We start from the raw sequence: 66,308 nt of genomic DNA on the forward strand, positions 1-66,308 counted from the left end.
ATGATCATTTTTCTGGTGATTTGGACCCAACAGAAATAGTTAGAAAGAAAGAAAGAAAGAAAGAAAGAAAGAAAGAATTCTTCACAATTCCCAGATTCATCAATATCACTAAAATTATATTTTTTCCAGTGATTTGGACCGAACAGTAATAAAAAGAAAGAAAGAAAGAAAGAAAGAACTCTTCACAATTCACAGATTCATCAATAACCCTAAAATTATAATTTTTCCAGTGATTTGGACCGAACAGTAATAAAAAGAAAGAAAGAAAGAAAGAAAGAAAGAAAGAAGAAAGAAAGAAAGAAAGAAAGAAGAACTCTTCACACCACCCAGATTCATCAGCATCACTAAATGATCATTTTTCTGGTGATTTGGACCAACAGAAATAGAAAGAAAGAAAGAAGAAAGAAAGAAAGAAAGAAAGAAAGATTCTTCACAATTCCCAGATTCATCAGCATCACTAAAATTATAATTTTTCCAGTGATTTGGACTGAACAGTAATAAAAAGAAAGAAAGAAAGAAAGAAAGAAAGAAAGAAAGAAAGAAAGAAAGAAAGAACTCTTCACACCACCCAGATTCATCCGCATCACTAAAATGATCATTTTTCTGGTGATTTGGACCAAACAGAAATAGATAGAAAGAAAGAAAGAAAGAAAGAAAGAAAGAAAGAAAGAAAGATTCTTCACAATTCACAGATTCATCAGCATCACTAAAATTATAATTTTTCCAGTGATTTGGACCAAACAGTAATAAGAAGAAAGAAAGAAAGAAAGAAAGAAAGAACTCATCACACCACCCAGATTCATTGGCATCACTAAAATGATCCTTTTTCTGGTGATTTGGACCAAACAAAAATAGAAAGAAAGAAAGAAAGAAAGAAAGAAAGAAAGAAAGAAAGAAAGAAAGAAAGAAAGAATTCTTCACAATTCCCAGATTCATTAATATCACTAAAATTATATTTTTCCAGTGATTTGGACTGAACAGTAATAGAGAAAGAAAGAAAGAAAGAAAGAAAGAAAGAAAGAAAGAAAGAAAGAAAGAAAGAAAGAACTCTTCACACCACCCAGATTCATCAGCATCACTAAAATGATCATTTTCCAGTGATTTGGACCAAACAGAAATAAAAAGAAAGAAAGAAAGAAAGAAAGAACTCTTCACAATTCCCAGATTCATCAATATCACTAAAATTATAATTTTTCCAGTGATTTGGACCGAACAGTAATAGAAAGAAAGAAAGAAAGAAAGAAAGAAAGAAAGAAAGAAAGAAAGAAAGAAAGAAAGAAAGAAAGAAAGAACTCTTCACACCACCCAGATTCATCAGCATCGCTAAAATGATCATTTTTCCAGTGATTTGGACCAAACAGAAATAGAAAGAGAGAAAGAAAGAAAGAAAGAAAGAAAGAAAGAACTCTTCACACCACCCAGATTCATCAGCATCACTAAAATGATCATTTTTCTGGTGATTTGGACCCAACAGAAATAGTTAGAAAGAAAGAAAGAAAGAAAGAAAGAAAGAAAGAAAGAAAGAAAGAATTCTTCACAATTCCCAGATTCATCAATATCACTAAAATTATATTTTTTTCCAGTGATTTGGACCGAACAGTAATAAAAAGAAAGAAAGAAAGAAAGAAAGAACTCTTCACAATTCACAGATTCATCAATAACCCTAAAATTATAATTTTTCCAGTGATTTGGACCGAACAGTAATAAAAAGAAAGAAAGAAAGAAAGAAAGAAAGAAAGAAAGAAAGAAAGAAAGAAAGAAAGAAAGAAAGAAAGAAAGAACTCTTCACACCACCCAGATTCATCAGCATCACTAAAATGATCATTTTTCTGGTGATTTGGACCAAACAGAAATAGAAAGAAAGAAAGAAAGAAAGAAAGAAAGAAAGAAAGAAAGAAAGAAAGAAAGAAAGAAAGAAAGAATTCTTCACAATTCCCAGATTCATCAGCATCACTAAAATTATAATTTTTCCAGTGATTTGGACTGAACAGTAATAAAAAGAAAGAAAGAAAGAAAGAAAGAAAGAAAGAAAGAAAGAAAGAAAGAACTCTTCACACCACCCAGATTCATCCGCATCACTAAAATGATCATTTTTCTGGTGATTTGGACCAAACAGAAATAGATAGAAAGAAAGAAAGAAAGAAAGAAAGAAAGAAAGAAAGAAAGAAAGAAAGATTCTTCACAATTCACAGATTCATCAGCATCACTAAAATTATAATTTTTCCAGTGATTTGGACCAAACAGTAATAAGAAGAAAGAAAGAAAGAAAGAAAGAAAGAAAGAAAGAAAGAACTCTTCACACCACCCAGATTCATCAGCATCACTAAAATGATCATTTTCCAGTGATTTGGACCAAACAGAAATAAAAAGAAAGAAGAAAGAAAGAAAGAACTCTTCACAATTCCCAGATTCATCAATATCACTAAAATTATAATTTTCCAGTGATTTGGACCGAACAGTAATAGAAAGAAAGAAAGAAAGAAAGAAAGAAAGAAAGAAAGAAAGAAAGAAAGAAAGAAAGAAAGAAAGAAAGAAAAGAAGAAAGAAAGAACTCTTCACACCACCCAGATTCATCAGCATCGCTAAAATGATCATTTTTCCAGTGATTTGGACCAAACAGAAATAGAAAGAGAGAAAGAAAGAAAGAAAGAAAGAAAGAACTCTTCACACCACCCAGATTCATCCGCATCACTAAAATGATCATTTTTCTGGTGATTTGGACCAAACAGAAATAGATAGAAAGAAAGAAAGAAAGAAAGAAAGAAAGAAAGAAAGAAAGAAAGAAAGAAAGAAAGAAAGAAAGAAAGAAAGAAAGAAAGAAAGAAAGAAAGATTCTTCACAATTCACAGATTCATCAGCATCACTAAAATTATAATTTTTCCAGTGATTTGGACCAAACAGTAATAAGAAGAAAGAAAGAAAGAAAGAAAGAAAGAACTCATCACACCACCCAGATTCATTGGCATCACTAAAATGATCATTTTTCTGGTGATTTGGACCAAACAAAAATAGAAAGAAAGAAAGAAAGAAAGAAAGAAAGAAAGAAAGAAAGAAAGAAAGAAAGAAAGAACTCTCCACACCTCCCAGATTCATCGATATCCTACCAGGCAGTCTGCTAACCTGCATCTACCTTTATGTAAAACATCTTCTCATCAGTTTTCAGTTATATTTCATGGTGTTAAATTATGGACCACTCTTGCAGATGTCTTAGATTCCTCTACATCAGTATCTATACATACAAATAGACTAAAGCATAAATTGTTGACAGAATATTTGCTTTGACTCTTTCAGTCCAAAGTGAACTGGTAAATGATGTCAGATACAGAAGCTGAACCTATTATGTTTTGTTGATGGTAAAATTATTTTTATTTTATTCTAAGCTCATGGGCGTGGTGTTTTATAAGCCTTTTTGAGTTCTATTGTTTGTTTGTTTGTTTGTTTGTTTCTTTTATATTTTAAATCAACATTGTATCAAACTGTTATGTGCTAAAAATAAAAAAAGAAAGAAAGAAAAAAGAAAGAAAGAAAAAACAAAACAAAGAGTTAACGTGTCAATCATAGAAAGTTTGAGTCACTACGTACTGAAATACATGTAAACATATCAGATCTGATTATTATCCTGTTGCTAACAGTTATCAGATTTTTATGGTCATGTAAATGGGCTCAATGTGCAGAGCTTGAGCTGCATTCAGGAGAACTCATGAGCTATTTTGCCCATTTGAGAGGTGCAAACCTTGGTGCGCCCTGTTAGTAGATAAGCTTCAACGTGTTTTTGCGTGCGCAGTTAAGTTTGCGCATGTTTTTACACGCGCAGACCTTTAGTAAATCAGGCCCTATGTCTCTCGGCTGGCCTGGGAACACCTCAGGGTCCCCCCAAAGAGCTGGAGAAGGTGTCTGGGGAGAGGGAAGTTTGGGCGTCCCTGCTTAAACTGTTGCCTCAGTGACCTGGCCCTGGATAAGCGGTAGAAAGTGGATGAATAAACACATATTAACCAGTGTTGCTGTTAATCACTGACAAATGGCAGGATACAGTGATTTAAAAAAAAAACATAAGTAAACCCATTTTTATGTATATTGGGGAAAAAAATGTGTTTTTTTGCATCAAAAAATCTGGTTTGTTTGCATTACAAACTTGGCATTTAAAGGGTTAAAATATCACAGCGGTTGAGTATTTGGTATTTTTGTTCATGGCTCAAGTTGATGAAATACAAAAAAGTAAAAAAAAAAACAAAAAAACAAGACTGTATGAAACATTTTTTGACATTACAACAGAATGCTTACACATTCTTAGTGGACAGGAGGGTTAAACTAAGCTTCTGTCAAACACTGGTACAACTGTCTTTAATCACATTAATACCATTAAGCTGTTAAATGTAAACAGGCTGTTTCTTGCCACAGTTGTAACCAGAAAAGCACTTAGAGAGCGCAGACCTCCGCCAAGGCAGATCAGCCCCCCCCACTATCAACATTTCCTCAAAATTTCATCAAAATCCTTCCATAACTTTTGGAGTTATCTTGCTAACAGACAGACAAACAAACAAACCCAGTTGAAAACATAACCTCTGCTGTCCTCGGCAGAGGTTATGGACTCTATGCACAGCCCCACTACTTCCTGAACTTCAGGTGGGTCCTTTATTTCCTGTCTTTCATTATCGGACATATGTGATTAATCCAGGTGTGCCTAATTAATCAGTAGTCACAACAAAAAGTAGCACACACCTGGATTAATCACATGTGTCCAATAATGAAAGACAGGAAATAAAAGACCCACCTGAAGTTCAGGAAGTAGTGGGGCTGTGCATGGAGTCCATTGGGCTGCATATAAGGGTCCCATGTGGGTTTGTCCACAGTTTCCATGGTGGCCCCACATGTGTTTGCCCACATCAGAATCAAAATCAGAATCAGAATCTCTTTATTGTCATTGCACCAAGTACCAAAACTGAGGTAAAGCTCTCCGGTTCAGTGCAAGAATTATAACAAATATCAGTAAAACAACAACAACTAGAAGCACTCGGAGAGCGCAGACCTCCGCCAAGGCTGATCAGTGCCCCCCCCCCCACACTGTGGGCCCCCCCACCCCCGATCACCACCAAAATTTAATCATTTCTTCCTTATCCCACTTCCAACAAACCCTGAAAATTTCATCCAAATCTGTCCAGAACTTTTTGAGTTATGTTGCACACTAACGATTAGTGCCCCCCCCCCATGGGCCCCCCCACCCCCGATCACCACCAAAATTTAATCATTTCTTCCTTATCCCATTTCCAACAAACCCTGAAAATTTCATCCAAATCTGTCCATAACTTTTTGAGTTATGTTGCACACTAACTGACAGACAAACAAACAAACCCTGGCAAAAACATAACCTCCTTGGCGGAGGTAAATATCAGTAAAAGGCACAGTTATTTACACTAAAAAATAAAAAAAAGTATTGCAAACTAAGATATTTGTAAAACATAGAATTTTAGTGCAAATAACATGAGAAGCAGGGCGACACGGTGGTACAGTGGTTAGCACTCATGCCTCACAGCAAGAAGGTCCTGGGTTCGATTCCAACACCAGTCGACGGGGGGTGGGACCTTTCTGTGTGGAGTTTGCATGTTCTCCCTGTGTCTGCGTGGGTTCTCTCCGGGTATTCCGGCTTCCTCCCACCATCCAACGACATGCACTGATAGGTTAATTGGTTACTCTAACTTGCCCATAGGTGTGAATGTGAGAGTGATTGTTTGTCTCTATATGTTCAGCCCTGCGATGAACTGGCGACTTGTCCAGGGTGTACCCCGCCTTCGCCCCTATGTAGCTGGGATAGGCTCCAAGCAACCCCCGTGACCCTAGTGAGGATAAAGCGGGTTCAGAAAATGAATGAATAACATGAGAAGCAATGCAAATGACATGAAAGATAAATATTGTAGGATAAAATAGTGTGAAGAATAAATAATATGAGATATTCAGATCTCTGATTCTGATATGGGCAAACATGTGGGGCCACCATGGAAACTGTGGACAAACCCAATTGGGACCCTTATATGCAGCCCAAATATAACCCTTCTGAGGCCCATATGGACATGCTCTCTGGATGAAGTTGATGATGATGATGATGATGATGGTGAAGATGATGAAATTCTTTATTCAGTCATCACATAATACAACCAGTGTCAACAACAACACTTCAAACATTACAAACATTACCAACAGGTTAATGACTGAAAAGGCCCAGGCAGAAGCAAAAATGCTTATATTAATGCCTGCCCTACATAACAAATTCAGCTACCCAGCATCCAACATAGGAAAAAGAAAAAAAAAACAAAAAAGCAATGTATCCAAGCAAACAAACAAGCGAAACATAAAAAGGGGAAAATAAACCAGAGAAATAGAAAACTTAACCACCACATTAATGGTAATTTAATGTAGAATCAAAAATAAATTATTTACCTATTACTTGTTAGAGCTTAACAATTGTATCCTTCAAAAATTGCCTTACGTACCATTTTTTTTAAATATCAAAAATGGGCTACACATTCTTAAATCCATGCTGGCCTCATTCCATAGTTTAACTCCAACAACAGATATACATCTTCTTTTTGTCTCTTTTTTTAGCTTTTTGTACAACAAATTTACAAACATCTCGTGAATCATATTTAGACTCATGTGTTGAGAAGAACCTTTGTACACAGACAAGGAGTAACTTTAATTTGGCTTTATACATTATTTGCATTATTTTATAGTAAACCAAGTCATTAAATTTCATAATATGGGATTTCATAACAGTTCATTAGTATGTTCATAGTAACCGGCCTTATTAATAATACGTATGGCTCGTTTGTGTAGGAGGACTATAGTATTTACAGTTGTTTTATATGTCGAGCCCCACACTCCCACACAATATGACATATAAGGGAGTATAAGTGAACAGTAGCCTTAAGATTACCTCCGCCAAGGAGGTTATGTTTTTGCCAGGGTTTGTTTGTTTGTCTGTTTGTTTGTTTGTTTGTTTGTTTGTCTGTCCGTTAGTGTGCAACATAACTAAAAAGTTATGGACAGATTTTGATGAAATTTTCAGGGTTTGTTGGAAATGGGATAAGGAAGAAATGATTAAATTTTGGTGGTGATCGGGGGTGGGGGGGCCCACGGGGGGGGCGCAGACCAGAAAATTTCATCAAAATCTGTCCAGAACTTTTTGAGTTATGTCGCACACTAACGGACAGACAAACAAACAAACAGACAGACAAACAAACCCTGGCAAAAACATAACCTCCTTGGCGTGGGGGGGGGCCACGGGGGGGGCCACTGATCAGCCTTGGCGGAGGTCTGCGCTCTCCGAGTGCTTCTAGTTGAGTATATTTCTGGACTTATACAAGATTGCCACTGATTTTACAATCTTTCCTTTTATATACAGGGGTTGGACAAAATAATGGAAACACCTTCACCTCAAGATGATAATGCCCCAATCCATACAGCTGGAATTGTTAAAGAATGGCATGAGGAACATTCTAATGAAGTTGAGCATCTCATATGGCCGGCACAGTCCCCAGACATCAACATTATTGAGCATTTATGGTCAGTTTTAGAGATTCAAGTAAGACGTCGATTTCCACCGCCATCGTCTCTAAAAGAGTTGGAGGGTATTCTAACTGAAGAATGGCTTAAAATTCCTTGGGAAACAATTCACAAGTCGTATGAATCAATAACTCAGAGAACTGAGGCTGTAATTGCTGCAAAAGGCGGACCTACACCATATTAAATTATATTTTGTTGATTTTTTAAGGTGTTTCCATTATTTTGTCCAACCCCTGTATCTAATATGTGGTTTCCATGCTAATTTGTGATCAATGACAACCCCTAAAAATTTTGTATCAAGCACTCTTTCAATTTCAGCATCACATATTTTTAATGTAATGTCCCCATCAATTTCTTTTCGATTCCCAAAAAACATAAATTTAGTTTTTTTAATGTTAAGTGACAACCTATTGACATCAAACCAAGTTTTAAGAATTTCTAAATCCCTTTCAACCGTGGACAAAAGTTCCTTTAGATTTTTCCCAGAACAGTACATATTTGTACCATCCGCAAAAATAATAAATTTTAACAATTCAGTGACATTCCAAATATCATTAATATAGAGCAGAAAAAGTTTTGGACCAATCACAGATCCTTGGGGTATGCCACAGGTGACCATCCTGTATTGTGACATAGTATTGTTAATTTGTACATATTGCTGTCTATTTTCCAAGTAACTTTTCAGCCAAGAATAAGCCACACCTCTTATCCCATACTTCCCCAGTTTTCTCAATAATATGCTGTGATCTATTGTATCAAATGCCTTCTGTAAATCAATATATATACCAACTGAACATTCCTCATTTTCATTTGCCTTTGCTATTTCTTCTACCATCTCCATTCCTGCATAGTCAGTAGTTCTATTCTCCCTGAAGCCATATTGATGTTCACTCAATATTTTATATTTTTCAGTAAAAAGATCCAGTTGTTTAGGAAATAATTTCTCTAATATTTTTGAGAATCGGGGAAGAAGGGACACTGGTCTGTAGCTATCAATGCAATGCTTATCTCCATGTTTGAATATTGGTATAACCTTTGCTGTTTTCATGTTATTTGGAAAAACACCTTTTTAGAAGGACAGATTACATATATAGGTCAGAGGGCTTACAATTTGGCCAGTGACTTCTTTAACAATTGCCATGTCAGTTGAATGCATATCTGTTGATGCTTTGTTTGCTTTGAAGTTCAGAAAGTATTGGGGGTGTGCGCAGAGTCCATTAATCATTTACAAGGGCCATTAAAGGTTCACTAAGACACACATCTGCTGTTACTGCACACACTAAGTCATGAGTATTTCTAGTCTACGTCCACACTGTTTGACCAGATAAAACCACATTATAAGGGCTCTAAGCACAGCCCCACTACTTCCTGAACTTAAAGCAGATCCTTTTTTTCCTGTCTTTCATTATTGGACACACTGGTTAATCCAGGTGTGTCTGCTACTTCTTGTTGGGACTACTGTGGTCAGACACACCTGGATTAGTCAGTGTGTCCAATAATGAAAGACAGGAAATAAAGGAACTGCTTTAAATTCAGGAAGTGGTGGGGCTGTGCTTAAAGCCCACTGCACTGAGTGAAACATTAACTGTAGTAGGCTTTGTTCACCACTAGATATCACACTTTGTCCATATTTATTAATGTTGTGAGTGAGTACAAAGTACAGTAAAGGATTGGGTAAAAATGAGAGGAAACACACATGGTGTATGATGTAATTTAAAATAAATGATGGGTGTGAATGTGTGTTTGTTCATTCTATTTTCAGGACAAACCCACTGAACTGTGTGGTCAGGGCAGCGCCTCACCTGTCAGTATGAAAAGAACAAATAAATAAATAATGATAAAATAAAAAATAGATGTGATATTTGTCAGCTGATCTGTTCTCTTAAATGTATTTTCCGTGTGATTCCAATAATTTTGATTATTTTTCTGTTCAAAATTGCAGAACTTCTGCATTTCGTGTTCAAATACGGGGAAGAGACTCGTGGTGCGGCTGCAGTGAGCTGAGCTCTGCCTCACCTGGATCCCATGGAATTAGAGTGTGTTTCTGCCTCTCCGTGTATCACCAATAAAAGGTTCCAAACACTTTGATTATATGCCCTGACTTTCCATAGTCTGGATAATATCAGTGGTGTAGTCCAGGATATACAGGGTGGGGAAGCAAAATTTACAATATTTTGAGGCAGGGATTGAAAGACAGTGTATGACCAGTTAGTTTATTGAAAGTCATGAGAATTTATTTGCCACAAGAAAATTGACATAATAGAAAATGTTTTTATTCTATGTGTCCTCCTTCTTTCTCAATAACTGCCTTCACACACTTCCTGAAACTTGCGCAAGTGTTCCTCAAATGTTCGGGTGACAACTTCTCCCATTCTTCTTTAATAGTATCTTTAAGAAAGTCGACATTGCTGTGTGATGTTCTATTGGTAGCATGTTCTAAAACACCCCAAATAGCATAATCCAGAGGGTTTAGATCTGGGCTAGAAGGTGGCCATAAACATGATTCCCAAAAAACTGCTGAAGTTGGATTTGCAGAAATCTTGTATTTTTCTAGCTGTGTGGGCTGGAGCACCATCCTGTGTCCATACATAAGTTCCATCTGGGTAGTTTGCTTTAAGCCATGGCAATACCTGGTATCTGGATGGATTTGGTTGGATCCTTTAGGATTTTGGATTTGAGAGCTTTAATAAAAGCTTTGGTACGTTTTTTGTTGCTTCCTCCACTTCCAGACTTTCTCATAATAGTTTTGCTCATAGTCATTCTCTTCTTTCCATTATAAACAGTCTTTATGGACACTCCAATTATTTTTGAAATCTCCTTTGGTGTGACGAGTGCATTCAGCAAATCACACACTCTTTGACGTTTGCTTTCCTGATTACTCATATGGGCAAAAGTTTCTGAAAAGGTATGGATAATAGTGTTAGGTATGATTATGACATCAATATATGAATGAATGAATGAATGAATGAATGTTTATTTCAGTTAAATACAAAATACAAAACACATACATATTTAAAAAAAAACAACAAAACAAAACACCTACATATTAAAAAAACAAACATAAAATTAACACATTTTGTAACTGAAAAAGGAAGAAGCTGAAGCCGGAGGCTTATTTCTGCTTCTCCTATTCACATCCTTAGTCCAAGTCCACACCTTAAGTTGCAGCAGATAAATACTTAAACTTAAATTATACTACATTCAGTGTAATAAGTTATTTTGTAATCATATTACTTTCATAGCCCTTCATAATTTGACAAATTAAATTCTTTTTGAAACTCAACAGTGAGCTACACAATTTCACTTCATCCTTCAGTTCGTTCCATAGCTTGACGCCAATAACTGAAACACTGTGATATTTAACGTTTGTTCTTACTTTACATTTTTCAAACACAAACATCCCTCTTAAATTATAATGTCCTTCTCTTAACTTAGAAATGTTCTGAATACAAAAAGGAAGGTTTTTACTTTTAACATGAAACATAAATTCCATTGTTTTTAAATATACAATGTCAAAAAATTTTAGTAAACTAGATTCTACAAAAAGTGGATTACTTGATTGGAGATAACCAGCTTTGTTTATGACTCTAATAGCTTTTTTTTGAAGTTTAATTATCAGGTCTAAATTAGTTTTATACACATTGCCCCATATTTCCACACAGTATGACATATATGGCATTACAAGTGAACAATACAACATATGCAAACATTTTTTGCTTAACAAGTCTCGAGTTTTATAAAGAATCGCAACAGCCTTGGACATTTTGCGTTTGATATATTCTATTTGTGGTTTCCAACAGAGTTTATGGTCAATAATCACTCCCGAAAATTTTGTTTCATACACCCTTTCAATTTTAATTTCATTAATTTTCAGTTTTATATCATCATTTCCCCTAGCACCACCAAAAACCATAAATTTTGTTTTATCTTCATTAAGTGATAACTTATTTACGTATATGTTTGGTTTCAAAACAATTGACGTAGTGCCTGCTGAGAAAAAACAACTAAATGTTCATTGTAAATTTGGCTTCCCCACCCTGTACAGCGGTATACCTACTTAGTTTTGAGTCAGCATTGTGTATTGAGGTTTTGCACATACGTCACATGATCATGTGGTTTGCTGTTCACAACGCCATATTGGTCGGCAAGCTTTCCTTGGATCGTACAATGTGTTAAACGATGGACCTGCTAAACTCCTGTGCCATTTATTCCTTAACTTTCACCAATTATAAATTAGGCATACAGACCGCTGGGTTCCATTGGTGGCAGCGGTGGTTCTGTTCTGCCAACCGCTGTTTATAGTTATTACCGCGGTTAGCGTAGCTTCTCAGTATAGTTAGCCTGCGTGCCTGTTGCGCTTAGTGGCGTGAAAAAAAAGAATTGTCATCATGTGATACGGTGATGCAGACCCCTTTAAACCTACCAGGAGGACTTCCCCTGGACTATCACCCTATACAGACTGAGGGATTATGGATCTACCTGCTCCCTTTGCCGGCGATGGCAGCCAGAGTTTCCTCAGCTGGAAGTGGCAGTCGGAGCTGCGGCGGGCGACACCGGTGAGTTCAGTGGGGAGCTGGTGACAATACTCCCCACCCGTCTGTGCAAGTCTGCTTTTCTACAATGGGACAGCCTTCCCCATGCAGTCAAGTCAAATTATGCGGCCGTGAAAGAGAAGATGGGATCGGCTTTTGGACAGAGACAGTTAATGGACCGTTTTAGAGCCAACATATCGGCTCGTTCACCAGTTCCGGGGCAGAGCCTGGAGGTGTACGCGGCTGATGTGAGCCGGCTGGAGCTGGTACTCCTGTTTTTGCCTCCGAGTTACTGTTGTTACTGTTGTTAGTAAACATTGAAAGTCATCTATGGTGCCTTTATCACAAGCAGACATACTCGCAAATAGCAAAACACACAAACATGAGTCCAAAGAAAAACACGATATAAAGCAACAGTTTTGACTTTCTGGATCCAGATAGCATGCCTACCAATATGGCGGTGTAAACAACAATCACATGACCAGTGATGTCAGCTGCAAGTCCTCAATACCCACTTCTAAATCTCCCTGATGTGCACCATTCAATAGTATCTGAGCCAAACTGCTTTTTTTTCTCCTAGGAAGGTGAAGCCATGACCCGCCCTACTCTGCCTCTAATTGGCTAGTAGTTGCTGCCTTCCCTGATTAGATTGGTTAACTTTAGGCATGAGGACTGATGAGCCAATCAGAGGCAGAGTAAAGCGGGTCATGCCAAGGAAAATATTGCTAACTAGCGCTGGCCACCTCTGGAACCTGATTGGACACCTCAGGTGCCACCCCTGTTGATTGACAGGTCACTGCACGTCTCATGGAAAGTTGCATGATTATTGGAAATGCGAATGAGAAAGACAGAATAAACATATTTCAAGTGAGTGACACGTATTGAGAGAACCTACTCTCATGGAATACATAATTCTAGGTAAGTTTTAAGGTGGTTTCAGAATGAGTCACTGTTTTAAACTACTGGCCATATGAGTGCACATCAGATGTTGTCACCAATAGTTAAACTGTGTGAGTAGGCTAACGTTATGAAAGGCTAACATTATCTTATGTTTGCCTCATGTTGAATACATTTCCATTCATGCAGCTGCTTGTGTGACCAGTAATCCCTACAAACTGCTCCTGATCAAGTCATGATAATTTTATAATAGTGAGCAAATACTACAGACAGATTTTTGAGTAAACTAAATAGAGTAGTCTGACATGTTACTGTTTCTAAAACAGGACATTTTTTTCTGGACAACTTAAAAAAAAAAAAAAAAAAAAAAAAATTGAGAGTATACCCACTTCTCCAAGAACCACTACACCACTGAATAATATATAGAATATATGTGTGTAATGTGTTCAGTCTATCAATCACAAAACCACATGAAAAGGCACAGGGTGAAGCTGTCAGTACTCCTGCTTCATGGCAGAGGGCGCTCCTGAGCACACAGGTTCTTCTCTAGTCAAGTGCAGCAATGTGTTTATTTTTCCTTCTTGCCCCGCCTTAACCCATAGAGACCCAGTGTTACTTTTGTGGCAGTTCCCAAATGAATTTTTCTCTATTTTTAGCCTTTCTTCAGTGTTTTATCAACATTTACTCTCATATTATGCTCCGTATTTTGCATTTTTCAGTTACAATCATGTATTTTCCCACAGTCACAGAAAAAATTATTAGACCATCAAAAATCATCAAAAACAATGGTTATATGATCAAGTACTAACTTCTGTGTGTATCATGTGACTATCATGTGACCGTGTGTATCATGTGACTATAAAGGGCGGTCCTCGACCCAAATTAAGGCCCTTACTGGTGCCGACTGCAGCGCAATAACCATCAGACAGCATCTGCGGGAAAAGGGTTTCAAAAACAAAAAACAAATTCAAAGACCTCGTCTCCTACAACACCACAAAACTGCCCGTTTAGACTTTGCCAGGGAGCATCAAACATGGGACACTGAAAGGTGGAAAAAAGTTTTATTCTCTGATGAGAAAAAATTTAACCTTGACGGTCCAGATGGCTTCCAACGTTTCTGGCATGACAAGGAGATCCCACCTGAGATGTTTTCTACCCGGCACAGTGGAGGGGGGTCCATCATGATCTGGGGTGCTTTTTCATTCAGTGGAACACTGGAGCTTCAGGTGGTGCGGGGTCGTCAAACGGCGGCTGGTTACGTGCAGATGTTGCAGCGGGCATCCCTCATGACTGAGGGCCCTCGTCTGTGTGGTAACAGCTGGGTTTAAAAACAGGACAACGCTGCAGTTCACAATGCTCGCTTGACGAAGGACTTCTTCAGGGAGAATAACATCACTCTTTTGGACCATCCCACATGTTCCCCTGATTTAAATCCCATAGAGAACATTTGGGGATGGATGGCAAGGGAAGTTTATAAAAATGGCCATCAGTTCCAGACAGTTGATGCCCTTCATGAAGCCATCTTCAGCCAATGTTCCCACCAGCCTCCTGGAAACACTCGCATCAAGCATGCCCACACGAAATTTTGAAGTGATTAACAAGAACGGTGGAGCTACTCATTACTGAGTCCTACTGAGAACATTTTTTGTTCTGGTTTGGAGAGTTTTTTGTAATTTTTTTGAGCGATGGTTTTAAACTTTTGATCAGCTGATAAACAGCCTATTTCAGTTTACTTGTTGTTTTCAATAAATTATTTTTTCAAAGTGCTTTTTGTCTCACTCCCCCTTCTCTCTTTTGTATATTGTAGCTCTACTTAAAACCTCATTAAGATCCAAATGTGCAAAAGGTGAATTCTAGCTATTTTTCAACTGGTCTTAAGATTTTGATCAGGTCTGTATGTATCATGTATGTATGCAGGGTGTAAAATTAAGTTTTTACCTCATCTGCCATTGGCTAGTGACCTCCAAAAGTTCACTGGCCCAAAATATTTTTCGCCGGCCAAATAAAAAAAATCATGCCTTATTTGACTGACAATAATTACTGTATGTTTTTTAATCATGAAAATCCAACTTAAGCATCACTTAAAGAATACAGTTATGTACAGATCAAATTAGATAACTGCTATTTTATTTGGTATTTTCATTTCAAGGTGAGTGAATAAATCGAAAGACCGTAGCCGGGGGGGGGGGGGGGGGGGGGGGGTGTTCCGTAAGTACCTAATTTCACTCTGGACGCACAAGCACAGGTATCAATGCCTGTCTGCCATTCCGGGGGTGGGGGGTGGGGTTTACACACCAAACAAATGGCGTTTGGCGGGTGTAATTTTATGCCTTGTATGTATGTGTAAAGAATGCTAATACGAGATATGAAACATAACCCAACAAGCATAACTGTTGGCAATTAAATGGTGAATCCGACACTCTTTTGGGTTCATATATTTGTGGATCTGACTCAGCACCTCTCCAGCCATGAAGCTTAGCACACGTCGACATGCTCGACATGTGTATTTGCCTCAACAGGTTTCAGTTTGCAGATGCTCACTTGTTCACTTGAAGCTGTAACATGACACTGTTTGGTATTTTGATGCCTCCTCCACCTCCACAACACTTCATCAGTTTAGGATTCATTCCCCTTTGCTCAGCAGATACAGGAGCAGTTTGTTGCGCTTCCTGAAAAACCAGTTTTCAAGGCCAATCAGAGAATACAGAACGGTTATTTAAATGTTTTTAGAGGAAATAGTAGACTGTAATTGATATACCTGCGGCTTTATAAAACAAATGTAATACAAAGAGTTGAGCTTCAGCCCTAAAACATGTGATAAATTAAGGATAAACCATAATTAGATCTTTTTTTTTTTCTTTTTTTTTTTTAACTTTGATGAAGAAAATGTAAAAAATTAATTCAATATAATATCCAAAAGTGGATTATATACTGTATTAAGAAGTGATATGTTTATATGCTTTCAGTACCATGAGAAAGTCGTCATAAAGCTGGTAAAGGTGTCGTCCAGGCAAGAGTTGTATCATGGGGTAGTTTTCACTGTTGTAGACAATGTACTGAATGGTCCGTCTCTTCCTGTTGCCAGTGAAAAGGTCAAAATAAACCACCTCCATGAGGAAACAAGGTCATTTATTTTAAACAGCATAATCCAGTTCCCAGTATGTGAAAAAGTACAAATACTTTACTGCACTTAAAGACTCATTACTTTTACTTTCTATTCTAAGACGAATATCTGCTTTTTCTACTTGCATCTTCAAAATAGGCTTGTTGTGAGTTTTGATGCATTTAAGTGGAATTATTTTTATTGTGCATCACTAGTAACATTGAACTGAACTGAATTTAGGGTCACTATTTCTACTTTTTCCCTTCATCTTTTTCCCTTAAGGATTTGGGACATGCATGTTATACTGCTACACTATAAGACAGGGGTGTCAAACTTATTTGAGTTAAGGGGCAACATTAAACCAAATTTGATCTGCGGTGGGCTGGACCAGTGAAATAATAACATAATAATATATAAATAATGTCAACTCCAAATTTTCCTCTAAGTTTTAGAGCGAAAAAAGCAAAATTATGCGATGAAAATGTTTACATTTACCAACTATCCTTTAAAACAATGTAAATAACATGAACAAACTGAAATTTCTTAAGAAAACTGAGTGGGATTTTAACAATATTATGTCTCAGTTTATCATTTACACATGTAAATTACAACTTATAGATCACAGTGGATCAACAAATACACAAAACATTTAATAAAAGGCAAAATAATGGTAAACTTGCACTTCAGACATTTCAAAATGTTCATATTTGTTCAGGTTATTCGTGTTTTTGTGAAATGATAGTTTGTTTTAGTGTAAATACAGTACAATGACATGAAAATATTTACATTTACAAAGAGAAAAATTTGGAGTTGTAAATATTTATAGGTTATTATGATAGTATTTTACTGATCTGACCCACTTGAGATTAAATATGTCTGTATGTGGAACTTGAACTAAAATGATTAACAATAATAATAATAATAATAATAATAATAATAATAATAATACATTTATTTACTTTTATTAATATCTTCAGTGTAATTTTTGAATTTCACAAATTCATCTCACAGGCCAGACTGGACCCTTTGGTGGGCCGGATTTGGCCCCTGGCCACATGTTTGATACCTCTGTTATAAGTTATTATCCATATTACACATATCTATTGGGGTATCCAGTTGTTTTGTTTGTGTATTTAAGGTATTATTAAAACACTGTGTCTGTATTTGACTGTTGTTACATTTCACCTTGTATTTCAGCCGAGACTCTCCAATTGGAATTTCATTATGTATAAGTATAATGACAATAAATAATTCTAATGCTTTCTGTTTTATCATTTTAGCACAGATGCCTGTGCATGTGTACTGCGATACTAGTTGACCCTGTGCCCATGATGAACTACATGGGCTCAGATTTCAACAGTGACAAGAGTCAGAACAATGACAGGAAATTCAAAGCGGTGATGGGAAATATATTTCCCACAGGCTTGTTATTCTTGGCAGGTTATTTTTTTTCCCTGTTTTGTACGGGTGTGTAGTCATTTACTTCTCTACAGAAAGTTAACTGTTACCCAGGGAATATATCCTGGAAGAAACATATGCTCTACAAAGATCAGAAACACACTTTTGCATGTTGATGTTACCACTTATTTTGCATATTCCCTTCAGCTCTTGTGAAGAACCATGCTTAAATCTATTATGAGGTTATCATTTTTAACCCGTAAAGACCCAGTGTTACGTTTCTGGCACTTCCTAAATACATTTTTCTCTCCATTTAACTTTTCTTAAGTGATTTATTACCATTTGTTATAATATTATGCTCTGTATTTTGCATTTTTCACTGTAAATCATGTATTTCCCTGTATTTAATTTCATGTATTTAATTTAGATGTTCCTGAAAACTCACAGTAAATTGAAAGGTTATTATGTCAAAGCAGAAACATAACATGCTGTGCACTTGTAATACCCCTCAGCCAAATATAGTGCAAGATTCTTCTGAGAGTAAGTGCCCTATAATTTAGATTAGACTATCTTTATGTAAAACTTATGACATACATATTTATATTTGAAAGTGCTCAGATATTATAACTGCACAAGGCTGTTTCAAGCAAACATATCACCACAACAAACCTATGAAAATTTTTTTGGGAACACATCCAGCATGCAAAACATTTTAATACCCAACACAGTGGAGTGTAGATCTGGGAATAGGTCCTTGTTATTCAAGTCTTGCCCTTACTATAAGTGTCTTAAGGTGCTGCAAAATCCAAGCAAGTGGCAATTTAGCACTGCTAGAGTTAATTATAATTTAAATATGTAATAGAACATGTGGAATAATTTATTTTCTTCCATTATACTAAAACCAATGTAACTGTAAAATTAGTGAAGAAAAAAAACTTTTTTTCTTATTTTCAGGGTGTTGTGACATCAACGCTAATATTTTATGTTCAGTGCTTGTGATGTGTAAAAGCTCAAGCGATGTCACATACTTTTTTAAAATTGTATAGAGCAGTCACTCAGTAGTGAAAAGGCGTGTCAATCTTAAATGACCCTTCCTTATATAGGTTACATTATGTTTATGGATTTATGATATACTTTGACATTACAACTGCAAATAGGGCACCAATATTCCTTGTCTATATACTGGGAATATTTTTACATACCTAATGAGGCCTATTTGGCAATATGGCATTACTTATATTCCCTCAGGGTCACTGGAGTGATATGTTTTAAAATATGTGTATCTAACTGGAATAGCCCTTACTGCTTCCACAGTATAAATTTGGCACTGATATCACAATGCATTCTTTAGATCACAGATGTCAAACATGTGGCCCGGGGGCCAAAACCGGCCCGCCAAAGGTTCCAGGATGAAAGTGCAAAAATTAACCTGAACAGTCAAGGTTGTCAAAATCATTTTGGTTCAGGTTCCACATACAGAGCAATGTGATCTCATGCAAAAACAACACCACAATAACCCACAGGCAAGGCAAGGCAAGGCAAGTTTATTTGTATAGCACATTTCAGCAACAAGGCAATTCAAGGTGCTTCACACAGGACATTGAAATACAACGACAAGGGAAAAAGAAACACATTTAAAATATTATAAAAGAAACATGTAAAGGTGATTAAAAACAGCAAGTACACATAAACACAACACATAAAATCCAAAAATATAAAAACACACACATAATAAAGTAAGAGTTGCAGTGCAGAGTTTCGAAAGAGAATATAAAATTTAAAAAGTCAAAAGCCTTTTAGTCAAAGGCAGCAGTGAACAGGTGAGTCTTTAACCTTGACTTAAAAGAACTCAGACTCTCAGCAGACCTGATATTTTCTGGTAGTTTGTTCCAGATATACGGAGCATAGAAATTGAACACTGATTCTCCGTGTTTAGTTCTGACTTTTGGAACACAGAGCAGACCTGCACCAGATGACCTGAGTGGTCTGGATGGTTCATACCATACATACATAAATAATGACAACTACAAATTTTCTTTGTGAAAAATTATGTGGAATTATGTGGGAAAAAATGAAGTGAAAAAAAAAAATAGCATTACACTGTGAAAATATTTGCATTTACAAAACTATTCTTTCCCAATAAAATGCAAATAAATACATAAACAAAACAAACATGAACAACCCGAAATGTGCAATTTTAACAATATTCTGCATGTTACTAAATGTTTTGTGCATTTATGGATCCACTGTGATCTGTAGTTGTGTTAATAATAAGAGATGTAATATTGTAGAAATTGTTCAAATTTTAGTTCCAAACTCCAAAATTTTAACAATATTCTGCCTGTTACCAAATGTTTATGTAACACTGTGTGTAATGTACATGTATAAATAATAAGTCGAGGCATAATATTGTTGAAAATGCACTAATTTTTCAAATTAAATTTCAGTTTTTTCAGGCTATACACATCTTTTTTTGTAAAAGGTAAATATTTTCATAATTTAATTGGGGGTTTTTTTGTACTAAAACAAAAAGAAAAACTTGGATTTGTCATTATTTATAGGTTATTAAGTCATTATTTTACTGGTCTGGCCCGCTTGAGATCAAATTGGGCTAAATATGGCCCCTTAAACACCCCTGCTTTAGATGATACGATTACAAGACATGTCACCATTTGACCCTAAAAAAGTAGGTCAAGGTCACCTATTTTCAATAGGCTTCTGCTCCATGCCAAGATGTATCCACAGTATAATTTTGGTGCAGATACATCAATGCATTCCTCAGATAACGCAATTACTCTGTTGAATGGATGGACAAACAGACAGACGACAAAACGATGATACAATAAAAAGTGAAGAAAAAGGCTACGTTCAGACTCCAGGCAAATGTGGCCCAAATCCGATTTTTTTGCCCGTATGTGACCTGTATCCGATCTGTTAGACAGTTTGAACAGCACAAATCCCATTTTTTCAAATCCGACCCAGGCCACTTTCATATGTGGTCCTAAATCCAGTAAGTCTGATATTTTGCAATGAAACTTCAGTTTGAATGGTTACAATTCTGCGTTCCAGAAGGAGGAGCGGTGGGAAAAACATATCTACTTCTGTAAACACAGTGCGTGCTTGTGTGGTCACATATTACATCAGGACCTCTTTTGTGCACGTGGGTCACTTCAGGGTCACATTCAGTTCATACTCAAAACTGACTGAAGTCGCATTTAATGTGTAATATGAATGAGCACACAAAAAAAAAATCGGATTTCACCAAAAAATCCAAATTGCGCATTAAGACCTGCTCTCAAATTGTAGCCTAAAATACCAACAAGGAAACATGAAACAAGCATCTAGTTCTAGGTCTTAAAGGGTTAATACTAGAGGTCTAAAGCACTTTATTTGATCTAATATGCTGCACAAAGGTAATACCTGCTTGACTTGGTTTTACCTCAGAGTACAAAGGTCTCACATTTGCTTCATCTGAATTTTTCAGTTCTTATGACATTATCTCAGGAATTCAACTTTAAATGTTCAAGACTCAAGGATAAAACAACATATTTTAGATAGTATAGTTTCTACATTTTTCAGATTTTTCTATATTTAATAGTTCATAAAAGCTCAGTGCAAATTCAAAGGTTGTTATCTCGAAACAGAAAACTGAAGAAAAAGACTTTTTTAGTGAAATATACAATAACATTGTCTCCATCCACTGTCAATTATCAAACTCCATGGGTTTTACTGGTGAATCAATGTTGCACAAGATGACGGTGTTTCTATGTTCACTACGGAGCCTCTGAACATCCAAATGGGTCATATCTGATGACCATGAAAAGATGACAAACTGCATTTTACAGCAATTATTTACATGTATTGATAGGATTAATTGATCAACAGGTATTAAATATGTTGCATCAGTGGATGTTAGGGGTTCTTGAGGAGGGTTAAACAGTTTAAAAAAATGCCAACAGCAGTTTGAATGTGGTTTAATTTTTTTTTTTTTTTTTATTATTTATGTATTCATTTATTTCATTCAATTAGAAAAGTTACATTACAAAACACAATGGTGCAACATACAACATAAAATATATAGTATTTAATAGCTTGAGTGCCTTGTGGTAAAAAAAAAAAAAAAAAAAAAAAATTCTAAAAGATTTAAAACAGCAACTAAACATAATTTTATTTATTTATTTTTTTAGATGAGATATAAGGGTCTTTCTTCTTTACACATTACTTACTTTATGCAACATCCTAAAATTCCCTTGGGTGTAAGTAACAAGAAATAAACAGGAAATCTACTCCTGGACATGCACTGTCCTTAAATAAACCTTAACTAGCACTTAGACTCATGGGGATCCACAGGTTCTAGACGTGGTAGTTTTGATGCTGTTGTGTATTCGTGCATGCTATAGCGCATTTGTCCAGCAGTCACCGCCAAAGCAACGTGATTGTAAGGCTATTGTATTCCAAAATTACTAATATCTCCCAAAATACTGACCCTATCAATTTGCCATTTTAGTTAGTCTGTTTGTTGACCAAAAATACATAAGTATGCCAAACTGCAGCTGTCAGCTCTTTATGGATTTTGTGTGAATCCCAAGACACACATACATGCACACCCACAGAGGCCACTTGGCTTTTATAATACAGATATACCTTAAATATATGTGAGGTTTCAGTACAATCACAGGCATCTATAAATCGACACTGCATTGGCTGGTGAGTGGACATCGAGGTCGTTACTGTACTGAACTCGTCGAAATAGGCCTTTAAACACATAGGAGTAAACCTAGAACTGCAGATTCTAGATATGAATCCCTATAAGGTTTATATTAACTAGCTGTTTTTACACTTAAGTATTAATTATAATTGGAATTTTGGATTTTGACACTCATAGCTCATAAACTATAGTGGATATGGACCTGTTACTGTATTATGTGGTGCCACTGGAACCGTCAAGACTATGAAAGGGGTTTCATTCTAGTAAGTTTCACTGAGATCCATTATAAAGTGATAGATTTATTGGACAGCTACATAGTACTGAGGACCTGTGGGTGGTTCAGTAGTTTCATGTCTGACTATGAGAGGAGAATAAATCCCCATAAACAGGTCACTACATCATTATTATATTGAACTCGTCAGGAACGGCCTTTAATAACTTAGTAAATGGGAGCTGTGATGTAAAACTGCAGCTCCTCATTCAACTTCATGTATTAGACCTGTGTTTACTGCTGCACTCCCAACAGTCAACACATCATCTACGAGTGCATCTGTTGGAGATCAACCTACAACTATGACTATTAGATCATCTACGGTTGTAATTCTTGGTTTAACAAGGTGAGCCAGGTTTCTTCAAATCTGTCCAGAAGTTCACCAACTCTTCTGTAGAGTTCAGAATGTAGGTGATGACCTTGGAGAACATGCAACGGTTGTATCCTCTGTGATAGTCATTAAACTGGGATGGATCTGGAGGTGATGAAGGACTCAGCCCCAGCCTTTTCAAGCACATGCCGATATAAACATCCTCTATGTTAAAAGGTGTGATTGTTTTGGAGATCTCCACCAATTTCCCTGGAAGATCATTGGAGAAGACGTATCCCGCCCCTAAAGGATACGGTGGGTATGTAGGATATGGGTAAACCTCCTCAGAGACGTACCACTTTGAGGAATTTAGGCGGATGACTTCGCTGTTCCACATCAACATCCCTGTCAGGTAGTTTACCTTGGGGAGTTCTGGTTTTTTCAGCGTGATGACTAAATTATCAACATTCAGGAACATGTCTGAGTCGATCTTCATGGCATAAGCTGCATTATTGCAGTGAGTGGCCAGCCAGTCCATGATCACCATGGTTTTGATGGTCAGATTGAAATATGAGTCAAGGAAGTCACTCAGGATCAGGTCTTGGTGTTGCAGGTTTTCATGTTGGATCTTCTCCTGCTGTTTCTCAACATCAGCTTGTCCAGAGAGGCCCAGCATGAACAGAGTAAGAACCACCTCACCCTGAACCACTTCAGCTTTTCCCCAGGTCTGCCTGATCGCATTACGCGCTTCGACATTATCTGGCGCCACTGGAACCATCAGGACCAGGAAAGGGGTTTTGTTCTTACATGTGTCAGCTTGATCCAAACTAAAGTGGTAGTTTTGTGGGAAAGCCACATGGTACTGAGGACCTGGAGGTGTTGTAGGGGGTGGGTTAGTGGTTGCATGGGTTTCATTAAGTATGACTGAAAGTTTTGGATGGACTTGATAAACAGGAGAAGAATAAACCTCAGTGGTCCAATTGAAAAACTTCTGGTACCGGTCATTAAGTTGAAAGCTCTCCCACCAGGAAAATGAGTCACTGATGTAACAAAGGACGAAGAGCATAATACACAGCAGGAGCAGAACCTGGAACCTGGACTGAAGGAAAGGCTTCCCATGACAGGACGAGCTCCCAGCATGCCTTTAAAGAGAAGAAGAGTTACAATGAGCCAGTTTACATGACTATAAAACTAAAATAAAAAACTGGGGTTCATCAAATAATTGTAATAATCTCATCTGACATGCTCACATGCACTTCAGAAAGGTGACAAAACTGAAACACCTTAAACCAACTTAAACAAAAAAAAGGTTTCTTTTGGAGTATATATGTATGTGTATGTCAAACTTCCTGTTAGAATAGAATAGAATAGAATAGAATAGAATAGAATAGATCTTTATTGTCACTGTCACAGAAATAATGAAAATCACTTTGGCACCTCTGCTCTGTTTAACAGCAAAAATACTTAGTGCAAAAGAGGACAGAACAAAAATATCACACAAAATACAGGGAATTGTAGGTATGTGCAACAGCTACAGGATAAAATATGAAATATACATAGATATACTACTAAAATACTACTAAAACTACTGAAATATACAAAAAAACTAACTCTGTACTACAGATGAGAAATATGCACAACAAATAAGGATATATTCAGGTAAGATTAGGAAAAAAAGGTACATGTGTTACTATTGTCTTCCACTCACATTTGACTACATCACTTCCATTTTCTGATTTTGTTTTTTTACATGTCCATGTAAAAGACAAAAATAAATTGAAGTAATGTGGAAAAATCCAGGTGTGTTAATCCGATTTCTCATAATATGATTAGTGCTGTTATCTGATAAAGTATATCATATTATACTGTTTATATGATCACTGCAATCTGATGACTCCAGAATATTTTTTGGCCAAATCATTTTGTGTAGATAATATTTTGCTGAACTAATGATTAAATTAATGATTAAGTGTAGCACGTGAGTTAGCTAACACGCAAAGAGAAAGTCATTTCTTGTAATGGTGTCACATGACTTCTCCACTGTGTGGTGGAAAAATCTGTCAGTAGAGAACACAAAAGTCAAAGCTGGTCTTACATGTTAGTTTTATTCACCCCTTGCAAGGAGGACCCCTCTCTAACAAAAGCACGAAGCTGAAGTGTGAGGGGTAAGGAGGGGTAAGGAGGAGCACAGACAGTGAGGTTTTATACACACTAGATATGTCGTGGAAATGTACCGTTCAACTGATGACCCACACAAAGAAAGAAGGAGAAAGTTAGAGTTAAAATAATAAATGCATTTATTGAGAAATCAATCACAGAAAAAGCTCTGTAAGTGAAGTCTGATTAACCATGAAAATATTAAAGATTATATAGACCAAAAATCCAACCCCCCCAATGGTGACACCCAAATGACATCCCCATATGTAAATCATACCACTCCATACCAGTCCTTCTGGTTCCGGGGGGGAAGAGGCCATATTGGCCTCTTACCCCTTACCTTGTTTAAATAATATCTAGCATGCAGGCGCCATCACATATCCAGACATTTAGGTGTTTGGGTTTTAACCAGGCCCGGACTGGCTAATCGGGAGGACCAGGACAATTCCCGGTGGGCCGGTATAATATTTGGGCCGCGAGGGCCGGAGTTCACGTTAAATATGTATTTAATATTTTATTTATTTATTTTTTGGGGGCCGGCGTTCAGTCATAGCACTGAGTTGATCAAGTAATCTGCAGCCGCTGTTCCTGGGCCCCACCCCCTCTACTAGCAAACTGTTTTCTTCCTCTTTCTTTGCGGACACACCGTGACCTGACGTAACATGTCCGTGCAAACGGTTAGTAGTGTAAGCGATCTTTCTGTTCTACCCATTTATGGAAGGATTTGTTCATGTAAAATGACAGGCTTAACTTGGGAGGCACTTTATTTCTCCACACCGTCCTTAACACCGCAGCCCTAACAAATCAGCGCTTCCACCCACACCACACTTTCTGCCTTCACAATAAAAGCACTCCTCACCACATCCTGTCAGTTTACATGAACAAATCCTTCCATAAATGGGCAGAACAGAAAGATCGCTTACAGTAGCTCTATACTGTAGCTGTGGAGCATATACGATCTGTGCTCTGTAGGCTGTGGATGGTCAGCTGTGTTTGCTGTTTTAATAGAAAGAACAAGGGTGGCACAGAGAAGGCAAGAACTAAAAAGAGGAAAGCTCTGGAAGCAAACACAGCCAAATGTGCCAAAATCTGCAACTTTTTCACAAAAACGACCTCCGGTTGGAAACAACTAATGAGGACGATGAACCGGGTAAACCACCTTTCAAGTTAGTTAATTACGGAGTCAGTGAATTGTGTGGCATTGTGGCATGGAACATAACGTTATGCAATTTGAATAATAGTATGATGCAACGCCACATAGCTGGGAAACTTTGTCTTGTAGCTCCTCAGAGTCAGAAAGCAGATCCAGCAGCAGACACCAGCCATGAGCCCACAAGTCCAGAGTGGGCAGGTAGGACTGCTCATAGACTGAATATTATTAATAAATAGGCTCCAATGAAGAGTATGGTGTAGGCCTGTTCAGTATGAAAGGTGCTCTGAGATGCTCCAGGATTCAGCACTACATGAATGAAACTGACACCAAGGCTTTGGAAATAGATTTGTGCTGAGAATTATGACCATTTTTAAACTGTGCTTTAGTGTCAGAAGCAGAGCCAGGAGCCAGTAGTGATGAGGGGATTGTTCCTGTCAGCATGGAAGGAAAAGGTGAGCTGTTGGAACAGACTGTGTGAACAAGCATTAGTTCCACTAAAACCACTTTCTAGACCCAAATGATAGTCTTGACCTATTTTAATTTTTAATATTAAAAGTGAGACAGTAAATACACAAAGCCCACAACTGAAAGGCAATAGCATAAAGTAATATCAAATAAGCCTGCATATTTAGCCAATGTAAATATCTTAATTAGTTAAGTAAGTCAAAATGTCTGTAGATATTATTTTTTATTGTGATCCAGGTGCAGGTGAGTCTAGAGAAACTGGAGGAAGTGTGAAAGGGAGAGCAGAGTCTACTGATGACAGAGGAGCAGCTCAGCAGCACAACCCTGAACCACTAGGCACAAATGTGACAGATGAAGAGGAGTCTGTTGTTAGCTTTGACTGCTTTGCTTGCCCTCAGTCACAGGATATACAGGCATTTTTTTCTTATCATCCTCATCAAACCCCTAATATCACTGTACCAAAAGTTTTCAATAGCAAAGATGGAACAAACTGCAAGTAAGTTGTGATGGAAATCTTTTGTTGCAGAGGATACAAAAATAATAGTTATTAGAAAAAGCAGCAAGCTTTATTTTTTTTTAATTATTTTTTTTTTTCAATATTTTTATATATTCTTTCATTTCATTTCAAACATTTTAAAGGTTTGAAAAATGTTAACACTTATAAGAACAAAAATATAGATTCTGTTATTGTTGTGTTGTGAGGAATAATAATGTAGGAGATGTGGATGTGCACTCACTGTTGAAATAAATCCACATTGTGAAGCAACCTTTACTTGCAATGAATTGGAAATATTTTAGAAAATACACTGAATTACAAAGCTTTGGAGAACAGTGTGTAGACCTAACATGTAAGGTTAGAATCGTATGATTTTAATAATAATCGGTAGTGATCTAAAGTGGGCCGGTCTGAGGTATGAAACTCCAGGGCTGAAAATGAGTCTCAGTCCGGCCCTGGTTTTAACTCAAGGTAAGAACTCCGTTCCCGAGTCGGGGGTGTTACAGAGTGGTAAACATCACACATAACAATGACTCAGCATGTACTTAACAGTATAACATATTAAAAGAGTATAAAATATAAAAAGTAAATTTTTCCACCACATATGGCATGACAGACATGATTCTAACAGAAATGAGGGCAAAGTAAAAGTCAGCTGACAAGTAGTCAAAACATCATGGAGCCATCATGAGATAGGAGACACTCAGGGTCCCTCTACTGAGCATGTGCGAGATAAAACAGTCCATGTCCTTCTACTGCACGATGGTCCAAGAGTGTATCTATGGCATTAGATATGGATAGTGTAGGATGCTCTGTGTCACATGTCAGCCTGATCACAGAGAGAATAGAAAAGGTTTAAAGTAAGAGGCACACAAGTTATATAATGATATGAATATACCTAGTCAGATAAGAATCACACAAATGTCAGATATGAGCGGCCTAAATGACCTAGGTTTGGCAGTTACATAAGTGACATAAATTTTTGCCACTACAACTGTCCTGGTCCTTATGTCTCCATAAGTGCAAAATGAAAAGCACAATTGTGAGGCCTAATCGGCAAAATGAGACAGGTCTGTTTAAATTACATAGAACAATTCATATGCAAAGGTAACTCAATATATTTATAAATAAATAGAACATCCAGTGGGAAAAAAAAACTTAATGAAATGATAGAAATAAGGCACAGACTAGATAAAAATCATACTAAAGACAGTATTCGAATTAAAATATGATTAAAACAATTAACAGAAGGAATAGTAGTCATGAATTTACAGCAAAATAAGAATAAAAGAGGAGTTAAATCACAGGGATGTGAGTGGTGACATGTTTTTCGTGGATTTTAACATATGTACTGTACCTTTAGGATAAATGCAAATTAAGTTTGTTTCACATAAATGCTACTTCATTTTTATTCTTGCCCTTATAAATGTATTGATTAGTTTTTACCCCTGGCCACACTGGCCGCAGGGTATTATCATCAGTTGGTCGTCCGTCCGTCCAAAAACTTTGCCATGCACTGATAAGTCAGGCCACTGGGTGGCAGCAGTGCATCTGATAAGTCAGGCCAAGGGTTTTCAAGTGCCTGCACGTTCCGTTCTATTAAATCTTACTGTCCTGTAAGTCAGTGTAATACTGATCCAGACCAAGGACAGACATTTGATTGACAATCAGTCAGTGTTCTCAGTCCTTGTATCCACGCCCTCTTACACAGGAAGGGAACAGTTTAATATCATTTACAAAGTCTATGATGCAGCATCTTTGTAAATGGGTGATTTTTTTTTTTTTTTTTATATCATTCCTTTAAAGCAGTGTATGACTTTCATCACACATCTGGTCAAAACAAATTATTATGTGAAAACTCACACAATACATCAGTACAAGTACTTACTTTGGGGGAAGACCAAAACAAACATGGCGACAACAAGCCATGGAAGCATGTCCACGATACAGGGTCACAAGAAATAGAGGGAATCACTGTAAGTCAGTTGTCATCTTATAATATGGGGTGTGTGATCATGAAAAACAATACTTAGACTTCAGTTACTGCTGCGTGGAATTCCCATTCCCACAATGCACTTAGCCACAAAATTTCCAAAAAGGCCCGAGTGACGTTTCAGTTTGTTATCTAAACAAGCGGACTGTGTTTATGATGAAGTCATCTTCTTTGAAGCTGTTCACCGTGAGGGAACTGACTCACGTGCGTAAGCACGGAAAGACTAATGGATTAGTGATAATTAGGCAAACACTGGAGTTTTACACATGAAAAAAAGTTGTGATGAAAGTCCTTTGCTGCTTTAAGAACTGCAACTTTACTTCCTCTGGTCTTCATCGTCACACAGACAGTGGTAGAGTGACAACCAGTTTCCATGTGATGATAAGTGAACCCAGAGACAGTATATGACATCACAGACCAATGAGAAAACCAGCAATAACTCATGTTGTTGTGCAAAACACTCCCTGTGTGACTATGGCTCTGCCACTGCAGCTGCACTCATTCAGGTCTGGTTCAGATCCAAGTCCAACTTAATGTAATAGTCAAAAACAGAAAACATGAAAAACAGAATGGAAAAGCAAGTATCAAGCATCAGTGTGTGTTCTGAATATTAGGAGTAGGGTCCAAAAACAAGTGAAGGTGTTGATTCAAAAATTTGACCCTCATTAATTAATACAGTTAAAACATTAACAATATACAATGATTACACTCATTTCCAATTCCAAATGATGTTTTCCATGTCTTGCCTGACTGGTTGTCCAAACCAGACTCAACATTTAGAACTTCTCTGACCTCATGTCTTTTTAATTTATGGGACTTTGCAAAATCTGATAACTCTACTCCTAAGGCTTTTTTTTAGTTCTTAATTTCTCAGGTATGGCACTTTTCTACGGAAGCGTATTGCATTCACAAAAAAAAATAATTTCGGCTCTGTTTTTCTGAATTAATGAGATAATTATCTCATAATTACGAGAAAAAATAAGTTTAAAAAAAAATCGGCGCTGTTTTTCTGAGTTTACGAGATACTGTTTTCCGAAAAAAAAAAAAAAAAAAAAAAAGCTCTGTTTTTCTGAGTTTACGAGATACTGTTTTCTGGAAAAAAAAAAAGCTCTGTTTTTCTGAGCTTGGTTTTTGTCCAGTTCACTTGGAGGCCAAGCTTCTGTGCCTCTTCACTGTAACTGCCCAGAGCATCTGTCAGCTGACTGTAGGATGTGCTGAGCAGGATGGTGTCAGCAGCGTACTCCAGGTCCTGGCATTAATGAAGTCAAATAAAATGACATTCACCAGCATTAAAGAAAACAGAAACAACAGAAGAGTGCAAATGTGTATTCATTTATTTGTCGGACCTGATGGAACGCATTAGTCAGAACTAGATCTGTGGAGGAGCGTCTTGGTGTCCCGGTTCACCCCCCACCCCCATAGCTGTCCGCCTGGACCTGATGGAAAGTTATTGTGGGGGGACGAACCGGTTCACCAAGCCGCTCCTCCATGGATCTAGTTCTGACTAATGCTTTCCATCAGGTCCGACAAATAAATGAATCCACATTTGCACTCTTCTGCTGTGTATATTTTCTTTAATGCTGGTGAATGTCATTTTATTTGACTTCATTAATGCCAACTCCCATCACCGCGGTCGTGCCCTGTCAGGAAGCAGGGTTACAGGCTCCGAGCGCCGGTGTGCTTGAAGGGCTTGATCCGTGCACAAAACGGGGCTTGGTTCTGATTTCTGTGAATGAAACTAGTTCCATGATCCGTAATCGGAACCGGTTACGAGAACGGAAACAACTTCACGCTCCCCCGAGAGGCTTTCAGCAGCACAGATAGAAGGAGCTCCTGCCTGGACCAGGGACCACTGTCCCACTGACACAGAGAAACAGAGCCACATTTTATTTTTTTTCAGAAAACAGTATCTCGTAAACTCAGAAAAACAGAGCTTTTTTTTTTTTTCCGGGAAAACAGTATCTCGTAAACTCAGAAAAACAGAGCTTTTTTTTTTTTTTTTCTCCGGAAAACAGTATCTCGTAAACTCATAAAAACAGAGCTTTTTTTTTTTTTTTTTCGGAAAACAGTATCTCCTAAACTCAGAAAAACAGAGCTTTTTTTTTTTTTTTTTTTTCGGAAAACAGTATCTCATAAACTCAGAAAAACAGAGCTTTTTTTTTTTTTTTCAGGAAACAGTATCTCATAAACTCAGAAAAACAGCGCCAATTTTTTTTTTTTTAACTTATTTTTTCTCGTAATTATGAGATAATTATCTCATTAATTCAGAAAAACAGAGCTGAAATTATTTTTTTTTGTGAATGCAATACGCTTCCGTACTTTTCATCCTCTTTGTGATTCTCAATTTTTTTTTCAAGTAAATTCAACTTACCCAGGTTTACAGTCTCCCCCACTGAGAAAAGTAGGAAGTCAGCTAGCGGACACCGAGCTAAGAGATAATGTCTGTGGAACAGATCCATGGTACTGGTGGAACTGGACAATAAAACAAAACTACGTTTTGGACAATAAAACAAAACACTCCTCTCATGGTTAAAACAAACAACTGTCAATAGCCGACAGCCGCTTAGAACTTTTTGATTTGTATCTTGTATGATAAGCACCAAAACTCCTATAGCAGCTACTTTGACTGAAAACACTGAGACTGTCTTGTCCAGACATGCACAGGCAGGTGACAATTTACATGGTCAAAAGAAAAAGAGGTGTGGTCATAACTAAAACTTATTATGCTGCATTCAAGGCAGGTTTTTGAGCCCGTAAGTCATGACTTCAAACCACGACTCACAATTTTGTAACGTTCCAGGCAAGTTGCGCCAAACTGCCTGAGCGCAAGGAATTGTGGTAGTTAGATGCAAACAAACCAGCATGGTGGACCATACAAGGCTTATGTTCATTTATAGTCATTTCTGTCCCAGAAGTTCTTGCTCTTTGCTTATTTGAGGGAAACAGGAAGAAAGATGGTACATAAAGCAAAAGAAGCTGTTATACCTCTTATGTTACGTAATTTGTATATTTGGATACATATTTGGTATTAATTTATTCTTGCACTCATTGGACTGAAAACCAGCTAACACCAGAGTAGGTGCTGGTTATGCAGAACATTTGCGGACAAATAATGTCAGAGCAATACCTTGTTTTAACAAATAATATGTATAAACACTGCATCCATGGGGGCCGCCATTGTTGTTTGACCGGCTATGTGATGTCAGAGCTCGGAACTGGGAGTACATCGATCTAGTACGAGTTCACAGGTGAGAAGTCACAGGTTTGACTGCCATTCAAGCGCATTTTTACTGGTAGAAGGTTGGAAAAACACGAGTTACGGGTTGCCTGGACCGCAGCATTAATTTAAATCCATTTAACTTAAATTTGTTCACACATTCAACTTTATCTACAAATGAGCTGACTATACTTAATATTTTCTAGCAGTGTCATCAAATGTATATTTATAAGTGCATTCTAATTACTTTTTTTTTTAAAGTATGTTTGGCACTAGTGTGTCCCTAGAACTAGGTACTTCTACGGAATAAAAAATGTAAATACGACAACAGTTAGATATTACTGCAGCAAAACACTGCCATACTTAAAGTACCAAGAATACAGATACACATTATAAACACAATATGTCAGGGCGGACACAAATGTTCACTTGGAAACCACGATGAACTGAATGTTGGTTGTCAAACGTCATGTCTGTCCATTGCAGTAACCTGTCAATCAACAGGGGTGGCACTGGCACTGAGGTGTCCAATCAGGTTCCAGAGGTGGACAGCACTAAGCAGAACCCTGGTTCTGGCGCTGATGCTGCATTCCAGGCCAGTTTTTGAGCCTGTAAGTCATGAGTTCAAACCATGACTCACTTTGCAAAGTTCCAGGCAAGTCACGCTAAACTGCCTGAGCGCAAGGAATTGTTGTAGGTAGATGTTAACAAACCAGCATGGTGGACCGTACATTATGCTCATTTACAATCATGTCTATCACCAAAGGTGTTTGCTCTTTGCTTATTTGAAGGAAACAGAGGAGTAAAAAACGGTGCATAAGGCAAGAGAAGCTGTTATACCAATTATGTTACATTATTAGTATATTTGGATTCAGATTTGGTATTAATTTATTCTTGCACTCAATGGACTGAAAACTAGCTCACGCTAGAGTAGCTGTTGATTATTCAGAACATTAGCAGATAAATAATGTCAGAGCAATACCTTGTTTTAACAAACCATTTGCATAAACACCTCATCCATGGGGGCCGCCATTGCTACGTGACGTCAGAACTCGGAACTGGGAGTACATCGATCTAGTATGAGTTCACGAGTGGGAAGTCACAAGTTTGACTGCCATTCAAGTGTATTTTAAAAAAAAATTCCAGTATATTTTCACAGGTACAAGGTTGGAAAAATACGAGTTACGAGTTGCTTGGAACGCAGCATATGCTAGCATTATTTTCCTTGGCATGACGTGCCCTACTCTGCCTCTGATTGGCTCATCAGTCCTCATGCCTAAAGTTAGCCAATCTAATCAGCGAAGGTACCACGTACTAGCCAATTAGAGGCAGAGTTGGGCGGGTCATGGCTTCACTGTCCTAGGGGATATCATGGCTAATTTGGCTCAGGTACTGAATGGTGCATGTCAGGGGGGTTTAGGAGTGGGTTTACCCAATACTGACTGAAAAATAAGTAGGTATTCTCTGTAAACCACCCTGAACTACACCACTGGTAAAAAGTATTCCATATTTCTGAGTCATGAGACCAAGTCGCAGCCACAGGTGGTCCAGTCTCACACTAGTGTCCACCAGAACCTCCTCAGAACTAACACACCCACAACTCACTGAGATGAAGCGGTGACCTTCCTCTTCATCCTTCGTGGGACAAACGCCGACAGTGCGGACAGGAGCAGGCCGACCTGACCCCACGGTCCGCCCCCGAGGCCCCGGACCGCTCCACGGACAGGCCGGTTTCGACAAACCTGCTTGGACCGGATGGGAACGGCGGCACCCGAATGGAGCATGGAGCCCGAGTCCGTCCTGAGTGGGGACAGTGGATGGGTTTGTCTCCAAATGGATCCGATTGCGTGGATGAGGACAAAGAGCCGTGAGTCCGTGGCCTACCCGGACCCCGGGCAGGTCTGTTTAAATAGACCGCGTCAGGACCCACAGGCCCCCGCGTCTGCTGCCGGTGTGCCAAGGTACGGAGCCCCGCACAGAGATGTTTCCCATGGCCGCAGGAGCAGCAGTTCTGTTTTTCATCCTATAATTAGAATTTACCGTGGGGATTTTGTTTTTTCAGTCGCGGAAACGGGGTTCCGTACTTAGGAAGCTCATAATTATGACATAAAAAGTCAAAATTATGAGATAAAACGTCAGAATTATGTGATAAAAAGTGAAATTATGAGATAAAAAGTCATAATTATGAGATAAAAGTTAATAACTATGAGATAAAAAGTTGTGGTTATGAGATGAAAAAAAAAATCAAAATTATGAGACACAAAGTCGAAATTGTGCAATTAAAAAGTCAATTATCAGATGAAAAGTCAAAATTATGACAGAAAGTCAAAATTGTGAGATAAAAAGTTATAATTATGAGATAAAAAGTCATGATTATGAGAAAAAAGTCGAAATTATGAGATAAAAAGTCATAATTATGAGATAAAAAAAGTCATAACTATGAGATAAAAAGTTGTGGTTATGAGATGAAAAAAAAAAAAATCAAAAATTATGAGACACAAAATCGAAATTGTGCGATTAAAAAGTCAGAATTATCAGATGAAAAGTCAAAATTATGACAGAAAGTCAAAATTGTGAGATAAAAAGTTATAATTACGAGATGAAAAGTCATGATTATGAGAAAAAAGTTGAAATTATGAGATAAAAAGTCATAATTATGAGATGAAAAGTCAAATTCATAAAAAAGGTCAAAACTGACATAAAAAGTCATAACTATGAGATAAAAAGTCATAATTATGGGGGGAAAAGTCATAATTATGAGGTAAAAAGTCATAATTATGAGATAAAAAGTGGAATTATGAGACAAAAAGTCAAAATTGTGCGATAAGTCATAATTGTCAGATGAAAAGACGAAATTATAAGAGAAAGTCAAAATTGCGAAATAAAATGTCATAATTGTGAGATAAAAAGACACAATTATGAGACAAAAAGGTGAAATTATGAGATAAAACATCAAAATTATGAGACAAAAAGTTGAAATTGTGAGATAGAAAGTCATAATTATGAGACGAAAGTCAAAATTATGACAAAGTCAGAATTGTGAGTTAAAACTAATAAGTATGAGATAAAAAGACACAGCTAGAAGCACTCGGAGAGCGCAGACCTCCGCCAAGGCTGATCAGTGCCCCCCCCCCCCCCCCCCCCCCCCCCCCCCCCCCCCCCCGTGGGCCCCCCCACCCCCGATCACCACCAAAATTTAATCATTTCTTCCTTATCCCATTTCCAACAAACCCTGAAAATTTCATCCAAATCTGTCCATAACTTTTTGAGTTATGTTGCACACTAACGGACAGACAAACAAACAAACAGACAGACAGACAGACAAACAAACCCTGGCACAAACATAACCTCCTTGGCGGAGGTAATTATGAGACAAAAAGTAAAAATTATGAGATAAAAAGTCATGGATATGAGATACAACATCGAAATTATGAGACAAAAAGTTGAAATTGTGAGCTAAAAAGTCATGATTATGAGATAAAAAGTCATGGTTATGAAATAAAACGTAGAAATTATGAGACAAAAAGCCGAAACTGTGAGATAAAAAGTCATAATTATAAGACAAAAAGTCATAATTATGAGATAAAAAGTCGTGATTATGAGACAAAAAGTCCAAAATTCTGAAATTAAAGTCATGAGTATGAGATGAAAAGTTGAAATTATTACAAAAAGTCAAAATTGTGAGATAAAAAGTCATAATTATGAGATAAAAAGACACAATTATGAGACAAAGTCAAAATTATGAGATAAAAAGTCATGATTTTGAGATAAAAAGTTGAAATTATGCTCCCACAGCCAGGGGAAACATTTCTGAGCAGGGACACATACACAACACTGGAAACAAGAGGATGGATTCCACTGACAACCAATAAAAAGCACATCCATCCACAGCAGCGCAAAGTAGGGCTGCTCGATTATAGGAAAAAAAAATAATCACGATTATTTTAGCAATAATTGTAATCACGATTATTAAAAACGATTATTTTTTAACCTTAAAGTTGTTTATTTTTTTCCTGCAAAGCAATGTAAAATATACTCTTTAAACATAAATGAAGCTTTTAACCACTAAAACAAAGTATGTTCACTTTTGTATGAAACAAAAAAATCTTTGAATGCAAATAAGTGTACTGTAAATTCAAGTATGTTTCCTTTTGTAAATAAATAGTGCACTGTAATTAAACTGCTATAGACTTGCCATAGAACTGTAGCAATAAAAAAAAAAAAAACTCACGTAAAGTGCAAATTATAAATTCAAGTATGTTCAATGTAGTATGAAACATAATAAATTCAGTGGCGTGCCGTGAGGTTTCAGTTCAGGCCTTCTGTTTACATCAGCCATCAAGAATACGTACGTTAAGGTTATACGGGTTAGGGTTAGGTTAATACGGGAGTTACCGCATAAAGAGATTCGGAGACTGAAGCCTGCATTGCGGACGAAGTTGTTTTTATGTGTTTTAGTTTTTCATAAGATTATGATAAAGGTGGCGGTGGTTAAACTTTAGATGGTTAAAAAGGTTTGTTGTGTTACCGGTCGGTGCGGACACAACTACGAAACACTTTTTGCACGTGATGTGTTTTTGCTCTTCGTCTTCTTCATCAAACCCAAAGTGATTCCATACAATTGAATTGGACTTGCCTTTTTTGTTTACCAAGCACTTCTGCTGTGATTCTCCTGCCATTTGTCCAGACCGCTAGGTACAACTTTCCTCTTGGGGTGGACCTGCCGGCTAGCTGGCAGCAGTAGCTTAGAGGGGGGCGGGGCAGAGCAGCTCATGGTAGCTTGCGTGCGTGTGAATTAAAACAACTCAAAATTAATAATCTTTTTTTCTCGATTACATAATTTTTGTAATCGTTGCGTGTAATAATCGAAATCGTAATTGAATTTCGATTAATTGCACAGCCCTAGCGCAAAGTATGGACATATACACAACTTTGGAATAAGCTGGACTGACTGTACATATCCTGACCAAGGAAAATAAAATTCTCACTTTGTGCAGTAATCTACACCTAGTTTTTCTGCTTCCGTCCGTAATAACATATATTATATAGACTAAATGTCATCTAAAAGTAACATTTATTTGCAACATAGTATAGCAAACTATTACATGATCAAAAACAAATTAATTTTAGCAAAAACAAAGTCTTTGTTTTGAATGTCTGGGGTCACCAGAAATTTGTGATGTTCAAATGGGGTCACAAGTAAAAAAAGGTTGGGAACCACTGGTTTAGGGAGTCCCACCTCCCTCCTCTGCTGACTCAATGCCTCGGTCTCAGGCTCCTGGTTAACTAGTACCTTGGGTACTACATAAAAGCCCCATTTAACATCTTTGTTCTGTCTGTTGTAACAGCTGTGAATGGCTTAAGTGTTAACCATTGTCCTTCTGTACAGTGGAACAGCCGCAGGTCACAGTTTGAACAAAGCACATGTACATACAAAGGCAAACGCAGTCAACGATGCATTTGTTTGCCCCTCATCATGGCGGAGACTGACCGAGTGCCCCAGATGTGTGATGTCAGTGAATACTATCTATGCCAGGGGTGTCCAATCCTGGTCCTTGAGGGCCAGCATTGTGCATGTTTTAGATGTATCCCTCTTCCAACACACCTGATTCAAATGATAAATTTATCATCAAGCTCAGCAGAAGCCTGATAACGACCATCGGGTGTGCTGTAAGAGGGAAACGTCTAAAACATGCAGGATACCGGCCCTCAAGGACCAGGACTGGACACCCCTGATCTACAGGGGTTGGACAAAATAATGGAAACACTTTCACCTCAAGATGATAATGCCCCAATCCATACAGCTAGAATTGTTAAAGAATGGCATGAGGAACATTCTAATGAAGTTGAGCATCTCGTATGGCCGGCACAGTCCCCAGACATCAACATTATTGAGTATTTATGGTCAGTTTTAGAGATTCAAGTAAGACGTCGATTTCCACCGCCATCGTCTCTAAAAGAGTTGGAGGGTATTCTAACTGAAGAATGGCTTAAAATTCCTTTGGAAACAATTCCCAAGTTGTATGAATCAATACCTCGGAGAATTGAGGCTGTAATTGCCGCAAAAGGCGGACCTACACCATATTAAATGTTATTTTGTTGATTTTTTAAGGTGTTTCCATTATTTTGTCCAACCCCTGTATGTCCTGTGTGACAAAAAATGTGCACAGGACTCAAGAGCATGACTACAAACATTGTCTACTCTCAATGAATTCTTTAATCCAGAAGGAACACAAAAAGGCAGAACACTCAACTCAAAAAAACACACTATCACATAACAGAAACACTAGAAATCTACACTGGGAAAACATGGCTGGATCACTTGCATGAAACACAAAGATGAACTGGCACAAGGACACAGGGAAGCAGACAAACTAAATACACAAAGGAGGTCAGGATGATTGAAGCACAGGTGTAGGAAATCAGGGCAGGGCAGACGATCACTGAGGTGGGAAATACACAGGGAGGAAGTGTAAAACTGACACAAGGATCAAGGAAATAATACAGAATAAAACAGGAAGTGAACCTAAGAATGCAGAAAACCACAACAAAAGGCTTATGACTCTGACAAAGCCATGACACCATGGACTGAGACCTACGTTTTTAGTCAGACCAGAGTTCCCTACTTTGATCCACATCAGAGTTTGATTGTGCATTCAGACCTCCACAATTAGATCAGACCATCCAAGCAAACAAACTACAGTTGGATTTAACAAGGCTGATGTGAACACAGCCTAAGAGAAGAGAACACATTACACCAGGTCTAAAGACAGCAGCTTCCACTTAGTTAGAGAGTAGATTTTAAGGGAAGCAGGGTAAGTTGTGCCTCAAGGGAGAGTACTTTGGGGTAAATTGTGCCAGTGATTATTTAAGTAAAACAGAACATTTTAATCTCATAAACTTTAATACTATATAAAAGCAAGACAAATCCAATTTTAAAAATTACTCATTAAAGGTTTATTTAGATATCGTCACCCTATTAAAATAAGTCATATTTTTTAGCTTTTGGGAAAACACAAAAAACTTAAATACACAATATGTGATAGTTGTGAATCTTTTCAGGCAAAAAGGCTTTGGCAATAGATGACTGTTGACATACGTAGAATGCTGTCTGTCATATATGTAACATGTAAGACTAAAGTGACAGGCCAATTTCTGAACATCCCATAGGGACTGAGGCCACTTAAAAACTGAATAAAACTCAGTTCCTCCAGAAAAATGCGATTGTGCTGTCGCATAATTCAATGCATAATGAAGGAAATAGTGCACACATGGCTGCATACTATTTTGTACCCCATGAAATTGGAACGCAAGAGAAAATCACCGTTGGAGAGTCACTTCATCACTGTGAAACATTTGAAAATGGGTTTTCCTGCAGTGATAATAATAGTTATTTGAACATAAAGGCTCTAATTGCCTTGAAACAGATGGCCTGTTCTACCTAGGTTGCCAACTGTCCCTTGAAAAATGGAATCATCCTGTATTTAGAAACAAAAGTACACGTACCATTTTGAGCTAAAAACAGACGCACTTTGTCCTGTATTACCATAAGAATCAAAAATAGTCTATAAAATGTCAATGGAATTATTCCCACCCCTCTCTTGATCTGTGACCAATGAGCTGAAAGCACACACATACACCAAATGACAACACAGAATCTGGCTCATCTCATTGGTTGAGGTACTGTTCCTTGTGAGGAAGATACCGGTAGACAAGAGTTGACAACAAACCAGCATGAGTGACACGGACAACACCAATTTTCAGGTCTTGGAGTCGAACACTGCCGACAGTTCGGGCTTCAAGCAGTTGCGTGGGAACAGCAGAGAGGTGGATGCAGGTTCTTCATCAGCTGGCCTCCCAGACACCCAGGCTGTGGCATCCTTTGTCCCCATTTGAAGAGAGCTCATTATCATTCTCAATTATGAAATGTCTGGTTCAGAGTTTTACTCTGCAACTCTGAAAGACAAGCAACTACTGCTGCAGCTAGAGCTCAGACAAAATACAAATGGAAGAAATAAGCTATTTCCACATTATGTAGCATTGAGCTTTTGAGTTCATTATTATTATTATTATTATTATTATTATTATTATTATTATTATTATTATTTTCTACAACTGTACAGTCATGGCCTTTGAGGCAAAGTGTTATGTTTACAACTTTCCACAGACATTTGTACTTCTCTTATTGCACTAAATGTGCACTATTACAAGAATGTTCTGCTTTCTATTAATTTATACGGTATTAAATTAGCAGGACTGAGTTTTGTTAAAGAAAGATATTTATTTATTCTACTTTAAGCTAAGCCAGACAGAGTTCTGCTAAAAATATATATATTTTTATTCAGTGAACTTTAACAGGATAGGTCTAAGAAATATATTTATTTTACTCTGTTATTTTTGTCATTTTCCACTACAAAATACATTGTTAAATAATAAATTGTTTTCCATGTATTTGTATCACTCAAAAACATGCATCTAATTAAACTCAGATTTCAGTCAAAAAGTCTGAAAATCATTTCACTCACACAAAAAAAGGCAAAATAAATTCACCCCCCTGGGAGGGGGGAAGACAATTGGGTCAGGGGGGAAGGACAGATTTTGATGAAATTTTCAGGAAATTTTGATACTGGCAGAAGGAACAAATGATTCAATTTAGGTGGTAATTGTGTGTGTGTGTGTGTGGGGGGGGGGGGGGCTGATCTGCCTCAGCGGAGGTCTGCGCTCTCTGAGTGCTTTTCTAGTTTTTCTAGTTTGTCTTTTTTCCATGAACTTTTGAAGCCCCCACATATAGCTCTTTTAAATATATTTTTAATATTTTGATCCTGTGTTGTTTAATCATTTTATGTTTATTTCCATCTGGATGTTATTTTTATTCATGTAAAACACACTGAACTGAACTGAACTGTACGTGAAATGTATTACATAAATAAACCTGCTTTGCTTTCAGAGCTGTAATATGTGGCTCTGAATGGGTTTAGTTCTGTGGGAAAATGAGAGTGAGTTGACAGATTCCTGCTGTCGGGTGGGGGTGGGGGCGGGGGCGTGTGGGCTTCACCAGGTGTTCACTTCATGACGCTGCTCTGAATTTTTATCCTCCAAGACCTTTGAGACTGAGGCTAATCTGAGGTTGTAGAGCATTATCTTCCAACATTAGTGTTGTTTGCATTAAACCTGTACACCATGTACCTTTGTAAACACTGATAAACCCATAACACTGAGTTCTTTCAGCTCAGTTGAATATCTCCATCTCTGTAACACAACACTTCACCTTCTGTAATCACTGAACTACAGATAAAGGAGCATTGTTACATTTTTTTCTAAACACAAAAATAATTGTTTCTATCATGTTTCTTATTGGAAAAAATAATTTCATTTGGAGAAAATACATGGAACTATGCATTAATTTTGTGACAGATTTAATAAGCCGAAAAAATAGTTTACATAATATTCCAGAAAGAGGATTTTATTTTAAGTGAATAAATTAGTGAGTACATTTTTTTTCCAGGTGTAAGGGGGGCGCCAGTAGGCTGATGCTGTTAGTGGAGCTTGGTTCAAAAAAGCCCTGGTTTATAACGTGGAAAGGGTTAGAGAAATCAATATTGTTACTATTGAGCACTGATAGGAAGTCATACAGTATATGGACTTTTCATGTTATTAGTTGAGTTCTCCTGCAGTGACAGGACCAACCACTTCTGTTGGGGGATTGATCTCCTGCATCAACACCACAGGACTCTTAACGTAGCAGCAGAACCTGACCACCTCGCAAACTCAACTTGTTATTGATTCTTGATTGAACCTGCCAGTGAGATTCAGAGCCTTTGGTCTTATTTTTACGTGTAGACAAGTGTTATTTTAGTTTTGATGTGACATTCAGTTGTGAGAATAAACTGAGAAACACTGACCTGTTCAGACTCATCAGTGCCACTTAAATTTATTGCTCAGTTAAGAAGCTAGTTATTTCTGGCTTTGTGTTTATTTATGACTTGACCTGAACAATGACTTTATTTGTCTTGCTTCACTTTTACAGGCACTTGACTTCCTTAATTTTCATCACAGAAACTCAGGACTTGAAACTCAAAGGTTAAGATTAAGTTGTTGCTTACACACGTGTGACTTAAATCCCACCTCTGCTATTTATTACTCTGCAGGTAAATACTATGAGCCTTTCAGTTTTCCTACTTAGACAGGTTGATTTAGCTTCAGCTGAAAAGTCTTGAGTAATTTTGCCGTTGACCTTGTTAGACTGTGACAACTTTGAACTGTAAGCCCAGACTTTGTATTTACTAAAATGCTTTAATTACAATGTACTTAAATGATTTAAGTTTTATTTTATTACAATAAAATGTTATGTATATTTTTCTAGTTTGTTGCCATAGTCGAAAGTATGAAAAAGTTTATGTTGAATGGTTTTAAATCACTAAGTTGTAGTTATGACCACACCTTTTTATCTTCACAGTGCATTGTGGGTATTGGACATGTTGAAAATGTGTTATTTTTATGTGCAGGGGTGCAGGTGTTCATGTTAATTTTAAGTTAATGTGTGTATGGCAATGTTTATTGGCCTTTTTGTGTTTGTATTTGTATTTTTGTAGAGCTGCACCATGAGTGAGAGCCATTGCCCAACAGTGACTTTCTGTTTGTGTTGACTATATGCAAATCTTTATGCTTTGCCATAATAAAAGCAATTTTAATACTGGCAAATTTCACTGAGCTATCTTCATGCTTACTTTCCATCCATGCTACAATATATTGAGTTGAATAATTTCATAAACCAATTTATGTTGCGAAAGATTGTAATTTAAATCAACTTGGAAATGAGTACAATGAGCTGATGATATTAAGTCTAATAATTATACAAAGAAATTGACATTGCAACAAATTTTTAGTTAAATTAACTTAGCATTTAGTGTGTTGTACTTAAAATAGCAATTCCATTCAAATCAAGCATTTAAGTTTAATACACTCAAGTTTTCATTACTCATTACTTACATTTTTTAAGGCAACCGGTTTACTCGAATTTTTTAAGTAAACTCAACTTATCTGGTCTTACAGTGTGCATTGTCTGAGGAGCAAGTACTGTCACGGCAACAAATGACTGTTTTTAAAGAATATGGTGATAATGCACAGAAAAGTGTTTTATTGAATGTGTTGACCTTTGACCACTGTGAGGCTATCATCCATGAGGGAAACATGTTCCATATATGGATTTGTCGTCCTCACCAACCTGTGCATGATCAAGTAAAAGAAAGTGCATTCTGAGAGAAATCAGCAACATATGGTTACTTTTTTATGTTTTTTTTTTTTTTATTTTTTTTTATTTTAAGATCAAAAATCACACATATGAGATGAGGTGTTTGAAGAAGAGCTGCTTTGTTTATTTCAAGCCCTTATTTGTGCACAGATAAGAGCTCATACACCAACTAAAGGACAGTCGGGGTGTGAGAAAAGATCTTTGCCAACCATCCAAAGGAGCGCACTTTTATACCCCAAAGTTGCTTTGTCAGGCACTTACAACATCCATTAGACACATGATAATACAAACATGACATCTTAAGATAAGAATGTCGTCTTCTTGATACAAGGAACAATGACACGTACAAAAACCATAACAGGATGCTTACGTCAGACTAATCAGTAAGAACACATCAGGGACACACAGTGATTTTTTATCCGTTTTAATTTACTCTAGTAATCTAGAAAATATAAAACAGAAATAATATGAACAACTGTAACATTGTCAGTGGCTTCTGTACTTTACAACAGTTTCCCTGAAGAATGTTTTTCATATATTGCACCATCTCCCATATTAAATGCAAAATCAGTGCAACCAATGCAAATTTGCATCCCACAACCCCACCCTATATGCTCCGCTGCATATTCAGGTATGTCCAAAATAAAAAAAACCATGCACACTTCACATACTTAAATACATAAACATACACAACAAGTCAACAAAACATGGCTGATTGGCTACTTCATCCCTGTGTTTCATAGTGCTGTTGTTCCAATGTTTCCATAACCTTATATTTGTACAGCAGATAATTCTTACTCATTAACTGTACAGCTGCTACTCAGTCATTTCCTGCAACCTGCCTAAAATATTTTTCGTGTAACTCAATAATAAAAGTGAAGTGTTTCTATTGTAACTGAAAACATTTCTGGTCAGACAGAGAGACACGCCTGCTTCGAAACCTTAAGAAAGATGAAGTCAGCAGAGTAAACATAGCAAAGCTGATCTTTGTTGTAGGAGTCAGGGATATTAGTGGAAGATTAATTGTCATTATCAATGTAAATAGCTTATTTCAACTGTCATTTTTCGAATATAGACAAAAAAACTATTTTGGGTATGTAAACATAGACAGTTCACAGCAAATCCATAAGTGTCAATTGCCTAGAATTAAGTTGATGAGTGTTGACTTGGGTGTTGTTTTTACACTCCTGCAATATTAGAGAGGTCTGGCCATCACATAGTTAGAACGCTTAGTGCTATCTTCATAGACGGCTGAATTCACAGTATAAGCAGCATCACCTTATACACCATATATGGGGAAGTTTTACAGAAGCTAAGACAACACTTTAGCTATGATGGCTTATCATTTCAGAGCTCTGGGAAGGAACGAGCAGGTTGCCTTGGCGTTTCAAGTACTAACTAATTTATTTCCACCATTTCTCTGCTGACACATAGATCATCACTCATGGTGTCATGGCTTCGGTTGGGACGCGACTGAACATCTGAACTTGTTTTAAGCCTAAAACCATGATTTCACAACATGACCAAAACATATATCACAAACTCCTGCAGTTTAAAGCAAAGTAAACTTTAAAGACTCTCTAAAGGTTTAACTGTAGTGATGCTGATAGCCTACGATGCTAAAAAAAAAAAAGTTAAAGAGCAAATTTGAACTACTATAGTGTTGGCTTAAACACTTCAAGTTGTCATTCCCATTTAAACACCTAGTGTGTGTTGATTTTAACTCTTAGGGCACAGGTGTCAAACATGTGGCCAGGGGGCCAAATCCAGCCCGCCAAAGGGTCCAGTCCGGCCCTGGGGATGAATTTGTGAAATGCAAAAATGACACTAAAATATTAACAATCCTTTTAGTTCAATTTCCACATTCAGACCAATTCAATCTCAACTGGGTGGGATTCAGTAAAATACTATCATAATAACATATAAATAATGACAACTCCAAATTTTTCTCTTTGTAAATATTTTCATGTCTTTACACTAAAACTAAGTATAATTTCGTAAAAAAAATGTGAATAACCTGATCAAATATGAACAACCTGAAATGTCTAAAGAGAAGTTCGTACAATTTTAACAATATTCTGCCTGATATCAAGTGTTTTGTGTATTTGTAGATCCACTGCAATCTATAAGTTATAATAATGTACATGTGTAAATGATAAACTGAGGCAGAATATTGTTAAAATTACACTTATTTTTTCCAGTTTGTTCATGTTATTCACATCTTTTGAAAGGATAGTTTGTAGATGCAAACCTTTTCAAAATGTAAATGTGCTTTTTTCACTCTAAAACACAGAGAAAAGTTTGGAGTTGACATTATTTATATATTATTATGTTATTATTTTACTGGTTCGGCTCACTTCAGATCAAATTTAGCTGAATGTGGCCCCTGAACTGAAATGAGTTTGACACCCGTCTTAGAGGGTTAAAATTGCGATTTCAAATATACAGGTTTTAATCAATCAGTACTCTTCACTTGTTGATATAATAACTTTGACCATTTTTTTCTCTTGTTTGACATGTGCTTTAGTAATTAATGAATCAAGATCATAAGACAGGTTTATCAATTTCAAACAAATGATGTTAAGTGAGAATACTCTTTTTCTCAGTGCTCAGGCGTCACTACACCTACAGTATGCAGCGCTTGTGAAATATGTCTAGGTGAAGTTTTCAGATTCACTTTGACATGATGCTGCTGGAGGTGCAGGTATGAGAGGACATCAGCTCTATGGGACAGGCCTCGACATGAGGGATTGTTCATTTGGAAAGTAAAATACCACATCGGCCTAGTACCAAGAAATTCACTTATCTAACTGGCAAGTAGTAAAAAACAATTAAAATATTTTTGGTAATGGAAGGAGCTAAGGAATGAGCTATCTTGCTTCCATTTCAACTTTTGAGAAAGAAGCAGATTTTAGGAGCTGAAGTGCAAGTAAATATTTTGGTTACGTTACAAAAAGGAGTTTTATCCAACTTTGAGTGAATAATAAGGGGAACATCTGACAAAGGCACACCAAGAGTCTAAAAAACACTAACATAAAGTTATAACTATACATGTAAGTAAAACCTGAGACGAACCCAGTACCCGGTCCTGTGTCCATCCATCACAGACGACTTCTGAATGTCATTAATGTGATCTCAAAGTGTCCTCAATGCATCGTCATTCTTCCCACTTGTGATTGGCACAAGAAAAATGTTTAAGTCAGATGTGAACAGTGCCTGTAAATAACTTAACATCCCATTTACCCAGCTACCCAAATCATTTTAAGTGCAATTATTGTACTTCTTCTTCTTCTTCTTCTTCTTCTACTAACAAGGTTGACCTGGCTTCTTCAGATCTGTCCAGTAGTCCACCAGCTGTTTTGAAGATCCAAGAATGTATGTGATGACCTTGGAGAATTCACACCGGTTGTATTGTCTGTTGTAGGCCTTAAACTGGGAAGGATCTGGAGGTGATGAAGGATGCAGTCCCAGCTTTTTCATGCACATTCCAATGTAAGCATCCTCTATATTAAAGGGCTTGATTGATTTGGATATCTGCACAAATCTCTCTGGAAGATCAGTGGAGAAGATATATCCCATGCCCAGAGTGTAGGTCGGATAATTAGAGTCAGGGTACATCTCTTCAGGGACGTACCACTTGGAGTTTTTTGAGCGAACAACCGGCCTGTTCCACATTAGCATCCCTGTCAGGTAGTTTATCTTGGGAATGTTTGGCTTTTTCAGCATGGTGACTAAATTGTCAATGTTCAGGAACATGTCTGAGTCGATCTTCATGGCATAAGCTGCGTTATTGCAGTGAGTGGCCAGCCAGTCCATGATCACCATGGTTTTGATGGTCAGATTTAAATATGAGTCAATGAAATCACTCAGGATCAGGTCTTGATGTTCCATGTTTTCATGTTGGATCTTCTCCTGCTGTTTCTCAATATCAGCTTGTCCAGAGAGGCCAAGCATGAACAGAGTCAGAACCACCTCACCCTGAACCACTTCAGCTTTTCCCCAGGTCTGCCTGATCGCATTGCGAGCTTCGACATTATGTGGCGCCACTGGAACCATCAGGACCAGGAAAGGGGTTGCGTTCTTACATGCATCAGCTTGATCCATAATAAAGTGGTAGTTTCGTGGGTAAGCGACATGGTACTGAGGACCTGGGGGTGTTGTAGGGGGTGGTTTAGTGGTTGCATGGGTTTCATTAGGTATGACTGAAGGTTTTGGATGGACTCGATAAACAGGATGGAGATGAACATCACGGGACCGATTTAAAAACTTCTCATATTGTATATTGAGTTGAAACCCCTCCCACCATGAAAATGAGTTGTTGGACATGGTGTAACACAGGATGCAGAGCCCAAAACACAAGAGGACCAGAAACAGGAACCGGCGGTTAAAGATGGGCTTCTTCGGGAAGTGCAAACTCTCAACTTCGAGCCTGAATAGAAAAGAAAAATAATGTTAGAATGAAAGTAACCATTTAACATTTTAAACATACCACTTACATTCAAATCTACCCCCTAGAAAAAGTCAATGGAAGTGTAGCGGCCAAATTATGTGTATCCAATTCATTTATACGGGAATGTCAACTACTTCAGTGTTTAATGTTTAGCTAAAACACAACCTGAACCATAACTATCAATATGGACAACCTTAACCCTTACTTGGCTCAGGGGTGATTGACTTTATGTATTTTAAGTCAACACGCTACACGTAAGGTCCAAAGCCTTGAGCAGTGAAGATGACATTGTACAAACTAGACCAGTGTTTTTCAACCTTGGGGTCAGGACCCCACATGGGGTCACCTGGAATTCAAATGGGGTCGCCTTAAATTTCTAGTAATTGATTAAAAAAAAAAAAAAACAACAATTTACAAATAAAAATCTTTGGTGAGTTGAGAGAGACAATCCCAATCCATAAAAGACATGACAAACTGTGAAGCTGAAACTGAAGCACTGTGGTTCTGTTTGTCTTTCAAATGTTCATTGTGGTCGGTTTCAGATGCTGCAACTCTTTGATAATTCATAGTTTGAGTTATTGTTGTTTGTTCAGTATTAATTGTCAGCCTTGTAAATACAAGCTGGACTGACTGTACATATCGTGACCAAGGAAAATCAAATTCTCACTTTGTGCAGTAATCTACACCTGGCTTTTCTGCCTCCGTCCATAATAATATACATTATATAGACTAAATGTTGTCGAAAATTAACGTTTATTTGCAACATAGTTTTGCAAACTATAACATGATCAAAACACATTAATTTTAGCAAAAAAATGTCTCTGTTTTGAATGTCTGGGGTCGCCAGAAATTTGTGATGTTAAAATGGGGTCACAAGCCAAAAAAGGTTGGGAACCAGTGATCTATAGCAATAGATCAGCTATGGACCAGTGGGAATGGAGAGGTTAAAGAAGACAAATCACTTATCTTACATTAAATAGTTTTAATTTGTTGACATTAATGCTGCCACTAATGACTAATTTTCTAATGATTAATCTTTCGACCAATTTTTCGATTAGTCGACTAATCTAAACGACAATTTTTTTTTTTTTTTTAGATGAAGTGTTTATTAGTTTGATGTGTCCATTTTCTTTTGAATACAACACAAGGGCCAAAATGAAAAATGTCACCTGTGCCATGGTAAATGTAAACAATATAAATAACCTAACTACTACCAAACAAAAAATTACAACGTGGGATTTTTTTCTACATTCCAAAAACAATTGCACAAAGTTATTCAAGCAAATAGCTAGCTATATCAATGTAAAACAAAATATTACAACAATAGGCCCTTACAATTTCCACTGAGTGCTTGCTAAAATATATATGGTGCAAATATGGTCTCATATCTCTGTCAATCATTTTCAGGACATTGTCAGTGAGGACTGATGCTAGTTATGGTGTGCAGTCCTTCCTTCCTACAACTGACAAAAAGAGTAGAGAAAAACACACAATGAGCCTGTCTGGGCTTTCACCTGAACCTTCACAGCCTAAGCTCATTAAGTAAACTGTTTAAAACATGATGTAGCCTATTAACCATAAACATAAACATAAGCATAAACATCTGCATTTCCATTAGGCTATGTCATACTAGTCAGAGTCTGGACTAGCCTATTACCTAAATCAAGACAGCGGGCACATATCAAGGCACCGGTCTGCCGGCGACTAATTCTCATGGATGGTTGATTACGTCGACTAAGGTGGGAAAAAGCACAGAGGATCCTCAAAGACCATCACCATCCAGCTCATTGTCTGTTCCAGTGGGTGGGGTCGGGTTACAACCTAAGACACTGCAGGCCGGTGAGCATCAGCGCTGGCAGGCCCCGCCTCCACAACAGCTTCTTCCCAACCACAGTCAGACTAGTGGCACAAGACATTAAGGAGGGTCGGAGGTACCCCAGGACGCCAGTCACTCAAGTCCCTCACACTCTCACAGACACTTAACTAATACTGCGCTCTTAACTGAATGTGCCATAACCTGCTCGACCTCCCAGCACAGGGGTGGCCAACCCTGGTCCTGGAGAGCCACAATCCTGCATGTTTTAGATGTATCCCTCTTCCAGCACACCTGACGGTTGTTATCAGTCTTCTGCAGAGCTTGATGATAGGCTGATCATTTGAATCAGGTGTGTTGGAAGAGGGATACATCTAAAACATGCAGAATTGTGGCTCTCCAGGACCAAGGTTGGCCACCCCTGTCCCAGTACTTTTAATTCAAATGTGCAATAACTCGTTTTTACCTTTCAGTACTCATCATTATTATTATTATTATTTATTATTATTATTGCTTTTTTCTGATCAGTACCCTATTTTACAAATGTGTATGTGTGTTTGTCTGTGCAGTAACTGTTTTTTATATGTTTTAGCTGTGTTTATGTTTTGTTTCTGTTTTTATTCATATATTTTTCTAACTCCGTGACTCAGGGAAACACACAAGAATTCCAATGTACCTATACTGCTATGTATCTGCAAATGGCAAATAAAGTCTCTTCTATTCTATTCTATTCTAAAGTCGACTAATCGCGGCAGCATTTATTAGTATGCCAGATGTTTTGTCTTGTATTTTTTGCTACCCCTGTCACAATGTTTGTCTAGCACTAAATAAAATAAAAAAAATACATAAATAAAAAAAGCCGTAAAAAATTTTGACAAAAAAAACATTTAATTTTCACCACTGCATTGTTTTAGATAAATATACATTTCTTAATTTTAATAATTTTGTGAATTTCCAAAATGCTTGCCTGATATTTAAAGTCTTGCATGAATTGGCCCCTCCTCCCTGGACAGATTTGATCAAATCCCGGTCTGTCAGTGGGAGGGGCCACCAGGGCCATGCAGACACACTACTTTAGGACAAACTACGCTTTCTGTCACAGACTAGATAGATAGATAGATAGATAGATAGATAGATAGATAGATAGATAGATAGATAGATAGATAGATAGATAGATAGATAGATAGATAGATAGATAGATAGATAGATAGATAGATAGATAGATAGATAGATAGATAGATACTTTATTAATCCAGAGGGAAATTGAAAAAATATTGGAGCAGTTTACCACTCAGCATTAGAGACTCACAATCATATGCCTCCTTCAAGGAAAACCAAGCCTGTGACCATCAGTAGGTTGTCCTCATTGTGTTGTTTTGTGTGTTTTTATGATATGTTATTTGCCAGTCGTCTTTCTCGTCACCTTCCTAGGGACTACACATGGAAATTAACACTGTTGCTACAATCTGATGCATTTACAGCTGCTATTGTTGTAGATGTTCATTAATATGCACGGTCCCTAATAAATAAATAAATAAATAAGTAACTGCTGTGATATCCCTACATTTCCTGCCCTAAATACAACTAATTACTTGACTTATTTCTGATTTAAAATGTCTAGAGAAGAATCTGTGAACCTATAACAACAGACTAAAGGGGAGTAGAAATCAGTCAGACACAAGCATGAAGCAGTTACCGGGTTGTGACTGTAATAACAGGTCAGTGCCATAATTATTGTGTTAGTGCATGATGTGTGTTTCTGTGTGTTTATATTCTGCAGAATCATAGTGAATACAAACACAAATTAAATCCACACCTCTACTACAAAGAGGAAAAAAAAGTTTTGATTCAGGGATTTTTTTCTCTAAAAATAAAACAATGTTATCGGGTATGTTCTCATTTTAAAAAAATAATAATAATCTCACTTTAATATATATAAAAAAAATATAAAACTTTAATTCAATAAGAAATATTGAGTTAAATGTAACTTATAACAGGTGTAGACTAGGATTTGCATAATATTTCAGCAAAGGAACAAGGTTTCCTGCTTTATTTTTCTCACTTCACTAAGACCATTCACACAACTTGTTAAATTAACCATATTAAATACTCCATATAATAACCCTTAAAGACATAGACCAGTGGTGGCTGCTCGTCTTTCAGACAGGGAAAGCTCATTGTCGGCTTACATCGAAAAAACTGTGAAGTTATTTAAATACAAATTCGTCTCTCCGTTTCTTTTTAAGAAAATGGTCAGTGACCTTATCGTACCAAGTAGGCGTCTTTTCCAGGGACTGGACCAGTGTCCTCTCTATGTCCAGCAGAGCTGGGCTGCTTAGACGGCCTTGGCCCATTGTGTTGTGGGTGTAGGACTTGAGCCTTTTTAAACAAGAGAAGCTCCTTTCTACACCTGCCGATGTAGCTCCAATTGTTGCCACTAGTGACAACAGTATGACTGATTTAACTATCTACAAAACGATATTAAACTCGAACAAGAAATGATTAAATTATGTAACTGAAACAAGAAAACGTTGAAATTATGTTAAATTGAAACAAGGAAGTACAATGAGTGTGTTTTATTTACAGTGCAAAAAATGAACGAATAATTTCATAGTGGTTTCTCTCTCGATTTCACAAGCAGAACTGAACTCTGTCAAGTGAAGGAGTAGATCTCAAAATAGCTGTCAATCAAACGGGATTCAGCCTTTCAACTGATCCTCCAATGGAATCTCAGCATCCAGCCCAGCCAAGCTCCGCCCACAGCTCCATTCACCCCCAGAGACACTGAGCGTTCAGGGGCGGGACAACATCATGGCATTTATCCAATTACCGTTCAGTTTTGAGGCAACGAAAAAAACTGTTCCACTCAGTCCCATTGAAGTGCATGGACGCTGAGCGTCTACGGGCAAATGCACTGAGCAGAGATCAAATGAGAAAACAGCGCAACAGGAATGTATGAGAAGTGAACCACATCGAGTCCGTTGATTTGTGATAAAGCTGAGTCTGAACAAACTCGTCTGTGAGATGAACGTGTTCTAACACATTTGTAGTCAATAAAATGTCAACACAACCGTACATATTTAACCATTTAATTTTCATAATTTTAGGGGAAGCTGAGCTTCCCTTGCAGTCTATGAGAAATCGCCTCTGACATAGACATGTATTTGTGTGGTGCTTGTTATGATGATTTAACAATACATGCAATTAATGACCTGTTTGTTCACAATCCAGAAACATGAAGTGGATTGTTCACCCATGAATAAGGAACAAGAACTAAGTTTCAACATTAGTGAGATAAGAATAAATGCTAAACTTCCTATAGTTCACACACCCTGTTGTCTTCCTGGATTCCTGTTTTCAACTGTGCAACTAAGACAATTAACTCTTTGTTAGATTTACAGTGAATGTTCAGGACTAAAACTATGCTGGACTCGAGGATGAGTTCATAATTTACTCTTTTTCTAAAATACGTATATACACTTTATCATGAAATATAACGATTAAAATACTTCAAAAATGTGACTTTTTTTGCATTGTTGTGTGACTCCATATCCCATCTATGCTTTAAACACATTTCTTTTATAATAAATCCATATTATTTTTGTGAAAATACACATTTTAGTCATGTCCCTGCATTCTCACTCAGTCTTGTTACCCTAACACATTCCCCCCTCTGAAAAGTTTGGAATTCCACAATTCACATGTTCAACGGGACGTTACATCAGCTGGATTTTCTGACAGCCAAGGAAAGATCAAAACTAAGTTCTCTCATTTTTGTCTGTTTGTAAAGAAATGTAAAGAAATTTGATTAATACCTGTTTATAAATGTATGAGTGCAAAGCAGTCTGATCACTAAAAATTATTTGTATTTGTAGACATTTGAAACGTGATGATTTATGATTGATTGTAAGTATGATAAGGTTAAATAAGTTATTTTCTGCTCTTCTAAGATGACGTATATTGCACATCACGTGCTACTGTGGTCAGACACTGCATATAAAACACCTGTGAAATTTGTATTTGTGGACATTTGACACATTTGACTCTTGATCATTTATAATTGATCATATGTTTGAAAAGTTTTAAAAGATTTTTTTTCTGTTACTCTAAAATGACGTATGTTGCAGGTCATGTGTTGTGATTAGATGCTGTATATAAAACACCTGTGTAAGTCTGTCTGTCCTCAGTCTGATGAAGGGCCTCAGCCCGAAACGTCACGTAGCTGAATAAATGTTTTGGGAGCTCACAGGTTGTGTGGACCTTCCTTTATTATTTTATCTTAAAAATATACATTTTTTGTAAATTTCTAGAATGTGCTCAGTGTCCTCCTGCTGTTAACGTGGATGTCATGTGGCTGTGTTTCAGCACCAGCACTAACGAAGCACAAACAAACACAACCATCTCCACTCAATTTAGAGGAAGTGGGGGGCTGTGTGACGTCATCGGGTGAAAAATCTTGTAATATCTATAAAACCATAATAGCACAAACGACAGTTTTAATTGCACAAACCAGCTCTAATGTACGAGGGCTGTTCAATAAGTTCATGGCCTCACCCAGAAATACTGGTTGTTATAATACAGGATGTTACATTCTTTCGTGATGGGATAGTGATGCTTGAACATCGATGGACCAAGTGCATTGCTGTAAATGGAGATTATGTTGAAAAATAAAATATAAATTATCAGTCTGTGTTGTTCTGTTCTGGGTGAGGCCATGAACTTATTGAACAGCCCTCGTAGCACAAACAAACGCCACCATTTCAGTTAAATTTGGAGTAAGTGGGGGGCTGAGTGACCTCAGAATGACCTATGAAATAATTGTTAATAATTCAATAACTATAACAGCACAAATGACAATTTTAACGGCACTAACCAGCACTAACAAAGCACAAACAAACACCACTATTTCGGTTGATTTTGGAGCCAGTGGGAGGCTGGCTGACCTCAGAATGACCTTTCAAAGAATTGTTAATAACTCAATAACCATAATAGCACAAACGACAATTTTAACGGCACTAACCAGCACTAACGACGCACAAACAAACGCAACCATTTCCGCTCGATTTACAGGAAGTGGGGGGCTGCGTGACGTCATCGGCCGAAAATAAATCTTGTAATATCTATAAAACCATAATAGCACAAATGACAATTTTAATTGCACAAACCAGCACTAAGACAGCACAAACAAATGCCACCATTTCAGTGAATTTTGGAGCAAGTGGGGGGCTGGGTGACCTCAGAATGACCTATAAAAGAATTGTTAATAACTCAATAACTACAATAGCACAAACGACAATTTTAACTGCACAAACCAGCACTAACGAAGCACAAACGAATGAAAATATTTATCCAGAGATTTTCGTTGGGTGGGGGGCCAACTTCACGCAGGTGGTTTATTGGTTTATTAGTGTGAATGTTAGTCAATATAATACTATTCACCTGACTTTTAAGTTTTAGAGTTGAAATTACTGAACTTGCGTCAGCTGTGAAGACATCCTTTGGTATCTGTTTGTGTATCATCCAACCCCTGAGGCCAGGTTGTCACATGGAGACTGAGGAAGAAGTCTGGGCCAACAAACATATGTTTATTGCAATTCTAGCTACATTATTGGAAGTAGTTTTTACAACATACATGCACAGCCATGCGCACTCACACACACACACACACACACACACACACACACATATGGACACAACCATTCCTGTTACCAAATGTTCATTCCTGTTACCTAATGTTCATTCCTGTTACTAAATATTTTTGTCTAAAAACTCAAGATAAACCACTGTTGTTTTTTCTATTATGTGTGATCCATCATTTATCCAATTATTTAATGAATTACATTTTAAAAATTTTGATAAATTTGAGGTTTAAATTGAAAAAATGGCTTTGCAGTTTTTAGAAAAATACAACTTGCGTGCATGTATAATGATTTTTTTTAGTCATAAATATTAATTATTTGAACATATCCAACCATTTCTTTAAAATAAACACTTTGTTGAGAGGAAAACAAAGGAATTAGCTGACATGCTTTTAAGCGTACTTTTTAAATGTCACATGAGTTTGGGTAACAGGACTGAGAAAAATGCAACCATCTTAACTTAAAAACCACATAAAACGTGAAATAAAATTTCCTGACATTGACCAATACACATTTTGAATAGTTCAATATGTGTGTTATTAGATTCAGTGTTGAAAAAAGATAAAATATGAAGTTAAATTTAGAAGAGTTACAACGAGCAGATAAAATATTTTGGAAAATCAGTGTTATAATTTTAATACTTGGAGTGCAAAAAAGACGTGTTATGAGGGTCCAGCCTCAGTAAAAGTGAACTGGACTGGACTTCCACAGCCAACCTCAGACCCAAAGCCGTTAAATGCGTCTCAGCGCGCGGGTGCGTGCGTAAAACGTGCACCTGACGTTCCAGGTAACATAATAGTAGCTGCCAGTCTGAATTCTCCTTTAACCTGTCTATATATTACATTACTTTGTTTTTTCTCAGCTCTATTTCTTTTGGTGAGTGTTTCTTTCCGCTACTAAGTTACTCCCCGTTCATAAATGGTCAGACATGAGGGTTTGGACTTAACGGTGCTGTGACATTTTAAGTAACAAAGCGGAAACAAACCCACTGTATTAGACATTATTATAGTATAGAAGTTCTTACCTTTTCAGCCCGTTGACACCTGGACGACTCCCGTGATCCCCCATACCTGGCGCAACCCTGCCGTCCTCTTTATTTCCTTTTTTCTTCTTTTTTTTTTCTTTTTTTCTTTTTTTTTTTTAAATTTATCTGTTCCGTTTCCCTCAGGCCATGAAACGCAGAGTGGATTATTATTCTTATTATGGATGTGGTTGTTATTACAGACGGACCAACGGGAACTGCAAGCGGATGACAGTTTACATCATCGAATCAGACTGTGTCACAGCGAATAAAAGGCACAGAAGAAAAAGGAAGGAAGGACTTTTAAAGAGGAGGACAGACAAGGGAGGAGGGACGGAGTCACAGGTGGGACTAGAAAGTAGACGAACATTGATTTGGTCACATGTGGACTCTCCATTACGTGACATTTACGTTTGAGCGCAAATGTCTGCACTTTCTCCTCCCTGTAGTTTCTCCAGCACACTGTAAAAAAAACAGTCATGTTGTTTTTATGGGGGAAAAAAAAAAAAAAAAAAACTGGCAGCTGTGGTTACCAGAACAATACTGTAAAAAACACATCCATCTGTAAACATTTTTGCGGAATAACATGTAGATTTACCATTTTAAACATGTAGATTTAACATTTTAAACATGTAGATTGAACATTTTAAACATTATATTTAATATTTTAAACATGTAGATTTAACATTTTAAACATGTATATTTAACATTTTAAACATGTATATTTAACATTTTAAACATGTAGATTTAACATTGTAAACATTATATTTAATATTTTAAACATGTAGATTGAACATTTTAAACATGTAGATTTAACATTTTAAACATTATATTTAATATTTTAAACATGTAGATTTAACATTTTAAACATGTATATTTAACATTTTAAACATTATATTTAATATTTTAAACATGTAGATTGAACATTTTAAACATGTAGATTTAATATTTTAAACATGTAGATTGAACATTTTAAACATTATATTTAACATTTTTAACATGTAGATTGAACATTTTAAACATTATATTTAATATTTTAAACATGTATATTTAACATTTTAAACATGTAGATTTAACATTGTAAACATTATATTTAATATTTTAAACATGTAGATTGAACATTTTAAACATGTAGATTTAACATTTTAAACATTATATTTAATATTTTAAACATGTAGATTTAACATTTTAAAGATGTATATTTAACATTTTAAACATTATATTTAATATTTTAAACATGTAGATTGAACATTTTAAACATGTATATTTAATATTTTAAACATGTAGATTGAACATTTTAAACATTATATTTAATATTTTAAACATGCAGATTTAACACTGAATTTAAATGGTAAATGGACTGCACTTATTTAGCACATTTTCTCCACCTTCATGGTGTCCAAAGCTCTTTCCAAATCCACCAGGTCCAACTGGGAGCAATTTAAGGTTCAGTGTTTTCCATGGACACTTTAACATATGGACAGTCGGAGCCAGGATTCGAACTTCCAACCCTTTGGTTATTGAACGAGCTGCTCTACCAACTCTACCAGCCCATTAATTTACAAGTTTAAAATGTTACATTGTTAAATGTTTACTTTTTTTTTTATAACATATCTCTCTCTCTCTCTCTCTCTCTCTCTCTCTCTCTCTCTCTCTCTCTCTCTCTCTATATATATATATATATATATATATATATATATATATATATATATATATATGTGTGTGTGTGTGTGTGTGTGTGTGTGTGTGTGTGTGTGTGTGTGTGTGTATATACACACACATACATACATATATGCTCAGGTAAGTGACACACATCAATTAAACATTCAAGAATAAAATGTAAGTATTAAACAGTTAAGTAAAAAAAACACACACACTCACACTAACAAAGTGAGTCCAGTGTCAAATATGCAGAATATAAAGTAGTGGCTGTAGTGTTAAGTCTTTTAGGTAGTGTGAGTGCAATTACATAACAAAGCAGTGGTTCCCAACCTTTTTTGTCTCGTGACCCCATTTTAACATCACAAATTTCTGGCAACCCCAGACATTCAAAATGGAGCCTTTTTTTTTTTTTTTTTTTTTGTTGCTAAAATTAATTTGCTTTTGATTATGTGATAGTTTGCTATACTATGTTGCAAATAAACATTAATTTTTGTTGACATTTAGGCTATATAATGTATATTATTATGGACAGAGGCAGAAAAAACAACAACTCAAACTATGAATTATGAAAGAGCTGCAGCATCTTAAACCGACCACAATGAACATTTGAAAGAGAAACAGTACCACAGAGCTTCAGTTTCAGCTTCACAGTTTGTCATGTCTTTTATGTATTGGGATTGTCTCTCTCAACTCACCAAAGATTTTTATTTGTAAGTTGTTTTTTTTTTTTTTTTTTAATCAATTACTAGAAATTTCAGGTGACTCCATTTGAATTCCAGACGACCCCACATGGGGTCCTGACCCCAAGGTTGAAAAACACTGTACTAAGGTGACATAAGTGATTATGTGTTCTGGTTCAGAGCTACCTTCTCTGGGATAGAAACTGTCCTTAAACCTGGTTGTGTGGCTGGATATGTCTCTGTAGCTTCTGCCTGATGGCGGGAGCTCAGACAGGTGATGTCCCGGGTGTGGGGGGGTCCCTGCAGATGCTGGTTGTTCTCCTGAGGCACCAGGGGCTCAATTCTGCGCTTGTTTGTTAAATTGTTAAGCCTAACGCAACCCAAAAATGTGTCCATTTTATGCATTAACCAGTCCCTGTTGGTGTAGATCTCTTCCAGTGTGAGTAGTTGAGTCTCGATCACTCTTTGTGCACTGGACACAACACACTGGAGAGCCTATCTGTCCGCTGAAGAGCAGCTACGATACCACCAGTGTAACCGGTGGTGTCGGACTCTGCGTTGTGTTCTTTTTTTTAAATGACGAGACCCGCATGTGTGTCCTTGGAGGCAGTCTCCGTTTATTTTTCTGACAAAAATGATAAAACATAAAGACCTGCGGTCAGCGACCCCTGTAAAACACACTCCTGCACAAACCAAATGATAAAGAAATGTGTTTAAGTACATTATGAGCACCTGATACAGCCTGAGGTAGCCGGTTCATGTAAAAAAAAAATGTAATTAACAGAGGTTAAACCAAAAATTTTCACAAACTGTACGGCTGCTTACCTCTCCCACAGAAATCTGGAACAAAAGGGAAGAGGCAAAGGTATATATAACTATAACTCCGGTTATAGTGCGCAGTGTCACACTGTAAATTGTTCGCTGGGGAACAGACCAAAACCAAAAGTTCCACACACTGACCCGGAGGCCCACAATGTCAGGTATTAACCAAAAGAAATTAAAATAAAATGAACAGATTTTGTGTAATTCTAACAATACACAATATAATATACATACCCACATTGCTGCTAAATAATTGACCCTGTTACACCAGGACATGCAGTATGTTCACGCTCTCTGTAGAGCAGCCATAATAGGTTGCATGCATCTCTTGTGGGAGTCCAGCCTTATTCAGTGTGCTCAGGAAAAACAACTGCTTCTGTGCCTTTTTCACCGGTGTTTGAATGGGTTTTAAGCAATAGGACTGGTTTTAAATACTTTCGAAACCACAAGTATTGTCTTACCTAACACCTGCTATTCGCAGACAGGTAGTACAGACATTGGTGCTGAGTCATCTTGATTATTGTTCAGTTATTTGAGCTTCTGCACCTAAGTCTGAACTCATAAAATAACAAACAGCTCAAAATAGGGCAGCTCGACTTACTCTGGATTGTTCTTACAGATCTAGTGTTCACCGAATGCATTCATGTCTCAGATGGCTGAAGGTTATTCATAGGTTATCTACCAGTTTACTGTTATTTATTCGCAACATAATTTACACCACGTATCCTACAGCTCTTGCTAATCAAATTGAATATAATTCTGATGTTCATCACTACAGTAACAGAGCCTCAACTCAGGTCTACTTACGTCACCAGCTAGTTCTGTGTGGAACACTCTTCCTTTAAATACTAGAACCATTTCAAGAGAGACAGCATTTAAACGACATGTACAGTTACTATTCAGGATTGAGACTTACTAGTCTTTTTATCTTACCATTTTGGGATTTTTTTTTTCTCTTTTTTTCTCCGTCTTCTTCTCCTTTCTTTTTTACTGTAACTGGATCTGTGTATTGTGATTTTGCTTCTTTACTTTTTTTTTTTTTTTTTTTTTTTAAGAGGACCCCAGGAAGACTAGCCTGACATTTGTGCTAATGGGGATCCTCAAAAAATAATAAACAAATAATAATAAACTTGTGCGGTGGTGTGTTGTCCAGGTGACGTCCTCGGAGATGTGTACTCCCAGGAACCAGACGCTGGACACCCTCTCCACTCTCTCACTGGTCACATTTTAGTATTTTAAAGTACAAATACTAAATACTTCTCCTTTAATAGTGTTCACATTATATCATAATCGAGTAAGGTTCAGTTATCTATGTCTACTTGTCACTTATAAACTATTAGTTCATTTCCGAGCCTGTTTTTGTTTTACTCTACATTACTGAATCAATACTTCTACTCTTTTCTCTCTTTTTACACTAAGTATCTTTCCCTCTTCTCATCTCCAGCCTCTAGTGTGTGTGTCGTTGTGTTTGTGTGTGTTGTGATTCCCTTAAATGAAAACCAGCTCCTCTTCAGCCCACTGTTGTTTACAACTATGTATAAAAGTTATTGCTTGCGGTCGCATTTTGGTACTTTTTATGACTGCGTGTACTGTATGTTGGGAAGGGGTGCGGTGATGGCACTGCGAGAGGAGGGGGTGTCTGCTGTAATTGATTAAATGAGTTGAGACACATTCCTGCTAATTTTGAAGCTATGTCATTGTTTTCTGAGGAAGATGGCCTCCGATATACAGTTATACATGGATACATAGAGCTATAGCCAACTGGAAAAATGATGTTTTCATCTGACACTAGGCTGTGCAGCAGGACCTCCTCTAGCCTTATCATTTTTCAGTCTAATACACAACACAGTACTTGTATAATATGCTGTATAATACCTAAGAACGAAAAGACTTCTATCATAATTATGCAGGTGTTATTTGCACTCATGTTTCTGTGGTCAACAATGCTATTTCCACCCAGAGTGGAAGTGTCACTGCTGTTATTTACACCAAATACAGAATCAAGGTCTCTCTGTTTGGCTACAGAGTACAGGCTGCTGAGCCTCATGGGAAATGACTAACCACAAAATATGAAATGTGGTCAATGGTAAGAGGCAAACAGTTTTTTTTCCTTCCACTCTGGATTGTGGAGCTACTAACACATATGATGTTTGTCTGTTAAAACATACTGTAATTCACAGTTGTATCACAGTTTACAGTAAAGATACTGACACAGTAATATTTTGTGTTTAGTAATGCATATTTTTGTGTGTTTAAAACTGTTTCCAAATATGACTACAACTAAAGTATATACATCAGGTACATGGTTGTGGATGAAGTTCAAAAATTTCTGGTAATGTAGGTGAAACATCCCTGCCTCCCTACCACAGTGCAGTGAACGATGAATACTTCATGGAAATGTAGTCAAAGTTCATGTTAATTAACATTTGAATGATTTGATTAGTAAAACCGACATGGGTCATGGCCATGAATCAGATCCCTTCAATAGTGTCTTTACTGCTAACACTGAATCTGCCTTCTACAAAAGCACAGTAATAACACAGAGAGAGACTTCACACATGATAGAAGGGAAGGACATGAGCCAAGAGCGAGTGGAGCAGATCCATTTAAAGAGCAGAGAATTCTATTTCTTTTACATAAGTTTAACTCAAATTATATTAAAAGCTAGGAAAGCACTCAGAGAGCGCAGACCTCTGCCAAGGAAGATCAGTCCAACCCCCCATCACCACCAAAATTTAATCATTTGTTCCTTGTGCCAGTATCAATATTTCCTGAAAATTTCATCAAAATCCTGTCATAAGTTTTTGACTTATCTTGGTAACAGACAGACAAACAAACAAACAAACAAACATACAAACAAACAAAAAATCCCCCCCCCCAGTCACCATCAAAATTTAATGATTTGTTCCTTATACCAATATCAACATTTCCTGAAAGTTTCATGAAAATACGTCCATAACTTTTTGAGTTATCTTGCTAACAGACAGACAAACCCATAGGAAAACCTAACCTCCGCTGTTCCTTGGCAGAGGTAACTAGATATGATTTCACCAACCGGTTGGTACTGGAATGATAGCCAATCAAAGCATGTGCAGCCTACGTCTTCAACTTGAGGAGGTCATTATTATCCATTATGTGTCTGAATCCAGGAAGTAAACATTACACTTGTGGGAAAGAAACCACACACTCACAGGACTTGGCATTCATCCATCTATCCATTCATGCTCTTATACCTCTGGCTGTGCTCTAGTGAAACTTGTTTGTGTGATATCTATGCACTTTTGTGATTTTCATGTATTTTGAAAATGTTTCAGTCAGTAAAACATAATTTACTGTGAATTACGTATTCATTCATTCACAGTGTTGGGAGTAACACATTACAAAAGTAATGCATTACAGTAACAGATTACTTTTTGCTGTAACGCAGTAGTGTAAGACATTGCTAATCAATTTCAGTAATATTTTACTCGGTACATGTTCAATAGTCCTTGCGATACAACACACTTTTCGCCCATAATTTAACTGCTCAAATGAAAACAGCAAACAACTAGAAAAGCACTTGTAGAGTGCAGACCTCTGCCAAGGCAGATCAGTGCCCCCCCCACCCCCGATCACCACCAAAATTTAATCATTTGTTCCTTGTGCCAGTATCAACATTTCCTGAAATTTTCATCCAAATCCGTCCTTAACTTTTTGAGTTATCTTGCACACAGACAGACAGACAAACCAACGCTGGCAAAAACATAACCTCCTTGGTGGAGGTAAAAAACAGCAAGACTGTGAGACCTTAAGGAATCAAAAATGCATCCGTAAAGTTCTATTTCCTGTTGGTGTTCAGTCAGTGGGTGAAGACAGTAGAAGACAGTCCATTGTCCATATGGACGTATGCTCATTAACCCTAACTCTGCTTTAAGAAGCTAGTTAGCATGAGCCCTGTGATTAGCAATGACAAGGTAAGCTAACATTTCTATGACTAGTTAGAATTCTTTATCGATTGCGGATTTATCTACTTGCGTCCTCGGTGCCGCACCCCCTGTTTGAACATGTAAAATGTTGAACTACTGCACAGGCGTCATTTATGACGAGAATCTGTATGAAACTCAAAAGTAATACAGAAGTCATGCAACACATTACAATTCTGAGACAGTAATATTGTAAGGTAAGGAATCACTTTTAAATAGCAGTAAAAAGTAATCTGTAATACATTACAATTTGGAAGTAACTTCAACAATGCTGTTCATTCATACATTTATTAAAAGGAACTTTTCTACTACACAAAACAGGTACAATCTCAACCAAAAAAGTAGGTACACTAGTATAAAAGTACATGAAGAAAAAAATAGCAGTTTTGAAAAATTCTGGAAAAAGCCTGGAATTTTTCTTTGGTAAAGGGCAAGCACCCTGGTCCAATGGCAAAGTTGGAGGTGGCAGGATAAAAAAAAACTTTTTAAACCCAACACAGTTGACTATGGAGGCAATAACATGAACCTGTAGTGATTTAGACTCCCATTCTTTCACATTTTATTGTCTGTTTGTCTATCCATCCATCCATCTTCTGAACTGCTCATTGCGGTTTGGTTGGGAGGGGGGGTCCCATCTCAGCCACCTATGGGCGGAGGTGGGCTAAATCCTGGACATGTCACCGCTTCATCACAAGGCTGACATACGCAGGCAAAAAAATGTTCACAGTCACACCGAAAGGTCAGTTGACCATTTGACCGATGAACTGCATGTCACTGGACGGTGTGAGGGAGCCAGAATAGAACCCATGCAGTCACAGGTAGAACATGCAAATCCACATTGAAAGGTTGGAATTGCACCCAGGACCTTTTTGCTGTGAGGCGATAGAGCTAACAACTGCAACACCGGATCACCCTCTGATTGAGTCTATGGATATAAATACAAACAAGCATTCTGTTAAGCCACAAATCTCATATAAAGTGATTTGTCAGTCTAGTTCCCTGTCATGAATATTCCTCCAGTATCTGAGAACAAAATCTGTCCATGCAAAACAAGTACAAACTGGTTAAAACACACTGAGAAACCATTGTTTGTAGTAGACTTTAATCTGTGGACCTTCAAACAATATTGGACAACACAAACACACCAATGTAAATATTTAGCTAAATTAATATTTCTCTATGTTTGGGTCTTTCAACCACATGCAAACAGTGTGGTAGGTTGCAAAACCAGATTTTTAAGGAGAATTCATATTTTTAGTGAAGGTTTTCTCTGAGTATTGTATCCGTGTGTTCTTGAAAAACATCAGAAAATGATGGTGTCACACCTTGTTTTATTCATGTCTATTATGTCTTTGTGTAATGAAACTGAACCAGAAAAATCAAAACAAAACCTTTCAAGGTCAGCAACGATATCTTTAGCAATTGAACCACATCGGCAATGTTCCCTCTAATTTTTCATGTGTCTGAGCAAACACACAAACTCCCTGAGCGGTCCCTTGGACCACTGTGAGCAACATCAGACATGTGCACCGTGGTCACACTAGTATCACATCCGTCCAAGTTAGATAGTTTATTAAAAGAATCAAATTACAACAGTAATTTCAATTAGATTGCTTTTAATTAAGTGATTTAGTCCACTTACAATGGAAAAGACAAAAATTATGTTCATGACCTGTGTAGTATGTTAACACCATTGGAAGTATATTTATTTTAAGTATGGCTTAACATGAACTGCCAACCAAATTGCGCCAACTATAAACTGCAATTTTGAAAACACACTTAGCATTTTTATTATAAAGCTCTGACTTGTATTATGAGTATGTGTTTGTATGTCAGTGTGTGAAACTCTTGCTGTGCACTGGGTGAGAGAGTCCTGGTGTGGTCTGGGTGAGAGAGTCCTGCTCCTGTAACTCTTTGTCTGTAAAATATATAATTACACAATTTTTTATTAGGATTTCTACTACTCATAAACTAATAACAGAATTTAATGATCAGTAACCATAAATGAAAATTCTTAATAAATGACACTAGATAAGCACAAATCTGATTGAGGACTTAAATTTCACCTTATTTTTTCCTGTGTGTCCTGCTCACTTCTCCAATCGTTATACAATTTGTCCAGCTTGATGACCCTGTCTGCTTCTTCCACGGGGTATGAGAGTCCTCCTTCTGTGGTTAGGGTGGGACTCTTGCTCTGGACGAATTGAGACATGTACACCTTTTGAGAAAAAATTTTGTTCACATTAAAATATTCACATTTTGCACAATGACATGTGCTCTAGCACAAGCATGTGATATGGTGAAAATTCCATCAACTCTGTAAAATATATAATTACACAGTTTTTATTATCATTTCTACAACTTGTAGTAGTAGCATTTAATGATTATTCATAATAAATGAAAATTCTTAATAAATGACTAGAATAAGCAAAAAACTGATTGAGAAATTAAATGTCACCTTATTTTTTCCGTCTGTCCTTCTCATATCTCCAATGGTTGAACACTTTGTCCAGGTTGATGTCCCCATCTGCTTCTAGCTTTGACTTTATGCGCATCAGCTGGTCCAAATGTGCCACTTCAAGACGATTTCTGGATGCTGTTTTGATATGATTCATTAAACTAAAGCCTCTTTCACAATCTGCACTGGATGCTTGAAATGTAGCACAAATATCCACAAGCTGTGAGATCTTCTTTAGCTCCTCGCATCTAAGTGCCGCAGCCACCATATCTGAGAATGCGCTGATGGACCCT

General features: G+C 37.1%; 2 protein-coding genes across 2 annotated transcripts; both read right to left on the reverse strand.

Moving 5' to 3' along the window:
* Positions 1-22,804: 22,804 nt before the first annotated feature.
* LOC115417525 (beta-1,3-galactosyltransferase 2-like) lies at positions 22,805-23,842 on the reverse strand. The gene has a single exon (XM_030131507.1). The coding sequence runs from the start codon at positions 23,840-23,842 to the stop codon at positions 22,805-22,807; it is 1,038 nt and encodes a 345-aa protein (XP_029987367.1).
* A 21,962-nt stretch (positions 23,843-45,804) lies between these two features.
* On the reverse strand, positions 45,805-56,683 carry LOC115426068 (beta-1,3-galactosyltransferase 1-like). Its single transcript, XM_030144016.1, has 2 exons — positions 56,435-56,683; positions 45,805-47,937 (listed from the first exon to the last, which is right to left on the reverse strand). The coding sequence occupies exons 1-2, from the start codon at positions 56,476-56,478 to the stop codon at positions 46,815-46,817; spliced, it is 1,167 nt and encodes a 388-aa protein (XP_029999876.1). The 5' UTR covers positions 56,479-56,683; the 3' UTR covers positions 45,805-46,814.
* Between the last annotated feature and the right edge of the window lie 9,625 nt (positions 56,684-66,308).

This window comes from Sphaeramia orbicularis, chromosome 1 (genome assembly GCF_902148855.1).
Source record: "Sphaeramia orbicularis chromosome 1, fSphaOr1.1, whole genome shotgun sequence".
NCBI classification, from domain to species: domain Eukaryota; kingdom Metazoa; phylum Chordata; class Actinopteri; order Kurtiformes; family Apogonidae; genus Sphaeramia; species Sphaeramia orbicularis.

Coding starts and splice junctions, on each gene's coding strand:
- LOC115417525 (XM_030131507.1), bottom strand. CDS start 23,842: ATGCTCTTCGTCCTTTGTTACATCAGTGACTCATTTTCCTGGTGGGAG.
- LOC115426068 (XM_030144016.1), bottom strand. CDS start 56,478: ATGGGGGATCACGGGAGTCGTCCAGGTGTCAACGGGCTGAAAAG. Junction 47,938..56,434: donor GGTGTCAACGGGCTGAAAAG/GTAAGAACTTCT, acceptor TTTTCTATTCAG/GCTCGAAGTTGAGAGTTTGC.